Source organism: Cervus canadensis, chromosome X (assembly GCF_019320065.1).
Source record: "Cervus canadensis isolate Bull #8, Minnesota chromosome X, ASM1932006v1, whole genome shotgun sequence".
NCBI lineage: Eukaryota > Metazoa > Chordata > Mammalia > Artiodactyla > Cervidae > Cervus > Cervus canadensis.
Window position 1 is genome coordinate 40,014,000 of NC_057419.1, and position 71,863 is coordinate 40,085,862.

The following is a 71,863-nucleotide window of genomic DNA, read 5'->3' on the forward strand; positions in this document are numbered from 1 at the left end:
GTTGTTCCCTTGAAACCCCTGCCCCGCCCTCCCTGCCCCCCTTTCCAGGGCTGGTGACAAGTATGTGGGACTTAATTGGCTGGCATGAAAGGCAGCACTGACATTAATTGGCTACATTTGGCAGGCAGGCCCCCAGCCTCCCCCCTCCTCTCTCCAAACCCCTACCGCTTCCCAGGAACCTTATCAATCCCACCACAGGGACCAAGAGCTTCGAGGCCCCTGCCAATTAGGCACTTTTTGCTCCTTTTCTTCCCCTGATGGGGTTTCGTTAGAATTTATGACACTCTATAGGGCTGGGGGTGAGGGGGGTGGAAAGCAGGAGATGGGAAGGCTGGGGGAGGCCCATTCCTATGGAGAACAGGCTGGGGGAGGGGAGAGGAGGCGTGCGGTTGTGAAAAGGACACTTGGGATAAGGCCCTGAAGTTGGAGGGGAGGGGGTTTGTGATACAGGATGGAGGGCCTGGAGGAAGGGGGAGGAGGGCTTTGGCCAGGCCAAGAAGACTGATTTAAAAGGCACTGTGTGCACACTTGGAGGAAGGTTTGAGAAAGTTTGAGGCAATCAGGTAACATGGCTATAGACAGAGCCAAAGGACCCAAGAACTGGCTTTTCTTCCCAGCAATCCCTTGCACCCTTAGGTTAGTCACTGGCCATTTCTGGGGCATGAAGGGATGGGGCAAGATCTATGGTTCCCATCTCAAGCCAGTGTCCATGAAGAGAAGAGCTGGAGAGGTATCTGAAAGTCCAGCACTCTACTTCAGGAAGCCTGTCCCTGGTCTGGGCTGTTGTGCCAATAGCAGCTCAGTTGTATGATAAAACTAGAAAGACAAATAAATTGTTACTCCCCCAATTCTGTGTGTTTTGGAGAATGAATCTTTCAAAGCCAGAAGAAGCTGGTGAAAAAGATTCCCAGTGTTGCTAATGGGGGACCCACTGGCCTGGAATTTATGGCACAGGTAGGGGAAGAAGGACCAGGGGGCCACTTCTGATCATTCTCTGAAACCACCCTTGCAGCCAACTTTGGTGCCCTGAGAGGGGGCAATGGGAACCGTTCAGCTGATTCAGAGTTCCCAAGTGCATCTGAATACAGATGTGCTCTTTTGAAAAAGGAAAGCCTTGGGCATTTCAGATCTATACCAGCAGTTTGGTGTTCACTAGTGGGTCAGACACTATTCTTATAGGCCTGTGGCAGTCTGGAGCGGGAACACCAAACTTCAACCAACATTGCTGCTCTGTTTTAACAGCTTTCAACTAGGAAAAGGGACAAAAATAAGATCTGTGTCCCCAAGGTTTTCAGGTCCTTCAGGATTAATTTGGGGTTTTGTCTGATGGTCTCACTAGCCCACACGTGACTTGGCAGGACTGGGCAGTGGGAGGTGGCCCCAAGAAGTCTTGGTGGGCTCCTTTCAGATGCATCTTGTACACAACTCACCTCTCACATCTGCCCCTTCATTTACTTGAACAGATGTTTCCCATTGCCCAAACTCATCTCTGTTTCTACTGAGATGGTGCTGTTACTATGATAAGGATTACTATTAGATAATTATAATAGCCATGATTCTTGACAGCACACTAGGTCCTAGGTATTATTCTAAGCATCTCATTTATATTAACTCATTTAATTCTCATAACAGCCCTATAAGATGAAAAGTGTTATTATTCACATTCTACAGATTAAGAAGCCAAGGTCGAGAATAGAAATGTCATTCATCTTGGGTCATACAGCTAAGTTGAACTTGGGCTTCGTGTGCAGGTCAGTGTGACTTGGAATCCTTGGTCTCTTTGTCATTGGGAGGGCTGGGGATACTTCTTATAGTGCAGGGGAACAAGGACTTCTGGTGTGGGTGGGTGCTGATTGGAGTGTCCATGGGGAACCCATGCCCTTCCTTTGTTCCTTGATTCAGTGACATCAATGCCTCTCCAGGCCTTGGATCCTCTTTATTCTGGCGTAATATCTGGTATCCCATCTACAAATCCTGAGTCCCCTTTGATGGTGACATGTATTCCACCTAAGAAAGTTGAATCTCCTCTGCAGATCCTGGGGCAAAGAGAGGGACATCCAGCAGAACACACACTTGGCCACAACCTTAGGCCCCAAAGCTCAGGGATAGAGACGTCAGTGACCACCAGGGTTAACACCTTTAAAGGCTTTAAGCTCTGAACAGATTGCACACCCCCTGACCCCCACTGGCCATATATAATTAAAATTAAAACAATACTAACCCATAAAGTACGTGTAAAGAAATCCAACAAGTTTTGATTTTTCCCAAGATACTACTTTGATGCTTGAAAAAATATATAACATTCTTTCAATTTTTTTTTGTTGCTTTCTGTTTTGTGTGCGCACATGGATGTGCACAGGCTGCCCGCCATTCCCAGTATCCCATTGCCCTCAGTGTTGTCCCCACTTGCCACTGAAGCACTCCATTGTCACCTCCTCTCTGATACTGACTTTTAGCTGTGAGCCCCGCACTGCCTTCCCCGATTCTGTTTGCCTCTGCTAACCTTCCAGCATCTTGGTTGGGAAGGACTGTTGATGAATAAAGGGTCAAGCACTCCTCTGAGCCTTGTTTCCCAAAGTGTGGTCAGTGAAGCAGCAGCAGCAGCATTTGGTAGCTTCTTAGAAATACAGAATCCCAGGCTCTACCCCAGACCCACTCAATCAGAATTTATGGCTGCACAACTTGCACTGGTATTCTGTCTGCACGTCACAGTTGCTGTTCTAAGGCTGCTGCTGCTAAGTCGCTTCAGTCGTGTCCGACTCTGTGTGACCCCATAGACGGCAGCCCACCAGGCTCCTACATCCATGGGATTCTCCAGGCAAGAACACTGGAGTGGGTTGCCATTTCCTTCTCCAATGCATGAAAGTGAAAAGTGAAAGTGAAGTCGCTCAGTCGTGTCCGACCCTTAGTGACCCCATGGACTGCAGCCCACCAGGCTCCTCCGTCCATAGGATTTTCCAGGCAAGAGTACTGGAGTGGGGTGCCATTGCCTTCTCCGTGTTCTAAGGCAGTGATGCTCAAAGTATGCTTCCTGGTCCAGCAGCATCAGCAGCCCCAGAACTTATTAGGAATCTAAATTCTTAGGCCCTACCCTAGTTCAACTAGATAAAAATTCTATGGGTAGGGTCAGCAATATTGTTTTCATAAGCCCTCCAGGTGGTTCTGATAGTTTCTAGAGTTTGAGAAGCACTGTTGCTCTAAGATACATGAAGCAGGAAGCTCTTGCAGAAAAGTCTCAGGCCCTTCGATTTCCTCAACCCCACGAAGATAAGCAGCAGGCAGGCTGCAGCATTCAAATGGGATACTGCACTGTACTGATGATTATTTACACATCTGGGGTAGACTGGGAAATGGTGCTATCAGTATTTGGGAGATTTCAAGAGGCTGTCGTCTATTGAACACCCACTAAAGGCTGGGGATGGCCAGACACAACCATAGGCATCTTCATCTAATTTCAGTCTGTCCTGTTAAGAATTAGTCCACCACCTCCTTTAAAGATGAGGAATCTGTGGCTCAGAGAGATCAAGTGAGAAATGGAGGGTTTGCCCTCAGACCTGTCAGACTTCAAGTCCAGTGCCTTTTCCATAGAACCTCTGCTGCCTAGACTCCAGTGTTTCAGAAACATTAAGAGTGTTTACTCTATGCCAGTTGTAGTTATAACTGCTTTACCAATATTAAGTCATTTAACCCCACAGCACCCCACTGCACAGATGAGGAAAAGAGAGGTTAACTTCCTTGTCCAAGTTTTCACAGCTAGGAAGTGGTAGAGCAAGAATTCCTATCTGAGCAGAGGGTGCCAAAGGCCATGCCTAAAAGCCAGAGTTCATTTGCTGTCCTTTTACAAGCCAAGTACAGGTCAGGCAATGGGAACAAAAGAGGGAGTTTGTTGGCCTTGACAGGTTTATTGAGGTGGTTTATGTTTGGTTTCCCCAATTTCCAGCTCAGCTGTTTCACTTACATTCCCTTCATCCCTGGCAGGGTCAACCTGGGGCTGAAGGCCCCTCTTAGCTCAGTCCAGGGCTCTCCCACTACATTCTCTAACCCCCTGAGGGTCCCTTGTAGGTATCACCCTCAGCTCATACTGGTCCACTGAGCTTCCTGCCTAGCATACAGCTGGCCAGCCCAAGGCCCCCAGCTAGCCAGAAAAGCAGGAAATAAGAATCATATAGGTTCTGATGTCCTTAAGGAAGAGGGTTAGATGGCAGCCAGATGGATGCTTTCTCCCAATCTTCCCATGTTTCAGTTCAGTTCAGTTCAGTTGCTCAGTTGTGTCCGACTCTTTGCGATCCCATGGATTGCAGCATGGCAGGCCTCCCTGTCCATCATCAACTCCCAGAGTTTACTCAAACTCTTGTCCATAGCATTGGTGATGCCATCCAACCATCTCATCCTCTGTTCCCTTCTCCTCTTGCCTTCAATCTTTCCCAGCATCAGGGTCTTTTCAAATGAATTAGCTCTTTGCATCAGGTGGCCAAAGTATTGGAATTTCAGCTTCAGCATCAGTCCTTCCAAAGAATATTCAGGACTGATTTCCTTTAGGATGGACTGGTTGGATCTCCTTGCAGTCCAAGGGACTCTCAAGAGTCTTCTCCACACCACAGTTCAAAAGCATCAGTTCTTTGGTGCTCAGCTTTCTTAATGGTCCAACTCTCAAATCCATACATGACTACTGGAAAAACCATAGCTTTGACTAGATGGACCTTTGTTAGCAAAGTGATGTCTCTGCTTTTTAATATGCTGTCTAGGTTGGTCATAACTTTTCTTCCAAGGAGCAAGAGTCTTTTAACTTCATGGCTGCAGTGACAATCTGCAGTGATTTTGGAGACCCCAAAAACAGTCTGTCACTGTTTCCCCATCTATTTGCCATGAAGTGATGTAACTGGATGCCATGATCTTAGTTTCTTGAATGTTGAGTTTTTTTATTTTTTAGTTCTACCAGTTTATTGCTACCACCCCATCTCCCTCCACCCTCATGCACGTGTGCTCAGTCATGTAACCCCATGGACTGCAGCCCGCCAGGCTTCTCTGTCCACGGACTTTTCCAGGCAAGAATACTGGAGTGGGTTGCCATTTCCTTCTACATGAATGTTGAGTTTTAAGCCAACTTTTTCACTCTTCTCTTTCACTTTCATCAAGAGGCTCTTTAGTTCTTCTTCACTTTCTGCCATAAGGGTGGTGCCATCTGCATATCTGAGGTTATTGATATTTCTCCCGGCAATCTTGATTCTAGCTTGTGCTTCATCCAGCCCAACATTTCTCATCATGTCCTGGTTTCCCACCCCTTTCTTCACTGGACTTCTACATGCCCAGAAGCAGCAGGTTCCCAGTCTGGTACAGGTCCTTAACTGCCTGCTTCCTGTACTGACAAGTGGGAAGGTGGGCTGCTGGACAGCCAGACAAGCTAATGGGTCTACTGGCCTTCATCAGAGTGCCTGGGGCTATGGCCCTCCTCCCAGTAGTAATGAGATGCTTCCAACTGACATCTCCACAGTGACTAAAGGTTTATGAAAACTTCTCAGAGTATTTTCAGTTAATCGTCATAACCACCTTGTGAGAAAAGCATTCTTACCCTGATTTTCCAGGTGAAGAAACCATTGAGGTGCAGAGAGCAAAGCAACAGAATAGAACTTACACAGGCCTGCTTACACTGTCCTGGGCCAATATGGTGCTCTCTCCACACTTCTGGAAATCCGAGCTCAATTCTGTTCAGGTGGTATTAGGGCCAACTTCTTGAGAAATGAAGCGGAGTACCTGGTCCAGCTGAGAAACCACCAAGAGGCTTGCCATACTTTGTGGTGATTAGTCTCAGGGACCCAGGCAGCCCTATTCTGTTGCTTCTTGCTTGTGGTTCTCCTGGGAGGAGTGGAGGATGGACTAGCTGCTGTGGTCATGCTGCCGGAGGTGTCTCATCTCCCTGGAGGCCCCCTTCCCTGACCCCGAGTCCTGTCACCTGTGACAACTATTCAATCAAGGACAGAGGGTTCTCAGTTGCCACCTAGTCTCTCGTCCTTCTCACTAGGTCTGATCTTTCCCCATCAACACTTTGAGTGCTCTCCATGGAAACCTACTCTATTGGCCACAAAACCACCCACCTCCATCTTCTCTCCAAAAACATCTCCCCTTTACCCTCACATCAGAAATGAAACTTGTGTCTGCCTTTAGCAACTCTCTCTAGTGGGTGATCTGCTTTTACCTTTTCCCAGCTTGGCTTCTAGAGGCAGTAGGGAGACTGCTGTAGTAGTCCATGTTTACAATCGCTGTTTATGGCCCAGGGCACTCATGCCTACTTCCAATGCCCCATCTTCCACAGAGAGCCACGTTATTGACCAGAAACTCTTCTCCCCTGTCTCAGTTCCACTGCCCACCAGAAAATATTGGCTGGCCTTCAGTTAACACAGCACCAGGCCCCTGGCCTTTCTCTCCATCTTGGCTCCTGCTGCCTTCCCCACTGGCTTTAGCATCCTCATAGATGTTCCTCAGCCCAACTGCCAGCCACCCTACAGTCCCCATAACCTCATCTACATATCCTCTCCAAAGAAGCTTCCCACTGGCTTGGCTACATCCTGAGCCTTGTCCTTACTTGGGAAGACTTCAGCTCCAAGATTTTCAGTCCTTGGCTCCTCTACCTCCATTCTTCAGATGATCAGCACCTTTATTCCTCCTAAACCTGGTCTTGGTTCCAGGGCTTGGCACTGGTCTGTTAAGTAACCGATTTTTGGATCAAGGGGAAAAAATGAGTTGATCCCCTCAATTCTGAGCATTTCAGTCCCTTGCTGCCATTCTCTACTTTGTTCTCCCAGCTCTCAGTCATTTTCAGGCCTCTTTCACTTCCCTGCATCGTCTGCTCTAGATCCCGATGCCAGCCATGACCTTCATGGTTTGAAGCCATTCAAGCTTTGCACACTTTCTAGTATGCACAAAGCGAGTACGCTTTGCACACTTTCTGCTGGTGCTGCTGCTGTCCCCAGCCCTGACTGGTTAGCTCCGAGCACTTATAAGTTTGCCAGCCTCAATGGGAGGTCCTTGCTGACACTGATGTTCCACAATCCTTTAACTCATCCCATGGGGACTGCGGTTCTCATTTTTTACTTTGCTTACATTACAGCATTATGGCTACACCCCTCCTAATAGTTGGCTTTCAGTTTTGCTAAGACAAAGGCTGTCCATCTCAGAAATTTTCTGTATGTCCTTCCTCCAAGTTTCTTTCTCTCTCTCTCCCCTCCTCCCTTCCTCCCTTACTTTATTCCTCCTTTTTCCTTTTGTCTCCTAGGGAGACATGTCTATCTTCTGCTCCATACTGAACCTCTAACTCCATCAATTATTTTCTTTTTCCTGTATCTCCATCTCTCCCCCTCATTTGAGTGCTATTTCCTCCTCAGCCTACAAGGATTTTTAGCTCTCCCTCATCCTTCAAAGAAACCCTCCCTTGACCCTGCCTCCCTCTTAAGCTATCATCTTCTCTCTTGCCTTCCCTTCTCAGCCAAACTTCTTGGGAGCACTGTCTCCCCTCACTATCTCTGCATCCTAACTTCCCACGCTTTCCTTCATCTACTGCATTATGGTCCTCTCCCTCTTGCCTGAAATTGCTCTTTAAAGATCACCAATAGCTTCCTTGTCAGCAAATTGAGTGGCCTTTTCTAATCCTCACATCTGACCCTGCCACACATTCCTTCCTGCTTGTCATTGTCTCTTCCTTTGGCTTGGAGACACCAAATGGCTCCAGATCTCTTGCATCTTGTGACTCCTTTACTTTCTACTCTTGCCACACATGGGTCAGTTTTGCTCTAGCTTTTGTCTTTGTCTTCTTCTGTCTCTACACTCTCTCCAGAGCAATCATGTCCATTCTCTTGCTTTCAGTTATTCTGATCACACCCCATTATTTTTCTCTAGTCCTGATCATTCATTCAGTTCCAGACTGAATTCAAGTCCCAAGGTGCCCACTGGGCATGTTCATTTGAATGTCAGGCAGCGACCTCAAACTCAATGCCTCAAGTTGAAGGTACCACCTTTTCCTTCAAACTGGTCCCTTTCCTTATTGTCCAGTTTCATAAATGGCACAATCATCCAGTTAGTTAATAAAGCCCCCAACCTGAGAGTCATCATTGCCTCCTTCCTTCCTCTCACCACCCACATCCAATCCATCACCAAGTCTTATCATGTCTACTTCATCAATATCTCTCCAGCTTGTTCCCTTCTCTCCAGGCCTATTTTCTATTTTCCTTCATTCCTCCCTTCATTCAGCAGTCATTGAATTCTCTGTGAAGTCACTGTGTCAGATTCTGGGGAAATCATGTTGAACAAGACTGTTGAGGTGTCTGCCCTCATGACATAGTCATTCTACTGAGGGAAACAGACAGTGAAAAGACAAATGAACAAACACATAAGGAGTTTCAAAGGCAGCAAATACACGGCTGTGGTAGAGAACAACAGGGGGATCTATTTTAGGTGTTTAGAGAAAGCCTTTTTAAGGAGGTGCTATTTAAGCTAAGACCTGAAGGCTGTCAAAGAGCCAGCAATGCAAAGAGCCACAGAGTCAACTTTCCAGGCAAAGGGACCAACAACTGGCTCTTTCAAGGCCAGAAAGAGCTCAGCATGTTACAGAGTAGAAAAGATGCCACTGTGGCTGAAGTGAAGAGCAGGAGGGGGAGGCAGGGACCGCACCTTGAGGGGCACTGTAAAACAGAGAAAGACGCTTGCATTTGATTCCATGTAAAATCCAAAACCACCACAAGGTTGTAAGTAAGCGAGAGGTGTCATCTCATAACACATTTTGAAGAACTATGACTCAGCCATTGTGAGAAGATGGCAATTCACTACAGAATTCTTGCCTGGGAAATCCCACAGACAGAGAAGCCTGGGGCTGCAAAGAGTTGGACACGACTGAGTTTACTAACAGCCATTGTAAGGAGCCTAGACTGCCGCAGGCTAGGAGAGGTAGTGGGAGAGTGGAGAGGAGACCTGTGCAGCTGTCCATAAGAGAGAAATGGTGATGGTGGGGGCAGGTGGAGACAGGAAGTTGGATACTTGAGGTATACTTGAGGCAGAACAGAATCTGTCAATAGATTGAATGTGGGGAATGAGGAGAAGAAAAGAATCAAGTAGGACTCCTGGGGTTTGGGACTGAGCAACTAGTAAATGGTGCTAAGATGAGAAGACTAGAGGAGAAACAGGTTTCCAGCTGAATTCATATTTTTTTCCCTTTGGACATGTTTAATTTGGTTTTTTTCTTTAAGCATTAAGTGAAGATATAAAGTAGGTCATTGGTTAAATGAGGCTGGAGATCAGGGAGGTTTGGGATGGACATGAACATTTGGGAGTGACAGACATATATGTAGCATTGAAGCCATGGGAATGGATGTGCTCACCTCAGGAGGGAGTGCGGAGAGGAGAGGAGAGTTTGGATAGAGAAGGAGTGAATGGAGGGGCCAGTGAGGTAGGAAAAAAAAACAGGACAGTGTGTTGTCCCTTGAGAGATGAGACATCTTACAGAAGGAAAAAGTCAATCAGCACTGGGGGTGTCTGCTGAGAGGTCAGGTCAGATGGAGCCTTGTTGAAGCCAGCCCATGTGGAGCATCTGCTGTGTACGAAGCACTGGGCACAGGGGTTTAACAGGGGTACATATATACAATGCAATATTACTCAGCCATAAATTGAAAAAATAATGGCATCGCATCAACCCTGTGAGGTAAGTGCTATGGTTATCACCTCCACTTCAAAGATTAAGAAATTTAATGCCAGAGAAGTTAAGTATTTTTCTCAAGGTCATACAGTTGGGTAGTGGTAGATCCAGGGCTCAAATGCAGGCATGCTGACTCTAGAAGCCCTGTCTTAATGACCACGCTGAACTGCTTGTCATAATATCAGCTTCCAGAAGCATCTGCTGGATTTGGCAATCTGGCAGTTGTTGGTGATCTTGACAAGAGAGACTTTAGTGAAGGGGTAGAAGCCAGAATGCAGTGACTGACGGATGAATGGACCCTAAGGAAGCAGAGATGGAGTGTAGATGGCTCTTTTGAGAAATTCTCCTATGAAGGAAAGCATAGATGTGGGTCCATAACTGAAGGGAAATATGGATCAAAGGGAAGTCTAGTCTAAAAAAAATTGCCTTTTACCCTTCCCTCTCCTTTTGTCGTCTTTCTTCCCTAGCCACCTCCCCTGCCCCATTTTTGTTGAGAAGGAATTTATGAAAAGTATGTCTTTGTTAAAGGGAATGAGACAGAGAGTAGAAGGAGCTACCCTCCAAAACCTTGGGAAGGTGAGAAGGGTGGGCTCTAGAGTACAGTTTGAAGGGTTGTTCTGAGATAGGAGGAAGGCCTTGTCTTTCTTTTTTTTTAAAAAAAATTATTTTAATTGAAGGATAATTGCTTTAGAATATTGCTTTGGTTTCTGCCATACATCAACATGAGTTACCCATAGGTATACCTATGTCCCCTCCTTCTTGAACTTCCCTCCCACCTCCCATGGTTTCCCACCCCTCTAGGTTATTACAGAGCCTTGGCTTGAGTTCTCTGAGTCATATAGCAAATTTCCATTGGCTGTCTATTTTACATATGGTAGTGTATATGCTTCCATGCTACTGATTACTCTACCTGGCAAGGATCTCATTCAAAATTGATGGAAAAATCAAAAGCTTTACAGACAAACAAAACTTAGGAGAATTTAGCACCATCAAGCCAGATTGTCTCCCACTTTGATGAGGAAAGAAGGAGCAGTTGGGCTACAGAGTTTGTGAGGAGAAAAGGAAGTTCCTGTCTGATGGTGCTCATTTTCTCAGTGCATAATGAGGTGAGGTTATCAGCAGTGAGGGTTGGGGGCTTGGGAAGAAACAGCAGGACTGATTCATATCCCCATCAATTGTCCCCTGAGCTAGACCAGTAGTCCCCTCCCTGCTTCTACCTTTAAATTTACTGATGCCTCCAATCTCCACAGAGAAGTTAAGTTACTCTCCTGAAAGATTAGAAAGGTTAACCCCTGCTCCAAAACCTTCAACATCTTTACCTGTGTCCTCCTCTGCCTGTAATGCTTTCTCCATGGCCCACCACTATATATTGAAGCCTTCTCTGGAACTCTCCAGGTGGATACAACCTCCCTATCCAGATGGAACTGATCACTTCTCATCCTCTGTGATCAACAGATCTACAAACCTGGCTCTGAGCCCTCTGAGAGCAGGTACTCTGCTATATTCACCTCCGTGCTCCTTCCATGTCAACACAGTGCCTTGTTCATAGTAGATGCTCTACTGTATGTTTATAAACGTACATTGACCTGAGAACACGCATGAGAGTTGACAGACCAGGCTTCTGGTCTTTTTCCCTTCCTGTGCCTTGGTTTCCATCTTTGTAGCATGAGTGGATGGGACCTGATGGTTTCTAATGCCTCAGTCCTGATACTTTATGCCTCCACTACTGGTGAAATTGCCTGACCCTTCTGGGACACTATTGACATTGCCAATCTATAACCTAAGTTTACAAGCCTCTGGATGAAGAGGAATGACTCTTCAACCTACGTGTCAGCCTCTTCCTGAATCAGCCCTTCTGGCTAATAATAATAATATCCAGCATTGTTTGAGCATTTCCTGTGTTCCATGCTAAGATATTTGTGGGTTTTTTTCTTGTGTAATCCTCACAACAATCATAAAAGTCACATATTACAGATGAGGAAACTGAGATTTGATGAGGTTGGGTAATCTGCCACACAGGAAAGCAGCAGGGTTGGGATTCTGACTCAGGCTCTCTACTTTCTTAGCCCTTGTCCTTAACCACTCTGCTGGGTGCTTGCCTCTAACAGTGGTCTCCACTATGACTGCACATTAGATTCATTTGACAGGTTTTAAACTTATTGATGGCTGGATCATACCCCCAGAGATTCTGACTCAGTTGGTCTGGGGTACAGTCTGGTCCTTGGGGATTTTTTGAAGCTCCCTAGGTGATTCCATTGTGCAGCCAGGATTGAGACCACTGACCTAGAAACCCAGCCCTCAGGTCTGAAACTAATCTTGACCTGGGCCACCTCAGCCCCAACAGGTTTTTGGGAAAAGAGTGGGGAATGGAGGTTGAGATAGAGTCAAGACCCAGGGCCAGGAATGGAGGAGGAGTGGTGTGATGGGAACGGATCTGGAATTTCTCTTATAATAGCTGGGGCTCAGCAGGCACTATAGAGAGAATCTTGGGTCAAACTTGTGTCCAGTGTGACTTCCTTGCCCACCCCCCACAGGCATACATGGGTCCTAACCATAAAACTTGCTGTCCAAGGGGAGTGCGTATCTTCCTCCCAAGGTTGATCCTCTTAAATCCCCCTCTCCACCCAAAGCCTTGGATGCTGCTTCCTATGTGCTCAGACCCTGTCTAGAACTCTTGTCAGTGCAGAGTATCTAAAATCCTATGACTCTGTTGGCAACAGATAGTCACCCATCCCCTGGCCTCTTGTCACTGGACCTGCTTCTATACTGAGTCTGGCGAAGTTAAGGGTTTACACCCCATTGGACCAAGCTTCCTGCTTGGGAACCAAGTTCCTGGCCTCATGTTCCCCAGGGACTGGTCTCTTTCCTCCCCACCAGTCCTGATGGCCAAGGTCACAGCAAGCCTTATACACAAGCCCACCCAAGTTATGACATGACAGGGTCAGGCGACTTCTTTCCGGAAGACTGGAGTGCTCTTTTGAAAGCAGTGCCAGGCCAGGGCAGTCTTCTGCCGCTAGAAATTGGTCTCTGCATGCATGCATGCCAGGGTGGGGTGCCCTTCAGGTGGAGAGGGACTGGTCAGGGGAGGAAGGCTGGGAAACGCTGGGTGGGCCAGGTGGGTGTGGAGGAATTCTCTGTCCAGCTGCACATCTTTATTCATAATGCTTGATTGTTCCTGGCTAGGGAGCTGATCATGCTGTGTTGGGGTGGGGGGAGCCCCGGGCAGGCGGGCAGGCGGTGGGCTCACTCGGCTCCCTTCTTCTGTAACTGCAGTGGGAGTGGGGGTGGCCATGAGCCCAGGGTTCTCAGGCTGCTCACAGCTGGTCCCGATTTGTGGACAATGGGAACTCAGCTCACAGTGCATATCCCATCCGAGCCCCCAGCTCAGTCTGGGACTGCTGGAAGGCTTGCACAGGAATGTGGGGCGGAAAGGCTCAGAGAGCATGCTGCAGAAGAGGCTTCGAGAAAAAACCCTTCCAGAGAGGGGAGGGGAGCAGTGAGGGGGAGGGCGGTGGGAATGGGCTATGCCAGCTGACTTCTGCCCACTGACCTTGCTGAGCCAGGCAGGGCCTCAGCAGTGATCTCCACTTCTGCAGCCTTGGAGCTTGTGCTACCTCCCCACTGGGGGAGGTGTGCCAGCTAACACCCTTACAGGATCAGGGACTCAGCCAAGGGCACACAGAGTCCGCAGCACATCCGGGACTGGCAGCCAGGAGATCAGACCCCAGGCCAAGCCATTCCTGCTCCTAGAGCTGGCTACTCCTGGTGCTGAAGCTCCAGTCCCTGACTCAGTGCCCAGGCAGCCTGAGCCTCTGTGGACCTGGCTCCCATGGGCCTGCCAGAGAGTGAAGGGAGGAGCCTGGGGGTGACGTGGGGCCCTGTGGTCCCAGCCCAGCTTCCCTAGGGTGGCGACTCCGTCCATCCCCTCTGCCCTGCCAGGCCCGGGAGCATTTGGGCTGTTCTGAGGGGATCTAGATCTGGGCTGAGCCAGATGGGGTGGGGGAGATGTGGGGAAATGGGGACGGGAGGAGTAATAATAATAGCCCAGCATGTTCTCGTCACAGCAGAAAAAAATTGCAACTGTGGTGATGGATGTTAACTAAATTTATTATGGTAGTCATTTTTCAATATACATGTCTATAAATAAATCATTATGTTGTACATCTAAAACTAATACAAGGTTATACATCAATTATATCTCAATTTTAAAAATAGTCCAATATATTAAGCATCTAGCATGTGCCAGGCACAGTTTTTAAGTGTTTTGTATATATGATCTCGAGTCATCATCACAGGCACATACGAGGCAGCTGTGGTCATTAACTCCATTTTAGAGATGAGAACAGTAATGTTCAGAAAGGAGAGATAACTTTCTCAAGGTCTTATGACTAGTGATTTACAGGGCAGAGATCTGAATCCAGGACCATCTGACTCCCAGATGAAGGTTCTTACCATTTAGCTGTTCTTATGAATGCTTTGGGCTATAAGAGCTTTTGAAATGGCATCTAATTCATGTCCTTGAACTGGAGGAGGAGTCTCAATGCCTGCCCCAAAGGCACAGATTGAAGTTAACTATTTTTAACTTTTTATTCTACAGTGGAGTTGCTCAGTCTTGTCTGACTCTTTGCGATCCCATGGACTGTAGCCTACCAGGATCCTCCATCCTTGGAATTTTCCAGGCAAGAGTACTGGAGTGGGTTGCCATTTCCTGCTCCAGGGGATCTTCCCGACCCAGGGATCGAACTCAGGTCTCCCGCATTGCTGGCAGACGCTTTACTGTCTGAGCTACCAGGGAAGCCCATTCTATTGTGGAGTATAGTTAATTAACATTGTTGTGTTAGTTTCAAGTGTGCAGCAGAGTGATTCAGTTATATATATACTTGTATCTATTATTTTTCAAATTCTTTTCCCATTTAGGTTTTATAGAATATTGAGCAGAGCTCCCTGTGCTCTACAGTAGGTCCTTGTTGGTTAACCATTTTAAATAGAACAGTGTGTACATGTCGATCCCAAACTCCCAATCTATGCCTCCAATATGTTGGCCACCTGATGCGAAGAACTGACTCATTGGAAAAGACCCTGATTCTGGAAAATATTGAAGGCAGGAGAAGGGGACAACAAAGGATGAGATGGTTGGATGGCATCACTGACTCAATGGACATGAGTCTGAGCAAGCTCCAGGAGTTGGTGATGGACAGGAAAGACTGGCGTGCTACCGTCCATGGGGTCGCAAAGAGTCAGACACGACTAAGCAATTGAACTGAACTGAACGATGCCTCCCCCACCAATTCTGTCCCTCCTCCCCATTCACTCCCTAGGTCTGTAAGTCTGTTTCTGTTTTGTAAATAAATTCATTTCTATCATTTCTTTCATATTCCACATATAAGATATAGTCAGACAGAGAAAGAGAAATATCATATGAAGTTAAATCTTTAAAAGCCCTGTGGGGAGCTGGCAAATGCCCTGTGAAGTACCCTCCTGCCTGGAGATGGCAGCCCCTGCTCCAGAGAGAGCAGGAGAACGCAGGTCACTTGTCTTGCAGATGAAGAGGCTGAGGTCAGCCCTCGAGGAGGAGAAATGGGGTAGACATTCCAAACATCTCCCCAAGGCTAAGCTGGAGTGTTGTGAAAGGCGAGCTTGGCACCAAGCTGGGCTCCTGCTTTGGGAGAGGTAAGTTACTAAGAGACCAAGAATTCTGAGAGAGAGAGCAAACTAGAGTTAGTTCATTAGGAATATTTGGGACCTTTGTAAAGACACAGGGGCCTCCCTGCCCCGGGCAGCTTTGTCTGTTGCCTAAGCAATCGTCCATTAAGGCGGCCTGGGCTGGTGACGGGGCACAGGGCAGCAGGCCCCCAGCCCCTGTGCAGTGCTCTGGGAACAGCTCAGCTGGGTCTAAGTCTGGGAGGGCACTGGCCAGAGGCAGATGCAGGCAGTGAAGGAGCCCTTCTGTGCCCAGGTTCTGCACAGAGTGCTCCAGATTCATCCTACCAACCTTGCAAAGTGGATTCGCTTCATGTGGCTCATGTGGACCCTGAGGTCTTAAGAGGGGATTAGCCCGGGGCCACAGAGCTCCTGAATTGCCGAGCCAGGACTGGAAGCTGGGCTGTGCTTGGTCCTTGGGCCAGCAGCTCTGGGTACTGGAAGGGAGGCCTGGGTTTCTGTGCCTACCTCTGACCGGGCCGGGCTGGGCCAGGGCAGGGCTGAGCTCGAGGAAGAGGGCTGCAGGCTGCCAGGAGGGAGAGCTGTGTGTGTTTGTGTGTCTCTTTGTGGGCGTGTATGTGCCTGTGCGTTTCTGTGTGTGTGTCTCTCCCGGCGGCTGTTCTGCTTCCTCAGCAGCCTTTCCCTCCCCCCTCCACTTCGTTTCTCTTTCTTCTTCTCCTTATTCCTCATTGTCGTCTTCTTTTTTTTAATGAGACTTAATTAGCGTCGAGTTCCTCCTCCAGCTCCCTCTCCGCCCCCTCCCCGCCCTTACCCTCCCCTCCCTCTTCTCCCTTCTTCCCGAGGTACAGGCCAAACGATCTGACAAATGCACTTGAGAACAAAGCACCAGGCTAATTCGAGGCCTGCTCAGGAAGCAGGAGCTGAGCTGAGATAATGGGTCTGAAATAGCCCAGCATGATTATGCTTCCTCAGCCTGTGGCCAGGCGGGTGCAGGCTCGGGCGGGCAGGCGGGTGGCGGGTGGACGGGTGGGCGCCGATCGCCACTTGCCTGAGTTCCCGCCCGTGGGACCCTCCAGGCCCAGTTATGATCTCTTTCTTTAAAGCCTTCCTGATGCCCCCAGGGGTTGGGGGTGAGGACCATCTTTCTGCAGCAAAGTCAGTTCTCTACTGGCCTTCCCAGGAGCCTCTATCCCTCCTGGGGATCTTCAGACCCCAGCAGGGACAATCGCGGATCAGCAGTGGGGCAGACACTGGACCACAGTCACCTGACAGGTTGATGACAAAGGTGCATCAAGGATCCAAGAGGCCAGGCCCCCTGGCCTCAATTTGCCTAGCTTGGTGGTACTGTCCCCATCCCAACTTGGCAAGACGGGAGTGTGAGGGGTTCATTATAGAGCAGGGCTTGAGCCCCCAGTCAGAGCCTTCTAGGAACTCGAGTACTGGGAAATATGGAGCCCTCTGAGAATGTCCAGAGAAGGGGTAGCTGGGTATGTTCTGACATCCCAAGCAAGACAAGACATTGGCATGGTGCCCACCAGAGGGGTGGGTCAGATGTCACTTGCATATTCTCTGCCTTGGCTTCCTGAAGCTTGTCCAGAACTCGAGGTTAGACTGAGGGAGGAACAGTCAGGAGGATGGGACAATGATGAGCGGAATCACCCTCCACAGCCCCTACCCCATCCCATCCCCCTAACCCTGCTGCATGCTTTCATTCTGATCCAGACATGGCCTGGAGGCCTGAAATGAGAACAGTCATGGATCTTTACTCCCTAGCCCAGTTGAGTTCACTGCCCTTCCCAGACCCAGCGACCAGTGACCTGTGTGTGGACATGTATTCATTTTGCTTCATTCATCCTCCCGATATGCATTTCTTAAGCTCCTCCCAGCACCAGGCTCAGTGCCAGGCCCTGGGGACTCAAAGGCAAATTGGACAGAGGCCCTACTCTCAGGGGCCTTTAGTCTGGTGGGGGTGACAGACAAAAAACTGAGAGAATACAGTACAATGAGATCCGTGTGGTGACAGTTGGAGTCCAAGAAGCTGTGAGAGCTGAGAGGATCTCAGGGCAGGGGCTCAGGGAAGGCTTCACAGAGGAGGTAACATTTGAACTAGGCTTGAAAGATGAATAGGGCTCTGCCAGGGTAAAGATGGAGGGGGCTAGAGATTTGCTCCTTTCAAGGCGCAGGGGAACTGGAATGTGAAAGTGCTAAACCAATGTGTTTTAATATCTTAATGCTTGTTTACAACCTCGGGATCCTGGGGCTGGAAGGAGGCAGATGAACAGGAACAGTTGAGCTGAGCAAATGGGCCCCACACTCGCATGCAGACCTGCTGGGCCACTGCCCCTGCCCTGAGAGTGATCTGACCTGACACAGGGCTTCAGGTTCACTCTCTCTTCAGACCAGCAGAACTGACCTTTCCATTCCTCCATCAATCCTTAGCCCTAACCACAATGCTGGAATCCAGACCTCAGCCCTTGACTCCTGTTCTCCAAACAGAACTCTAGGCCTTAGCCTTTTGGTTTACATTGTACACTTTATTTCTGACCCTGTTTTGCCAACCTGCCCTCAGTCCTGCATCCCCTCTCTAACCACCAGAATCCCAGAGATGCCCTTGCCATCCGCACAATTGCTTTAGATGTAGCTGGCTGTGGAGTAAGCAGATCACCTTCTTTTGGTGCTTTTCTACCTCTTGAAATGCTGTAGAACTTAATGCAACCTTCCTGGCTTTTCCTGAAGCAAGATCTCTGAAAGAGCCCAGTCCAGTCTTTCTGAGCATGCATTAGAATTCTCGGGCTGGTTGCACCGGTTGCAAACTGCACGAGGGTATCTGGCTGAGAGTGTAAGTGAGGGCTGAATTCCAGCCTGCCTTCTCTTTACCAATCATATGCACATGGGTGCAGGCTGCACCCCTTTTCTAATTAGCACAGAGGTGCTGAATGCCATAAGGGGTCCCTCCTCTCCTCCCTCTGCCTCCACCATGACCCATCCTCATCTTTGCATTGGAGAAAGGAGATGGGAGATGGTGAACTCTGCAAGGCCCTTTCAGCTGAGAAACCTAGGTTTGTGAACTGCAACAAATATCTGGCGAGCAGGGCCAGCTCCGGGACAGAGGCTGTTCCGGGCTGTGCAAAGGGACTGTGAGTGAGGATTAGAGAGAGGAAATGAAAATTGGGGATGGCCCTCAGGGGAATTGACTGCAGATGATGTCAGAGAGGAGGCTGCCTCCTGGAGAGCAAGGGACCCGAATGCAAGATGGGGGTGGGGGCGGGGAGGTGTGGGAAGGAGGGGGCTATCTCCAGTGTCCCCAGCAGTTAGGCAGGCAGCTACCTTCAAGGCCCAGGCCCCAGTCGGCCCACCTGGCTTCCTGACCCCTAGCCGCCTCCTGGCGCTTCTGGCACCTTGGGAGCTGAGGGGGCGCATTCCTGTGGAGGCCTCCAAGGACCCTGGGTGGAGGGCAGGGAAGAGGGAATCATGAGGACAGGGTCTTACCTCCTGGAAGCATATTTCCTAGCTGGCGAAAGGACTCACTCTTCCAAACATGGATATATTCTCTCAGCCATGTTACAAGATGTGTGTGTATGCTGTGTGTGCTTTGTCACTCAGGTGTGTCCGATGCTTCGTGACCCCATGGACTGTAGCCCGCCAGGCTCCTCTGTCCATGGGTATTCTCCAGCCAAGAATACTGGAGTGGGTTGTCATTTCCTTCTCCAGGGAATCTTTCCGACCCAGGAGTAGAACCAGGGTCTCCTGCATTGCAGACAGATTCTTTACCAGCTGAGCTACCAGGGAAGCCCATATTACAAGATAGGTATTATTATTCCTATTTTTTTCTCCATTTCACTCCCCTGTCAGCCATGGACATGAGCTGAGGGCCAAGTGTCACCCGTTAATGATTTCCGAAGCTGAAAACATTCTGTTTTGGAAGGATTAACTCCATTCTGCAGATGAGGAAAACTGAGGTCACACACAGCTATTAAATGGGAGAGTTGTCAATGACGGCCTTGGAGCAGAGCAGGGAGGGAGGAATGTTTTGAAAGAAAGAAAGCAAGAATGCGTATGTGTGTGCCTGTGTGTGTGTGTGTGTGTGTGTGTGTGTGTGTGTGTGTGTGTGTGTGTGTATGTTGGGCAAGGGGCCAGGATGCCTCACAGAGCACCCACGCCATCTGGTCAGAGAAAGAGAGCTGGGAGGGCCCAGCTGGAAGTGGCTTTGTAATGGGTGGAGAGGGGACTGGGTAGTAGGGGGTCTGGTAGTGTGGCTAGAAGGTTGTGCCATGGAGAAGGGCAGGCTCCATTTATAGGTATTTTCCTCTGAGTTTGAGAAGAGCTTTTTCTTCTTTTTCGAAGGCTGAGCTTTCTCTCCAAGGCTCCGATACTGCCTGCCCCTCTCTGGGAGCTCCTCCTCCTCCCAGGTCCCCAGCTGGTGCCCCCAATATTGCTCCCTAATTCCAGCAGGGCAGGCAGCGTGCCCGCATGCCCAATTGATTCTTCCAGCACACGCAGGTAATTCATCTCAGCCTCCTTTCCAGGCCCCTGCCCCCAGATGTGCAGTCTTCCCAGCATCCAGAGGCCAGCTCACCCCACCCATATCACCGGCCAGCTGCAGCCCCTCATTTCCCGGAGAAGAGAGAACTAATAAAGGACAGTCTCTGAGCTGCAGCACCCCCCCTCCAATTCTTTCTTGCCACAACCACCCCATAAAACTGAGGGGAGAGATATAAAGAGAGCAAGTGTGAGTGAAGATAGAGTTTCCATCTGAGGAAGGGAGTGGGGATGTGTGTCTAGGGCTGGGACAAGAGTGGGGCCTGACAAAAATGGAAGCCCCTGTTCACAGCCACTTTGGTCCCCATGCCAGCTCCAAAGGAAAGAAGGGTGATATGGGTCAGAAATAGAGGGTGATAAATATGCCAAAGATGGTGAGTTCAGTGTGGGCACCCAGGATGGGGAGTCCTGAGGGCACTCTTACTCCCTTCCCTTTCCTTTCCTGGGTCCCTTCCAGAACCCAGAAGGAGAGTCAGGAGCTCTGGTCTCCAAGCCTAGCTCCACACCAACCCAGAATGACCTTGGTCTGCTCTTGTACTCTTCTCTGCAGGCCTCAGTCTCTCCAGCTGTGGAATGGGCTCTGCCAGCCAGACATGTTTCAAGTCTATGAGTTAGGACAGGGTGTGCTGTTGGTTGTGCTCTGTGGGAACATGAAGGAAGCCCCTTGTTCCTCACCTTTCGGGCCTGGCCTAGCCCTCAGGAGAAGGTGGGGTCTTCCAGGGGTCTGAGCCAGGTGCTCTGGTCAGTCTGAACTCTGCAGAAGGAATGCTCTGTCTCATTCTGTTCAGGAGAAAGAGGTGGGAAAATCCTTTAGGCTATGAAACCCTCCCTCTCCCCACTCGTGGGGTATAATACTCATCTGTTTATTTACTCAATATTCATTTATTCACTCAGTAATTACTCAACAATTTATTGAGTGCTACATGCCAGCCACTGTTGCAGGCACTGATGAATAAATGTGAAAACCCCTGCCCTCATGGAACTGACATTATAGTGAAGGGAGAGAAAGACAGTAAGCTGATATAAACCATAAATCAGAGTTTGAGGATGGGGGCCAGAAGCAAGGCCAAGGGTCTCTGGGCCAGAACCTCTCCTCCCTGGCATTGCTTTCATACAGGAGCCCTGTGCCCTTCTCTCACAGCAGCTCCTCTGCCAGCTCTAGGCCAGGTTGGGTTGGGTTCAGGATTTCAGGCTAGAGTGCAAGGACCAGTTCTTCGGATCTGAATTCTGGACCGGGAATCCCTTCCTGCCCTGCTTACTGGGCCCTGCCTGCTTGAGATGGACTGAGATTTGCTGCGTGAATGCAGCCTGAGCTGGTGCTGCTGTAGCCCCATCCATGGCCCACACCGACCTTCCCAGTGGTAGGGGCTGATAGACAGAGCCCTGGAATGGGGGTTGTAGGATAGGCCCTAACCCTTTCTCTGCCATCTACTCCTCAGCCAACAATGGGCATAAGGTTAATTACCACTTGCCTTGCTTATTAGGAAGGTGGCACATGAGAGAATACTTTAGAAACAGTCGAGTTCTTGCCAGAGATTAGTTTATTTGTGTCTGCCTTTGCATGACTCTGGGTTCTTGTTCAAAAGTGGGGCTTCAGTGTTTATTGACAGAGCCTTTGCATTAAGAGAGCACCTGCTCACTCATTTGCCCAGCACACCCATGGTTCCAGGAACGGTGTTGGGAAGGGACATCCATAGCCATTGATCTTTGCTTGGCAGCTCTTACTCTTGCTCTAGATCTGTCATGGGCTGTATGTCCTGGGCCAAGTCCTTTGACTTCTTGGAAACCAAGGGGTCTTGTCTGTGAAGCTGACAAAAGAATCTCTTGCTCTGCCCTGCCAGAGGTTTCCAGTGATGATCAAGTCAGAGGCTATCTGAGCACTTAGCCAGTTGTAAAGTGGGGAGTAGATGGCACCAACTCCCAGGCCCCCAGGGCCAACGGGGTGCTGGGCTCCTTTCTTCCTCTCACCTGTCCCTGGGGTCTATCTGGGGTGGTTGTTCCTAGGACTTGATTCAGAAAAGGGCTAGCACGGAGGGAAGAGGTTCCTTTGGTTAGGCCTACTGCCACCAGTCCACACCCCGCTCAGCTCGGCCTCAGCCCAGGTGGGAGTCTGGGGCTCTGAAATCATCATCCGCACCTGTTCTATGTACCCTTGCTCACTCTGGGGAGGGGCCGAGGTGATGGTCATCCTCAGCACTCACTGAGAAATGGAAAGAGAGAAACGCAGAAAGGGTGCACAACCCAGAGATCCTGATGCAGAGAGAGAGGAACTCCTAGCAGCTGACAGAGGAAAGTGGGAGACAGGGAAACAGTGTAAGGGCTACGGGCAGGCAGAGGGTACCAAGGCAGAGGAACTGAAATCAGGAGATACTGGTTGCATGTGTGAGAGACAGACAGAAACAGGGAGATTGAGCAACAGATGAGGGTGAGAGCAAGATTTTGGAGAGAGACAGACTGAGACAGAGAGAGATGGAGGGAGCCTGTGAGAGGTTGGTAAGTTAGAGAGAGGGCAACTGTGAGTGCTGCCGTAAACCAGAAAATGAAAGTCGCTCAGTCATGTCTGACTCTTTGCAACCCCATGGACTGTAGTCCATGGAATTCTCCAGGTCAAAATACTGGAGTGGGCAGCCTTTCCCTTCTCCAGGGGATCTTCCCAACCCAGGAAATGAACCCAGGTCTTCCGCACTGTAGGCGGATTCGTTACCAGCTGAGCCAAGGAGAGCAAATCAGTTTTCCTTCTGCTGCCTCCCCACCAAGGTGTGGGCTGCCAGGCTGGGGGAGCAGGCCTGTGCTGGGCAGGGCTGAGCCCCTTGACATAGGGGAGATGAGTAAGGTGGGCTCACAACCTCAGAGCCTCTGACTTCCTCAGCCAGGAGAAGCCCCTGGGACTTGTCCCACCTCCCTGCTGCTTCAGAGGGTGGCTCAGAGTATGGTAGAAGAGGGGCCTATGACCTGGACTTTCAGATGTTCAAGCTGGATTTAGAAAAGGTAGAGGAACCAGAGATAACTCTGTTGGATCATTGAAAAAGCCAGAGAGTTCCAGAAAAGCATCTACTTCTGTTTTATTGACTACGCCAAAGCCTTTGACTGTGTGGATCACAACAAACTGGAGAATTCTTAAACAGATGGAAATACCAGACCACCTTACCTGCCTCTTGAGAAATCTGTATGCAGGTCAAGAAGCAACAGTTAGAACTGGACATTGAACAACAGACTGGTTCCAAATTAGGAAAGGAGTACGTCAAGGCTGTATATTGTCACCCTGCTTATTTAACTTATAGGCAGAGTATATCTTGCGAAATGCCAGGTTGGATGAAGCACAAGCTGAAATCAAGATTGCCGGGAGAAATATCAATAACCTCAGATATGCAGATGACACCACCCTTATATCAGAATACAAAGAAGAACTAAAGCACCTCTTGATGAAAGTGAAAGAGGAGAGTGAAAAAGTTAGCTTAAAACTCAACATTCAGAAAACTAAGTTCATGGCATCCAGTCCCATCACTTCATGGCAAATAGTTGGGGAAACAATGGAAACAAAGACAGACTTTATTTTCTTGGGCTCCAAAATCACTGCAGTTGGTGACTGCAGCCATGAAATTAAAAGACCCTTGCTCCTTGGAAGAAAAGCTATGATCAACCTAGACAGCATATCAAAAAACAGAGACATTACTTTGCCAACAAAGGTCCATTTAGTCAAAGCTATGGTTTTTCCAGTAGTCATGTATGGATGTGAGAGTTGGACCATTAAGAAAGCTGAGCACTGAAGAATTGATGCTTTTGAACTGTGGTATTGGAGAAGACTCTTATCAGTCCTGAATATTCATTGGAAGGACTGACGCTGAAGCTAAAACTCCAATATTTTGGCCACCTAATGTGAAGAACTGACTCATTGGAAAAGACCCTGATGCTGGGAAAGATTGAAAGCAGGAGGAGAAGGGGACGACAGAGGATGAGATGGTTTGTTGTCATCACTTACTTTATGGACCTGAGTTTGAGCAAGCTCTGGGAGTTGGTGATGAACAGGGAAGTCTGACCTTAGTCCATGGGGTCACAAAGAGTTGACTGAGCGACTGAACTGAACTGAACTGAACCTGGGCTAAGGAAAGGGCCCTGACTTGGGAGCTCTGGATTCTGGGTCCAGTTCTGCCATTACTTGGCTTTGAACCTGGGTTTGGGCCTTTTCCTTTTTGGGGCCTCAATAGGTCGTTCTGTAAAATGGGTATGCTTGGGGAGGGTTAGGGCCAGGGAGTTGAACTAAACAGTCTCTTCCTGTTGCAATGTTCTAGAATCTGTCTAAACGAAAGGCAGGAGAAAATGAAATCCTACAAAGTCCATGAATGCACAGGCAGAGAATTCCAAGTCTACATATGGATATATATAATTATATATATATATGTATATACATATATAATTTTTTTTTCTGTAGAGAAGGCTAAGAAGTTAGATTCTTAGTTTCTGAGGGGAAGAAAAACTGGTGTCTGAGAGAGGGAGATGGAAAGCTTGGTCCTGAGCAGAGAGGGTCTCTAGCAGGCGGAGGAGAGCTGAGTTTGCCTGCAGGTGGGGGGACCACCAGGATCACCACAGAGCCCTGCCAGACTGCCTACAGGCATTTGGAGGGTTGCTGGGTAGGGGTTGGGTACCCCAATGGCTGTGCCTTCCCTAGACAGCCTGGGGTCCTGGCTGCCATAGGGCTTAGTCTTGCCCCCTGCTTGAGCAACTGAACATTCCATCAAAAAGTCAAGGAATGAGGTGGGGGCGGGATTGGTTCCCAAGAATGGATCAGCTTGGGGAAGGCTAACAGAGCCCTGTCATCCTGCCATGCTGCTGGGGAAGGGTTACCCACAGAGATGACACAGCCACCACCCCAAGCACCAGAGACCTGGAGTGTAGCAACAAAGATGACAGAGCATCTGGCTGGCAGGTTTCGGCAGAAGCAAGGGTCACCCCATGTAGGTCCTCTCCAATATGCTCTGTGCTTCTCTTCCCCAACTGATCTTGCAGACCTGCTCTCTGCTCCCACTCCCACTTCCAGGGAGTGCAGGTCTTGTTCTCAGTGGGGCTGTTGTGGCCTGGTGGGCAGCAGGAGGGTTTTGCCCAGCCCCTCCCCAGCTCCATGGCAAGGGGGTCAGACCTGCTCACAGCACTCTCATTTTCAAAGTTAATAAACTGAGACCACAAAGAGGTCACAGCCACATCCTCCCCTTTCTCTTAATTTGGCAGGAGAAAGCAGTTCTGATTGAGACTGTGGTCCACTTGCTTGCACCCTGGTGACTTTGTCCGGGGGTTAGAATGCCAGTTTCTCGACCTTTGTTTTTGATCTCACTCGAGGGATCAAAAGAAAAGATAAGTGGGCTCTATGGCAAAGACAAGGAAATGTGAGATCGCAACACTCATCCCAGAGGGGAGGCAGTTGAGACTCAGAGAGCCTGGGTGCTTGTCCACAGTCCCCCAGCTGGTAGAGGCATGGCCACGACCCTCTGTGTCAGGCACCAAAGCATCTGTTGATTTTCTTGGTTGGCTTGTTTTTGTCTTTCTCGTTTTGAGGAAGGACAGGAGGATGATAAAAGTCATATGTATACACAATCGAAAATTTGACAACCACAGAGAGTATTACCAAGAAAACATCACCTAGAATTCCACTAACCAGGGAGAAATACTGTTAATTTGGGGTTATCTTTCTTTCTAGTTGTTTTCTTTCCCTCTGCACATGCACACAGTCCCTGTTTTTACCCACGAGATCATACTGGCATTCTGGTTTTTTTTTAAATTGTGGTAAAAAAAAAAAAAAACCCATAACATGAGATGTACCCTCTTAACAAACTTCTAGGCATACAGTATTGTTAACATAGGCATTATGCCATACAGCAGATTTGGAAAAAATTTTCCATCTTGCATAACTGAAACTTTATACCCATTGAACTGCATCATTATTTCCCCATCACCCCAGTGCCTGGAAATCACCATTCTACTTTTTGTTTCTAAGAGTCTGACTACTTTAGAGATCTCATACAGTTGGAATAATGTAGTATTTGTCTTTCTGTGTCTGACTTATTTTGCTTAGCATAATGTCCTCCAGGTTCATCCATGTTGCTGCAAATGGCAGGATTTTCTTCTCTCTTAAGGCAGAATAATATTCCCTTAGGTGCATATACCAAATTTTCTTTACCCATTTATCTGTTGATGCATACTTGTTTCCATGTCTTGACTATTGTGAATAATGCTGCCATGAACATGGGGGTGCAAATATTTCTTTAAGATCCTGATTTCAATTAGTTTGGCTAAATACCTAGAAGTGGAATTACTGGATCATATGTTAGTCTTGTTTTTAACTTTTTTAGGAAATTCCATACTGCTTTCTAAAGTATCTCATGAACAGCATACAAGGGTTCCAATTTCTCCACATCCTCACTGACAGTTATTATTTTCTGTCTCTATTGTTATAAAGGCCATTCTCACAGGTCTGAGGTGATATCTCATTGTGGTTTTGATTTGCATTTCCTTGATGATGAATAATGTTGAGCACTTTTCATATACCTATTGGCCATTTGGATGTCTTCTTTTGGACATTCTGTTTTGTACCCCAAGTCTCCCATATATCATTAAACTGTAAGCATTTCTGTGTCATTAAATAGTTTTTGCACTGCTCTTTGCTTTACCCTGAAGGCAGGGATCTGAACTTGGAGAGTTTTGAGGTTCTGTCAGGCTTCTGTTGGTACTTGGTACCTCAGCAGGTCTATGGCCTGGCAGGGGTAGAGGTGGGAATAAGTCCAGGAGGGGCACTGGAACAATAATAGCTAAGAGCATAAAGTAGGCAGCAGACAGCCCTAGGCTCAAAGTCAGATTCTGCCATTTTCAGGCAGCCTGGCTTTGGATTGGTCAGTTTCTCTCTGAGCCCCGGCTTCCCCATCCAGAAAATGAGGATAATAGTAGAATCTATTTGATTACCCTTTTGTGTGGCCCCACAGAGCATGTTGGGATTCAATGCACATGCCAGGATGTAAGCCACAGGAAGTCCCCAGGAACATCAGCTATTATTTCAGGAATGTCAGGAGGCCGGAGAAAGTCCCTTTCTCTGTCTCTGGTTTTAGCTTCTTCTTCTGTCCTATGGGGGACTGTACAAGATATTCCCTTTTAGCTCTGACTGTCTTGAGGTTTCTATGAATAAAGGTGGAATGAAGGTGGATACTAGCTGTGGAGGAGCTGGGAACTCTTCCTCTGACCTCCTTGTCTTTGTGGTCCTCATCCCTTTCCTCCAGCAGACTCTTCACCCTGGGGCTGAGGTCCAGACAGGCTCTGATGAGGCCCTGGCTTGGTGGGACCTCTGGCCAGAGTGCTTCCTGATAGCTCAGTTGGTAAAGAATCTACCTGCAATTGAGGAGATCCCGGTTTGATTCCTGGGTTGGGAAGATCTGCTGGAGAAGGGATAGGCTACCCACTCCAGTATTCTTGGGCTTCCCTGGTGGTTCAGCTGGTAAAGAATGCACCCGAAATGCGGGAGACTTGGGTTTGTTCCCTGGGTTGGAAAGATCCCTTGGAGAAGGGAGTAGCTACCCACTCCAGTATTCTGGCCTGGAGAATTCCATAGACTATATAGTCCATGGGGTCACAAAGAGTCAGACATGACTGAGCGACTTTCACTGGCCAGAGTAGGGCTAGGCTGGGCTGGACTGCCACAGAGAGCCCTCTGTGGGCCTGGATTACATCAGCAACACCCTGGAGAATGTGAGCTTTTGATTTTGGCACCTGTTGGGAGAGTCACATGGAGAGAGTCTGGCCCGCCTGGCATCAGACAGAACCAGGTTCACCTTCTGGCTCAGAATTAGCTACTCAGTTTAGTTTTATAGAGACAGAGCCAGCATCTAATATGGGGTTCCTGCCAGTCCTAGAGACTGGCTCTCTTCTTGCCTGCAGGAGGAACTCAATCATGGGAGGGCCCTCAGAAAATATTGAATCTAATTCTTCCCATTGGACAGATGGAGACACTGAGGCCAGGAGGGGAGAAAAGATTAGTTCATGCTGCCCATCTCTTCCATGTTGGGTGGAATGGAAAGATCAACTATTTCTATTCTAGCTTTTCTGGAGATTATGGGTAGGTAGAATCAGAGACTGCATGGGATAGAGCTTAGATAAGGCATCCCCAGTAGCTCAGTTGGTAAAGAATTCACCTGCAATGCAGGAGACCCAGGTTTGATACCTGGGTGGGGAAGATCCCCTGGAGAAGGAAATGGTAACCCACTCCAGTATTCTTGCCTGGAGAATCCCATGGACAGAGGAGCCTGGCAGGCTACAGTCCATGGGGTCACAAAGAGTCAGACACGACTGAGCGACTAAGCATAGCATAGCACAGGACCTTGCCAGGAAGTTCACCTACTTGGTTTGGTGGTTTAGATCTGCCCCCATTGGTGTCCCTCCCTGGACACATACTGTCATTCAGTTAAATTCCTTTGGCCTGCTATCTGCCAAAATATGAACTCTCTGGGGATCCCAGGATATTGTCTCTGTAGCATCTCTGCTTGTCCCCTGCATATGTCATATCAGGGGCACAGCTTTGTGTTGGCTGCCTGAATCTGTGTGAATCAAGTGGTACCAGACAGGGATGGACAGACAGAGCAAGCAGGCAGAGACACAGCCCAGAGCCCACAGCTGTGGCTATCTGTGACCTGACATGACAGGACTTCTATCCCAGTGGTGGCGACCTGAGGCCTTTTCTAGGCTGCCTCAAGTACCCAGGAGTTGCCCAGAGGGCTGTGCCCATAGTCCCTAGGCCACAGGATTCACTAGAAGGGGAGAGGTTGGTCCATATAGCCCTCAACTCTGGTGCCTGAAGCTGCTTCTGAAGTCCAGACAGGTGGCAGTGGGCACTGCTGACATTAAAAGCCAAAGCTGGGGGTGGGGTGACAGGCCTGGTCAGGAAGCTTTTCGTTTCTCTCCCAACTTCATTCAGCTTCCATTTTTGATAATTCCTTCTTGGAGGCCAAGAATGGCTGACCCCTGGTCTGGATGATATTAGAGGAGAAGCAGGAGATAAAGTTCATGAATTGAGCACCAATTATGTGCCAGGCATTAGGGTAGGAGCTACTCTTTCATGGCTTTATTTATTCCTCAAACCACTGCATGAGGCAGACATGAAGGTCTCCAGTTCACAGCTGGATTAACCAAAGCCCAGAGAAGCAGAGCTGGGATGGAGCCTAGTTAGGTTGGATTTACCCCATAGCCAGTGCTCTATCCATTGCCCCTATCCATGAGCCTGTCAGAGAGACTAAGGAAGCTGCTGGCCGTTGAGGGTGGTGCAGGGAAAAGAGAAGGTCAAGGTTGGGAGCCCTCATAGGGGCCCATGGGGCACTGGCTGCCTTTGATCTCTTCTCTCTTTCTGAGTTTTTCAACCTGGCAAGCAGCATGGGGGACAGGGGCTGGGAGGGGCTGAAAGGGGTTGGGGGATAGGAGAAACAGGGCTGGAGGCTGCAAAGAGCTCCCCACAGCCCCAGAAACTCCCTGCTTGGCCCCCTGCCAGTGAGGCGGCTCCAGAGAGACCTTCTGGGAATAGACAGAAATTCATTAGCGGATGTGCAAGTCCCAAACCGATTAGCGATTTATACTCTGGCCTCAAACGGCAGGTGGCTTACGTTTATTATCTGATTTAGCCCAAAGGCCACCCAGTCCCACCCCTCCCTCTTTCTTTCCCTTCTCCCTGCCATACTCAGGAATGGATCCTTAGCCTGATTTGTCCTAGGCCCTTCCTTTAGTCCCTGTAGCCTAGGCCAGTTGCCAGAAGGAAATGTGCTAGGGATGGGAGTGGTGGGGAATGACAGGGGGCAGGGTGCCAAAATGACCTCCTGAATAGCAGGAGGCTTTCTAATTTGAGCTTTGTCCATTCAAGAACCAAACAGGGCTTCATTTCCATTTGGAGGCAGGGCAAGAAGAAAGTAGGATACTGAAGCAGCAAGGATGGAGGATAGATATCAAGGGGAACTTCTAGAGTACTCGAGTTTTGATTCCTTGGCTGTGATAAATGTACATCTTGAGAAGGGATAGGCTACCCACTCTAGTATTCTTGGGCTTCCCTGGTAGCTCAGCTGGTAAAGAATCCACCTGCAATGAGGGAGACCTGGGTTCAATCCCTGGGTTGGGAAGATCTCCTCGAGAAGGGAAAGGCTACCCACTTCAGTAATCTGGCCTGGAGAATTCCATGGACTATATCGTCCATGGGGTCACAAAGAGTCAGACACAACTGAGCGACTTCCACTTTCTACACTTTCTTTCTTTCGGGCTGTGGAAGAGGGGTTGGGATGGAAATGACACGTACAGCCTGGGCCTATAGCCAATGGGAACTTCCCCACAGAAGATGCCACTTAAAAGTGTTATTAAACCCTCTGGACTTTTAAAGTAGAGAACAAGGTAACTATGAACACCCTTTAAAGAGCTATTGAGAGTTCCCAAGGGAGCTCTGTGTCTTTCTCACTCCGCTCTGCCTTGGATGGAGACTTGTGGTTCCCTCATCCCCCACTTCCACCACTCCTAACCCCCCTCCCCCAATCGTGTTGATGGTCATGGCTGTCATTCCCTTCTCTCTCCCCCAGCCTAGCCCCCTTTTGGGCCCTGAGCCAAGGGGCCATCATTGATTTCTGGGCTTCTCTAGTGAAGACAGACAACTGGGTCTGGGTCTGTCTGCCTCAGCTGAGTTCTTGGATGGCTTATGGTAGAAAGAGTTTGTGGTGGCCTTGAGCTTTCACCTCTAATCAGCAGCCTCAGAACTGGACTGGGAACATTATTAGGTGCCATTGCTCCAGAGTAGTGATAGGAAGTGAGGTTAATTGATTCCCTTGCCCCAATCTGGGGAGCTCCTCTCCCTCCTGCCACCCATAAACACTGAACTCTAGGCTGAGTGGAAAAATTACTCAGCCAGCCTTTGCCCAGCTCTGAATGTTACTTCCCCATCCCCCATTGCACTTCCTGTTCAGGGCAGGAGACTCCAGAGTCCACCTGGATTGCTGCTTCTACGGGTTTCCACCTTCAGGAAGTTCTTCCTGGTGTCTGACCTTAAGCCTCCTGCTGTAACCAACTCATTTATTTTTTCTGGTTCTGTGCAAAGAATCATGAGGTGAATCTTTCTTATTTAGGATCACACCATGAGTGGAGCTTAGAAGACTGGGAAGCATTGACTGGACCAGAAAGCCTAAAGGGGCTCAGAGTCTGCTGAAGTGGGAGCTGAGGTGGCTGGCCCCTCTAGTCTGGCCACTCTTGAAGTTCCTACCCTAGTCCTGTGAAAAGTGGCATCATGGGAAAGTGCTCAGTGCAGCTTCTTCTTAGCCCTGTGACCTTTGGAGTCAGTCCTAGAGCCCTGGTCATTTCCCTCCTGGTGCAGTCTTGTCTGGCTTCCTTGGTGGCTCAGCTGGTAAAGGATCTGCCTGCAATGCAGGAGATCCGGGTTCTGTCACTAGGTCAGGAAAATCCCCTGGAGAAGGGAATGGCTACCCACTCCAGTATTCTTGCCTGGAGAATTCCATGGGCAGTCTGGCAGGCTACAGTCCTTGGGGCCTCAAAGAGTTGGACACGACTGAGTGACTAACACATACACACTTAGGGTCTTGTCACTCATGATCTCTCCCAGTACCATTAGTCCTGCCTGTTAGTCAATTATTCAGCCAAGGTTTGTGTGCCCACCCCAGAGTGAAGCAATGCTGACAGTGAGGGTGGCACTGACAGGAATGTGACCCAAGTGGCCAGGCCCTACCCTTCAGGAGGCTCCCAGCCTAGCAGCTCTTTCCAGCTTTCCCTCCTTCTAGATAAACAACCTGGGCTGGGGGTGTTTCCAGCCCAGCTGAATTGAGTAATTAAAATCTCTCCTCTTTCCCTGACAGATGACCTCCAAGGTCCGTTCCAAGCCTATGATTCTATGATTCCAGCTGGGGGTATCCAATTAACCCTAGTCATGCTTGGCTGGGCTTCATGGGCTGTGGAGTGGGAAGGGGTGGGGATGCACACGGGAGATGCCAGGATGCTCCGCCCCCTTCCACCCCTCCCCGCTCCCCACCTCCATCTTCCCCAATCTGGTGCCAGGGTGGTGCTCACCTAGCCTGGGCCCTGTGGTTAGAATGGCAGGGGAAGGACAGACCTGTCTCTGGGGAGTTGCCTCTCTTCAGCCTGGTCCTGAAGGCTTTGCATAGTACCTGCCTGCTCTTTGGTTCAGGCACAGGCAGGATGTGTTCTCAGAGGAAGGCCTTGAAGGACTTGGCTGAGTTAGGGAGAGGTGGGAGCTTTAGAAGCAAATCATTGGCCAGTAAACAGATCATCCAGAAGCCTAACTTCTTGGGTCATATCTCCCCCCACCCTTCCAACAAGTGCCAGGGTAAGGCAGCCTCCTCCTGGTGTCTGGCTATTCTCCAAGGACATGAGATTTGGGTGAGGTTTGGACTTTGCTCAGGATGGTGGTGGAGCCACAGATGTGGCAATTGTCAGAGCTGGTGTGGGCCTACGAGACTGCCATAAACAGGTACCTTATGGGCCACTTAAGACCCTCAGAGTGTTTTCTTTGGCTCACAAAGTACCTACATTGAGAAGAAATTAGCTGCCATCATTGAAAATTCAGGAGATTTTTACATAAAAATCCAGATTTATAACTTCTAAAAAATCTGAAAATCTAGTAACACTGGGCCCACACTCTCAAAAGACCACAGCTGGAGCTGAGTGGCAGTTGCCCTCTTAGCCAGGGCATATACTCTGCTTTTCCATGGTTCTCACCTGCCCGAGTTGGCCCTTCATGGGAGCAAGTGGAGAAACTGAGATCCATGGAGAAAGGAGGGCTCTTTCCCACAGTCACCCAGCCAGAGTGGGGGACCGAGCCAAGATTAGAACCCAAGACTCCTGCCTGCTGGCCAGTGTGGCCCTTTGCCCTTCCCTCTTCCCCCAGGGCTCTGCAGAGGCTACATGGCTTCTCTGCCATTGCAATCCCCTCCATTCCTGAGGCCTGGTAACCTCAGCGGCTGAGCTTTGTCTGGTCGCTTTCCTGCACAGCTTCTACTGCTGCCCGGGCCCCAGCCCCAGCCCAGGCCCCCTTAGGGTGAGAGCAGAGACACTGCAGGGACTCCACAGCCTGGCCCCATCTCCCGCAGCTCCGAACAAGAATCTCATTAAGTGCAGGGGGCGGCCGCCGCCAGGCCTGGGGCGCCCTGACCACAGAGCTGGCTTCCTTCTGCAAACAGCCCCACTTGGGGCTGGGCTGGCCATGTGTCTGTGCACGGAAGAGGCACTGTGGCCGCCCCCATCCAGCCCAGCCCACCGCCTCCCATGCTGCCTTTTGCTTCCCTCCCTGTCCAGCCCTCTGACCACCCCAGCCCTGTATCTGTCTCCCCACTACTCCTCCTGCTTCCATCCCCTTTATTTCCCTCTCCCTTCTGCTTTTTCTTTTTGCTCTTTGCCTGGCTCCATTGTCTGTTGCTGTCTTGGTTTTGTCATCATATCTCTCTCTAGCATGACCCCTGTTCTTCCTTGCAGTCTGGTTTCCCATCACATTCCGAGTCCTGCTTGTTTCTCCATCTTGCTGCATCAACATCTTGCTGCCCCAGAGGGGCACCCTCTTAGCTTCTGTCTCTCACCCTCCATCTCTGAGCTTCATTCTCTGTCTCTTTCTCAGCTTCTCCCTCCCTCAGGCCCTCTGGCCTCCTCTGAGTCTGTGTTTCTGAGGCTGCCACAAGACGCTTCTGGGTAGGTTTGCTGTACTGGATAAACATGGCCTCAGCAGCAGGACGTGAGGAATTCTGCTGACGGCAGTTTCCTCGGGTGCTGAGGAGGGGCAGTGTGAGCTGGCGGCCAGGGGCCCCAAGGAGATGGCAGGGTCCTTCTGTGCTCATGCCCCTGACTTTCAAGCCTATCAGCTAGAGCACAGTGTCTCCCTAGCTGGAAAAAATGGAACAGGCCACAGGGACTATTCACCTGGCTTTGCCCACTCACTAACAACTCCCCCCACCACCACACACACACACACACACACACACACACACACACACACACACACACACACACTATGCACACACTTCCCTGCAGTATCTACGGCCTAGAGCCAACTAAGTGGAATTCAGTTCTGTTTCTCCTGGCCTGGCCTGCCTAGGCCTCAAGGGCGGGGGCTTTGGGGAGAAGAACAATCCCAGAGGCCTTGGAAACAAAGCAGTAGATGCAAGAACCCATCCATTAGAGATCAGTGCAGCCATGCCTCTGCTTTCAGACAACACCCTACCCATTGCAATTGCTCTATATTTAAAATCCCTGCTCTCAGAGGAAAAGTTTATAGACCTTCCTGTCTCACCTCCTCTGAGGCCTTATCCCACTGTCAAAGGTTCCTAAGTCAAACTGAAATCCTTCATACTGAGACTCAGACAGAGTGTGGGTGTCCTGGGATGTGTATGGTGTATGGTGCAAGTGTGTGGTAGTGTGGGTGGGGCTGGGAGCCTAGACAAAGTGGAAAAGAGATCATTTATTTGAGGGTGTGTGGCAGGGGGATGAGATGGGATGTAGAGGGCTTGAAGAAGAAGCTGGTATAATAGTCCAGAGCAGAGACAATGGGGTCTGGTGGCAGAGGGGCTGAAGAGAAGAAGGCTTGATAGCATGGGGGAGGCTATGGACACAACTGCTGAGGAAGGGGACTCAGAAGGTGCTGTATGACATGCGTCTGGGAGGCTTCCTGAGAAAGCATGGGAGCAAATTTAAGAGAAGAGACTTTTAGACTAAAGAACATCAAGTTATGTGGAGAAGTGAGAGGTAGGTGTTGGGGACCTGGTTTCAGGAACAAAGATTCATCTGACACCTATTCTGAGGGTAATGAATGCATCTTAATTTGCTCAGGACTGTGGAGATTTTAGCACAGAAAGTTCTACATCCTGAGAAACCCCTCAGTCCCAGGTAAACCAGCTGGTCGCCCTCCCTACCCACCCCACCTACCAGGCAGTGCACACAGGATGGCTCCTGTCAACCTCACAACAACCCTGGGCAGGGGATAGAGTATATTAGTTCCATTTTCTAGAGGAGAAAATAGAAGCTAAGAAAATTTAAGTAATTCGTTTTAAAGTCACAAAAGTGGCAGGTTTGAAGCCCAGGTCTGTAGTTTTACTGCACTGAGTCATTTTATCCTAGAGTCAGAGACTTTCAGGGACAAACTAAGCAACCCTCCCCCCTACCTCCTCCCCTACACACATTCCAACCTCACAGAGTTTCAAAGTCCTGATGTGAGGCAGAGTCATTTGGACCTACTGTCTGAGTCCCACTGGGCAGGGGTTGCAAGCGGGGGTGGGTTAGGGGAAGGGGGCGGGGGTTGTCCTGCTCAGGCAGTCCGAGTCCTACCAGGGCTTCCCTCTGGATCGCCACCTGTTGATTTTTTGGCTTCTCCCCCAGCTGGGGGCAGGACCAGCTGCTAGAGGGTGGGGGTGGGCTGCGGAAGCTGGGGGAAGTGCTGAGGGAGGGTGTCTCCAGGGCCTTGCTGGGTTCCTGGGCTCCAGGTGGTAGGTCTGGGGAGGGCTGGCCCAACATCTGAGAGCAGGCTGGGGGCTGGGCCCCAGGAGTCCTGCACTGCTGGTCAGCACCTCCGGTGTGCCGGGGTGTGAGGAAGCGGCCACAGAGCAAACAAACAGAGCCTGTGAGGACAGGAAGCAATTACAGACCACCCAGCCTAGGCTGTCGAAGCACTCAGAGTGGAGGGAGGGCAGGCTGAGGCGGGGATAGGCCACCAGCTAGGTGTGGCCTGGGACAAGGTCGGAAAAATGAGATGGGGAGGTCCTAAGCTGGTGGGATTCTGGGGAGGCCATAGCAGGTGTTACCCTGCCTTTTGGGGGGCATCTCTTCCACTCAGAAATAACTCCAGAGAAGGGGCAACACTGGTGGGCATGGGGTGTTGGCTTCTGGTCAGGGGGCCTTGGTATGCAACACTCATGTGGTTAGTTTGAGGTTCTGCTCACTGAGCCTCGGTTTTCCCATCTGTATAATGGAGTAGGTAGAATAATTGATTTTCAACAGTTCCTCCAGGTTTGGTAGTCCATTATGCCATAAAATGGCTGAGAGTTAAGGATTTCTTAGCTGAGAGTTAAGGGTTTATCATTTACCACATGTAGGCAGACACTGGGGCTACATGATGAAATTTATGAAGAAAGAAATTTAGAAGCTGAAGACCTGGGTTCTGTCCTTGAGGAATAATATTATCTTAAAAAACAATATGTATTGAATGTTTACATGGACTGGGAGGTGTGTCAAAATGATCTCAAGTTCTTCACAAATCCTGTGAAGTAGGTACTGTTATTATTCCCATTTCATAGATGAGGAGACTGAGACCAAGGAAAGTTACACGACTTGCTTAAGACTGTGTATCTAGGAAGGGAAGACCCAGACTTTTACCTAGATCAGTCTTACTCCAAAGCCAGTGCTCTGAACCTTGATTCTAAATTGCTTCTTCTGTAGTTGATAAACCAAGAATTGCCCACATTCTGTATGATGTGCTTTTCTGTTCATTAGCTTATTTCAGCTTCACAGTAGTCACGTGGGCCTGGTGATATTATCCCCACTTTATAGCTAAGGGGATTGAGGCTCAGAGATGTGAAGGCCTGGCTACCCATCTTCTGATGCCTGATGTGCACCAGGGTGCAGCCAAACCACTTTTGCCTCTACCACCGCCCTGGCTCCAAAATAAACCCAGCAATTCTCCTGCAGCAACTGGGATATGTCCCATCTTGTCACCCCCATGGAGCTGGTAGATGGACAGGCAGCATTGGGCCCTTTGCTCTGGCCTGGGTATCTATACTCTCCCCTTTTCTCCCCTCCCCAGTGATTTCTTGAGTACCTGTGATGCTCGAAGTGTTATACTGGGGGGTTCTGAGCATTCCCTTCACCTCACAGCTACCCCATGAAGTAATTTGAACCCTCATTTTGCAGATGAGAAAACTGAGGCTTAGGAGGTACCAGGGAGTCCCTGGGCGTTCCAGCTGCCTTCTCTCCTTCCCCAGGCTGGGTTCAGGGACCACAGGAACCTTGGGAGCCTGTGCTTGCAGTTTTGTTGCCCTCCATGAACTGCCTAGCCAAGGCCAGATCTTCCTCTCAGCTCCTGAAAATGAGGCCATGTTTAGCCTCTCTTACAGAACCCTCCTTCCCTCTGTCCAACTCCAGCTGCATTTTCTGACTTACATGGAGCCGTGGCTGAGGCCCTTTGGGACCTGAGCCACAAGTGCTTCTGGGGCCTCAGCTCATAGGTACTGTTCGGAGCTTTGTTAACTGTATTACCTCATTTACTCTTCCCTCCATTCCCACGAATTAGATACTGTCATTATCAAGCAACATTCCCATTTTCCAGATAAGGAAACTGAGGTACAGGGAGGTGAATGGATTGCCCAAGGCCATCAGCTGATAAGTGGCAGAGCCAGGATTCATACCCAAGCCAGCTGGTGTCAAGCCAACCTGTGAAGGTCCTTAAGTGCCACCCTTGAGCATGGCCTTGATCCTGAGGCAGAAGACAGTAACTGAGGGGCTTAGCCTAGGAGGGACATAATCTTCTTTGCCTAAGAGAACAATCTGTCTGATTTCTCCAAAGAAGACATACAGATGGCTAACAAACATATGAAAAAATGCTCAACATCACTCATTATCAGAGAAATGCAAATCAAAACCACAATGAGGTACCGTCTCACACCAGTCAGAATGGCTGCTATCAAAAAGTCTACAAACAATAAATGCTGGAGAGGGTGTGGAGAAAAAGGAATATTCTTACACTGTTGGTAGGAATGCAAACTAGTATGGCCACTATTGAGAACAGTGTGGAGATTCCTTAAAAAGCTGGAAATAGAACTGCCATATGACCCAGCAATCCCACTCCTGGGTATACACATCAAGGAAACCAGAATTGAAAGAGACACGAGCACCCCAATGTTCATCCCAGCACTGTTTATAATAGCCAGGACATGGAAGCAACCTAGATGTCCACTGGCAGACGAATGGATAAGAAAGCTGTGGTACATATACACAGTGGAATATTATTCAGCTATTAAAAAGAATGCATTTGAATCAGTTCTAATGAGGTGGATGAAACTGGAGCCTATTATACAGAGTGAAGTAAGTCAGAAAGAAGAACACCAGTATAGTATATTAACGCATATATATGGAATTTAGAAAGATGGTAACGATGACCCTATATATGAGACAGCAAGAGAGACACTGATGTAAAGAACAGACTTTTGGACTCTGTGAAAGAAGAAGAGGGTGGAATGATTTGAGAGAATGGCATTGAAACATGTATGCTATCAAATGTGAAAATAGATCACCAGTCCAGGTTTGACGTGTGAGACAGGGTGCTCAGGGATGGTGCACTGGGATGAACCTGAGGGATAGGATGGGGAGGGAGGTGGGAGGGAGGTTCAGGATGGGGAACACATGTACACCTACGGCTGATTCATGAGAATGTATGGCAAAAATCACCACAGTATTGTAAAATAATTAGCCTCCAATTAAAATTTTTCAAAAAAAGAGGACAATCTGTCAGGCAGCAGTGAGGAGGATACTTGGCGGGGCAGAAGCAAGACAGGGACACGAGTGAGAAGGCTGGGGAAGCTTGAATCCCAGGGAGGGATGGTGGGAGACTGACTTAGAGCAGTGACAGTGGCTGTGGATGGAAAGGGGCAGAGATGGGGGATGCCCCAAAGGACATGAAGACAGAGTCACTGCTCTGCTCCTTCTCCTTCTGCCAGCCTGTGTGTCCTGATGTGGAATAGCATCTGCCCTCTGAAGGGGGCACCCATTTCTAAATTGTCTACCCAGAGGAGCAACTTTTTCAAATTGGCTCCAAGTGCCACATGGGCTACCTAGGTACCTTGATTAGATGGCTGTGTGAGGGAAAGACCTCCAGGAGGCTTCTGAGGAGGATCCTGCCATCACCATTCCCTGTTATGCCCTGGAGTTCCCTTCAAGGTGGGGCATATTGTGACAACAGGGGGAAATGCAATGTGTGTGTGTGTGTATGTGTGTGTGTGTGAAGTCTACAGACAGATGGCAAACTGTCAACTGTGGTTGTGCTGGGGCGAGATAGGGGATGAGGAGAAATTAATTATTTGCCGTATACACTTAGGCATGGTGTGTATGAACATGTTTTGTTGAAAAAATAATAGGAGTATTTTTTAAAGGAAGAAAACCTTAATGCCCAGGGTTAATGTATCAATGAGATAACAGACAACACTTTTCAAATTGAGAGGTTAGGATAACTGATTAGTGATATTTCCATCCCTCCTTCCTGTGAAAGAGGAAAAGGTGAAACATCTTAGGGCTGACCATTCTCAGGCACAGAGCCCTGGTTGGGCCAAACCCTGGGGAAAAGTGGTCAAACTCAGCTTCCCTAGGCTCCTCAATGGTTGTTCTTATCCCATCAACCCCCTGGGGCCAGGCAGAGGTTGCACAAAAGGGAGCTTTAGTTGTAGGCCTTTGCTGGGGACCTGAGAATCATTGACAAATTGAATGGGATAATAAGTTAATTAAAGCTGTCCCATATGGGAGGCATCCCAGGGCAGAGGAAAGTGGTTTGGCCAGGGGGTCCCACAGGTCACCTGGACTCCTAACTCACAGACTCCTGGAGGAAACCTGGGCAAGTCCCTCCCCCTCTCTGAGCCTCAGTTTCCCCATTTATACAATAAGGAGACTGGCACACCTGGTCTCTTAAGACGATGCCAATTCTAACGTTCCAGGAGTCTCTAATTAAAACTGTCCCCTGTGTATTAATCTTCTTGTCAAGTTTTAATTAATGGCTGATGGAGCCAGAGCAGGCATCAGCTGCCACCCCCTGCTGGAAGGCAGGGGACACCCATAGGATGCTTGACCTGATAATCACTGCTAAGTGGCCTCTATCCCCATCTCTTCACCCCAGGCCTCCTCTCATAGCTCAATGCTTTTTCCACTACACCACACCACCTAGGGTTTGAGGGCTAGGGTATGTATGTGTATTTGATAGTAGTAAAGGGTATAGCCTCATCTTGGCTCTGCTACTAACTAGCTCTGTGATCTTGGTTTGTAACTTAACCACTGTGTTCTTGTTTCCCCTTCCATTAAATGGGGATAGCATTTGGCTGCAAGTAACATAAAAAAACACTCATAACAGCTTACGCAATAAGCACATTTATTATTCCACAGGGGAAGTCGTAAAAATGAGTGCTTTAATTGTTGGTTTATTCAGAATCAACAACTCCAGTTCTTCCTATCTTTCTGTTCCACCATTCTCTCAGCCCTTGGCTTTTGTCCTTAGGTCTGCCCCCTCAAGATCATAAGGTGGTTGTGGCAGTTCTGAGTATCACACTCTCAGTTCAGTTCAGTCGCTCAATCCTGTCCAACTCTGCGACCCCATGGACTGCAGCATGCCAGGCCTCCCTGTCCATCACCAACTCACGGAGTATACTCAAACTCATGTCCATTGAGTCGGTGATGCCATCCAACCATTGCATCCTCTGTCGTCCCCTTCTCCTCCAGCTTTCAATCTTCCCCAGCATCAGGGTCTTTTCCAATGAGTCAGTTCTTCTCATCAGGTGGCCAAAGTATTGGAGTTTCAGCTTCAGCATCAGTCCTTCTAATGAATATTCAGGACTGATTTCCTTTAGGATGGACTGGTTGGATCTCCTTGTAGTCCAAGGGACTCTCAAGAGTCTTTTCCAACACCACAGCTCAAAAGCCTCAATTCTATGGTGCTCAGCTTTCTTAATGGTCCAACTCTCAAATCCATACATGACTACTGGAAAAACCACAGCTTTGACTAGGCGGAATTTTGTTGGCAAAATAATGTCTCTGCTTTTTAATATGCTGTCTAGGTTGGTCATGACTTTTCTTCCAAGGTGCAAGAATCTTTTAATTTCATGGCTGCAGTCACCATCTGCAGTGATTTTGGAGCCCCCAAAAAGAAACTGTCTCACTGTTTCCACTGTTTCCCCATCTATTTGCCATGAAGTGATGGGACCAGATGCCATGATTTTAGTTTTCTGAATGTTGAGCTTTAAGCCAACTTTCTCACTCTCTTTCACTTTCATCAAGAGGCTCTTTAGTTCTTATTCACTTTCTGCTGTAAGGTTGGTGTCATCTACATATCTGAGGTTATTGATATTTCTCCCAGCAATCTTGATTTCAGCTTGTGCTTCATCCAGCCCAGCGTTTCTCATATGTACACTGCATGTAAGTTAAATAAGCAGGGTGGCAATATACAGCCTTGATATAATCCTTTCCCTATTTGGAACCAGTCTGTTGTTCCATGTCCAGTTCTAACTGTTGCTTCTTGACCTGCATACAGATTTCTCAAGAGGCAGGTCAGGTGGTCTGGTATTCCCATCACTTTCAGAACTTTCCACAGTTTACTGTGATCCACACAGTCAAAGGCTTTGGCATAGTCAATAAAGCAGAAATAGATGCTTTTCTGGAACTCTCTTGCTTTTTCGATGATCCACCAAATGTTGGCAATTTGATCTCTGGTTCCTCTGCCTTTTCAAAAACCAGCTTGAACATCTAGAAGTTCACGGTTTGCGTATTGCTGAAGCCTGGCTTGGAGAATTTTAAGCATTACTTTACTAGCATGTGAGATGAGTGCAACTGTGTGGTAGTTCAGCATTCTTTGGCATTGCCTTTCTTTGAGATTGGAATGAAAACTGACCTTTTCTAGTCCTGTGGCCACTGCTGAGTTTTCCAAATTTGCTGGCATATTGAGTGCAGCACTTTCACAGCATCATCTTTTAGGATTTGAAATAGCTCAACTGGAATTCCATCACCTCCACTAGCTTTGTTCATGGTGATACTGCCTATGGCCCACTTGACTTCAAATTCCAGGATGTCTGGCTCTAGGTGAGTGATCATACCATCGTGATTATCTGGGTGGTGAAGATCTTTTTTGTACAGTTCTTCTGTGTATTCTTGCCACCTCTTCTTAATATCTTCTGCTTCTGTTAGGTCCATACCATTTCTGTCCTTTATCGAATCCATCTTTGCATGAAATATTCCCTTGGTATCTCTAATTTTCTTGAAGAGATCTCTAGTCTTTCCCATTCTGTTGTTTTCCTCTATTTCTTTGCATTGATCATTGAGGAAGGCTTTCTTATCTCTCCTTGCTATTCTTTGGAACTCTGCATTCAAATGGGTATATCTTTCCTTTTCTCCTTTGCTTTTGGCTTCTCTTCTTTTCACAGCTATTTGTAAGGCCTCCTCAGACAACCATTTTGCCTTTTTGCATTTCTTTTCCATGGGGATGGTCTTGCTCCCTGTCATTTCTCACTTCCACTGTATAGTCATAAGAGATTTGATTTAGGTCATACCTGAATGGTCTAGTGATTTTCCTTACTTTCTTCAATTTAAGTCTGAATTTGGCAATAAGGAGTTCATGATCTGAGCCACAGTCAGCTCCCGGTCTTGTTTTTCCTGACCGTATAGAGCTTCTCCATCTTCGGCTGCAAATAATATAATCAATCTGATTTTGGTGTTGACCATCTGGTGATGTCCATGTGTAGAGTCTTCTTGTGTGTTGTTGGAAAAGGGTGTTTGCTATGACCAGTGTGTTCTCTTGGCAAAACTCTGTTAGTCTTTGCCCTGCTTCCTTTTGTACTCCAAGGCCAAATTTGCCTGTTACTCCAGGTATTTCTTGACTCCCTACTTTTGCATTCCAGTCCCCATAATGAAAAAGACATATTTTTGGGGTGTTAGTTCTAGAAGGCCTTGTAGGTCTTCATAGAACCATTCAGCTTCAGCTTCTTCAGCATTACTTGTCGGGGCATAGACTTGGATTATCGTGATATTGAATGGTTTGCCTTGGAAACAAGCAGAGATCATTCCGTCATTTTTGAGATTGCATCCAAGTACTGCATTTCGGACTCTTGTTGACTGTGATGGCGACTCCATTTCTTCTAAGGGATTCTCGCCCATGGTAGTAGATATAATGGTCATCTGAGTTAAATTCACTCATTCCAGTCCATTTTAGTTCGCTGATTCCTAAAATGTGGATGTTCAGTCTTGCCATCTCCTGTTTGACCACTTCCAATTTACCTTGATTCATGGACCTTGAACATTCCAGGTTCCTGTGCAATATTGCTCTTTGCAGCATCGGACTTTACTTCCATCACCTGTCACATCCACAACGGGGTGTTGTTTTTGCTTTGGCTCCATCTCTATTCTTTCTGGAGTTATTTCTCCACTGATCTCCAGTAGCATATTGGGCAAGTACCGACCTGGGGAGTTTGTCTTTCAGTGTCCTATCTTTTTGACTTTTCATACTATTCATAGGGTTCTCAAGGCAAGAATACTGAAGTGGTTTGCCATTCCCTTCTCCAGTGGACCATGTTTTGTCAGAACTCTCCACCATGACCCGTCCATCTTGGGTGGCCCTACATGGCATGGCTCATAGTTTCACTGAGTTAGACAATGATCGGATTGTCCATGTGATCAGATCACACTCTGATTGAACAAAATCCAAAGACTGAAAGAGGTAACATCCTTCCCTTAAGTCCTTTTTGGCAGTTTTCTGTCTATGCCTCCCACTGCCCATAATTGTGCCATGTACCCAAGTGGAACCCAACCACAAGATAAAGATTGGAATTACCATGACTGGCTTAGAGGAGCATTCTCAACTTTGGCTATACATGAGAGTTTCCTGGGGTGCTTTTAAAAATTACCAGTGCCCAGACTGCCCTCCTGGATCAATTTAATCTCTGAAGGTGGGGCCTGATTACTAGTATTTTTTAAAAGTTCTCCAAGCAAGTCAAAAAGGCTTAGACTAACCAAGATTCAATCCCTTTAGCCCAGCTTCCCATGCACTGGTTCTGATAAAAAAGAGGAAATGGTGGCAAATGGCTGTCAGCTACCCAATATCCACACATACCCTTTATCTCATGTTAGCACCAGGAGTGAGGTTCAAACCCATGCAAACATGTGTCCTCCTGAGATTTCAGCCATGCCCTTAGAATGTAAGGCTCCAGGAAAATAAAGTTTCCTGGGCATACTAATGGTTATGGAATCAGAATCATTTAGAATAGAACCCAAGAATACATGCATGCACATGTGCACACACACACACAAAAACATATATTTGCTAATTCCTCGGGTGATTCTTAGCCTCTTATCTACAGGGTGGTGTTTTGGAATGACTGCTCCACACGTCTCCCTCATGGGCCTGAAATGGTGCTCTGAAGTCCACCATTAGGGTCACTTCTCTAAGTCATCATCCCTAGCATCTCCTCCCCCACAATTAACACGTGTCACATTATTGGTTGTTCAGGATAGGTAGCTGGAAAGTCACTGAGAGTCTCTTGGCTTTGGTTTCCTTTCTCTTCGGGTAATCATGCTCACTTCACCTATAATTGCAAAGGATTCAGGAGACCATAGAAAGTGGTTTGTCAACCTAAACAAGCTACAGGATGGTGTGAAAATATCTGTGGAGTGGGAGACAGGCAGTCAGCATTCCATCCTGTCATTGAGTCACCTTGGCCGAGCCCTTTCTACTCTCTAATCACCAAACCTCTGTTTTTTAATTATTGAAATGTGAAGGATTGTGTGCATGGATAGATTTTTGGGGTGGTGGAGGCAGTGCTCTTGATGACAAGAAGAAGAACCTCTTCCACAGAAATAATTTCCCGGTTTAGCAAGTTGCCCTGCTGTGTCCTGATGGGTAGGACAGAAATACCCCTGTGTTTGGCAGGATGGAGACAAAGGGAAAGGGCTGAATTGTAGGGTTCTGTTATGGGGTTGCACAGAGTCGGACATGACTGAAGTGACTTAGCAGCAGCAGCAGCAGATCAGAGAAGAAATGCCGGGAGGTTATACAGGGTGAGGTCTAGGAAAGCCTGAATTGAATGAGGAAGGTTTCCCATATCTTTGAAATTTCTACTGTGGTCTATGGGGTCCTTAGCTTTGCCCACTGGACTTCCCAAAGCCCCTGCTCCAGAAGACACTGCCTCAGTCAGCAACATCTGGGCTCAATGAGGGGTTAGTAAGGTCTGTGGGTCCCAACCTGGCCCCCAGGCTCCAGTCCCCCTCTAGGCTCTGGATCTCCTGCTTCCTCATTTCCCTTTGCTCTACATCTGGCTCCAAGTCAAATGTGGATTTTCTTTCAATCAGTCAGCCTGAGAGTGTCCATCTGTGGAGCTGGAGCCAGAGGCAGTCCAACAAGGAGCTCATCCATCAGCTGAGCCCAAGATGAAGCTGGGAATGAAGAGCATGGGGTCTCAGGACACCCAGGATGTGGGCCAGAGAGGGGAGCTTCTGGATCCTCCAAGGAAGTTTCTGAGTAGTGGGGGGATCCAAGATGGGGAGTAAGGAATCCTGGATCTAGTCCTCTGAGTACCACTAACTCTTTGTGTGACCTTGAGCATAACCCTGCCTCTCCCTGAGCCTCAGTCTACTCATCTGTAGCATAAAGGGGTTGGATAGAATCCCAGAGATATGGGCTCTTGACATTGGAAGTACCCTTAGTGGCCACCTAGTCTGAACCCCCACCCAGGGCTTTTGAATCCCCTCTACAGCATTCTGCACAGTGATCACCTAAACTCTACTTGCATACACCCAGTGACGGGAAGCTCACTTCCTGCCTTATCTCAACATGGTCGTCTGTTAGACGTTTCACCTGAAATTGGTCTCCCTGTGGCTTCCTAGTGGATCCTAGCTTTGTCTCCTGGAGCCACACATCTTGTCTCCCCTGTGACAGCCCCTCAGAGGTCTGAATTCAGAATTCAAGTTCCCCTGAGTCTAGCCAAATAGCCCCTTCAGGTCTGATTGTTCTCACAGAGCCTGGTCTATGACTGGACACAGACCCCTTGGAGGGTCTTGGCAAGGCTGCAAAAGGCCAGAAAATCACCCTGCTCCTTCCACATGCAATTGTTCTTGCAGCTGAACCTAAGCTCCCCTCAGATTTATCACTTAGAGAGTCCCACTATGTGAGCTCTGTGAGGGTGGGGGCCTTCCTGGTTCCTTTCTGTTACCCCAGGGCCCAGCCCAGGGCCTTGCCCAGAGTTAGCATCACAACTTGTGTGTTGAAGTCGCTGAGAGCTAGGGCATGTGGGGATGTGTGTATGTACACATGGGCCTGCAGCCCAAATTGGAAGAGTGGGCTGGGCCATGGAAGGGTCCAGATTATTCATATACATTCAGGCAGCCTCCGCCCTGCATGGGCTACAGTGCTCCGCAGCGAGAGCCCAGTGTGTGGTCTTGGCATGATGGTGTTCATCAGTGTGCAAGCCCCAGGGAAGCTGGTATTTGTATCTACAGCCTCCCAGGGTTCCTGGGAGTCCTGCATGTCTCTCACAGCTCTGCATACAACCCCCCAATGTTGTATATGTCTGTGTGTGGCTTCTGGAGGTATCCCCTAGTGCCTAATAGAAACAGGAGGAGGCGACTATATCCCATCCATTGGCAGGGGTGACATGGGGATCTGTCTGAGGCAGTAAGAAATGACTGGCCCATCAGTTGGCATGGGCATTCCTCGCTGGCTGAGGGGGAGGAGGACAACGGCTGAGCTCTGTCACTTGACAGGGGTATTCCCAGCTGTCTGCATGAGGAGGGGGAGGCAGCTGCCCTGGCAGGTGGCTGGGGTATCCTGGCCATGCCCGCTTTGACATGGCCCTTCTTTCTGTGTCCTCTTGCCACTCAGCTGTCATCAACCCCAACACCACAAAGGAAGGTGACTGTGCCAGAGCTCAAGGTCATGGGAAGGACACTTCAGTTATTCTACCATCTTTTATCTGGGTCCCAGTGAAGTAGGCAGTCACTGACTTCAGGGCAGGCTAGAGGCAGTACATGCCAAGGAAGGACAGGTCAGATGAAGGGAAGAAGGGGGAAGACCATGAGGGGAACCTATGTGCCATCTTGAGCAAAGGGAGCCAGCAGAGGCTACTCCAGACACACAGCCACAGATGAGGTCTTCCTTGAGCCAATTCATGCAGTTGCTGGAGTGGCAAAGGCAGCCGTGAGTTTGGGAGTCAGACAGACTGGGTTTCAGTCCTGGTCTAACTGCTTCCTGGTGGCCTGGCCATTTTCTCAGCTGTGAAAAAACCCACAGTGGGGACCCAGGCAATGGAAGTCTCCTCTGTCTGTCTTCTCTCTCTGAGGCTATCCAAGTGAGGCAGAAGGTGGCTGGCACAGGTGGGAATAGAAACTGCCTTGGGGAGCCTCCATCAGGCTTGTCCTGAGCCCAGTCTAGAGTCTCTTTTCTCCTGGCTACTTCCTGTAGGCTGGGAAACCTAGTTGTCATCGAAGATAGGAAGGGGCAGAAGGGGAAGGGCCAGGGTCCCCGTGAGTAACTCTCTGTCCAGTTCTGGCTACTACCTGAGGGTTCTTGGCATTCCCCATCTATGGGATCTTTCTAGAACCCTAGCCAGAAGTTGAAGACACACCAACTCCATAACCTAAAAGGCTCATTTTCCATCCTCTCCCCAGAGGGAAGGGCAGGTGTTAGTGCAGATGAGAAAACTAGGGTTCTATTTAGTGACTTGTCCAAGATCACAGAAGCTGTGGGCTTGACACAGGCTTCAGCTTCACAAGACGGTGGTACTCAATATCCCTTCCATCTGCTTTATCATCATCCTACCTCCTCCCACCCTCCCCCACCCCAGCATCCTGGACCTCTGCTAGGACAGACCAGCTGCTCAGGATTTCCATAGCACTCTCACTCTCTGGGTTTTTTCCCCATCCAGATCCTTTGGTCTGGAATGTCTAGCCAACCCTGTCTAGCCCCACTCCTCCCACTTGCATCCCTTTTCACCTCCTGGGCCTGTGAAAAACTTTCTTATTCTGCAAAGTTGTGATGCCTCTTCTGGTCTCCGATAGCTGAAGGGCTTCCTGTGCCCCCAGAGGGCTTTGCCACACTGCACACTTGTCTTGTGTCTTTAGATGCTGTGCCCATGGAACAAGAGAGATCTTGGAGATGGGTGAGGGGAACTCTTTCTGTGCTCTGCGAAGCAGCCTGGGAGAACCAGAGAGAGGAGGGTGTTCCAATTCTCGTCAACTTTTCTCAACCGTTCGGCCACTGTTTCATAATCTCTTTCCCGTTGGAGGCCCTGGGGCTTTTAGACCCTGTTTGACTCTCCCCTCTCTTTTCTACCTTTCTCACCTTTTGTGTGTGTTAGTTGCTCACTCGTGTCTGACTCTTTGCGACCCCATAGACTATAGCCCACTAGATTCCTCTGTCCATGGAATTCTCCAGGCAAGAATACTGAAGTGGGTAACCTTTCCCTTCTCCAGGGGATCTTCCTGACCCAGGGATCAAACCCAGGTCTCCTGCATTACAGGCAGATTCTTTCCCATCTGAGCCATGGGGGAACTCATCTATGATAAGGTCTTAAACACAAGATTTCTAATTGCCTACAGGTCATCTCCACCAGGATGTCTCCTATCTACCTACCTCAAATTCAACATGTCCCAACAAAACCAGGCAGCTGCCATCCTTTTGAGCCTGCACTTCTTCTTGTGTCCCTTCTCTCAATGAATGTCATCACTACATCCCCACCAGAATCCTGGAGGCATCCTCTGCACCTTTCTCTCCTGAACCCTATTACAACCAATCAACCACCAAGTCCTGCCCACCCTACTTTCAACACAGGCTGAATTCACCTACTTCAGTCCAACTCCATGTTTTCCACCTTGGTCTAGGCCTCACCATCTGTTGCTGTGGTTGCCTCCTCCCCTCTTCCTGCTTCCACTCTGCCCCCTACCTCCAGCCTGTTTACTCACAAAGTAGTCAGAAGGAATGTTACCAAAGACAAATCAGATCATGGCACTGCCATGCTCAGAAATCCCAGTGGTCAACAATAAAATTCAAGAGCCTATAGGATCTCACCTTTTCCCCTGCCATATTGAATGTGCCAGGCCATCTTCTGCTCCTGAGCCTTGCCCAGGATCAAACACTTTTCCATTTACCCTTCATTTGGCTAACACTTCCTCAGCATCTGGATCTCAAGCCTCTGGGTCTCATCACTCTATATGTGTCCTTTAAGATGCAACTCAGGTGCCACCTCTTCCTGGGAGTCCTCTTGGATTTCTGTCTACCCCACCCCAGTCTGGATCAGGTGCCCCTTCTGTGGCCTCTGATCCCCCTCTGCCACTCTCCTCCACCACCCTGCAGATCTCTGTATCTTATCATTCATCTTGGATTGTATACACTTGGATATGTGTTTGTTTCTCCCACTAGAACAGGGATTGGTAAACGACAATCCACAGGCCAAATCTGGCCTACTGCCTGGTTTTGTAAATAAAGTTTTATTGGAGCACAGCCATACCTATTCCCTTACGTAGTGTCTAAGACTGCTTTCACATCATAGCAGCAGAATTGAGTAGTGTGACAGGCTGCAAAGCCCACAAACAAATACTATGTGAGCCCTGCTCTACACCATGAGCCCCACAAGGGCAAGGACAGTGTCTGTTTGGTTCATTGCTGGACCCTCAACACTCAGCACAGTGACCAGTGGTTGGTAAGTGGTTGAGAAATATTTGTCAAATTGCATTCAAAGAATATACAGTCACAGGCTAAGTCTGAGACCTCTCTAGGGTTCCTGGATCCCCAAGTAAGCTGTGACCTTTGATTTCCAGTTCTGTGTCCCCAAAGGACAAGAATGAGGTCAGACTCCCAGGAGACAGAGTGTCTGTGTCACCACTGACCACCCGAGGAGCTCAGGAGAGGATGGCAAGACCTGAGGCTGCTCTGAAGGGGGTTCCACCCCTGTGGACGATGTGGACTTGCACCTCAAGGCTGTTCCTGACACCAAAGCAGTGGTTCTCAATCAAGGACTATTTTGTCCCCCAGGGGATAATTTTCAATGCCTTGAGGACATTCTTGCTTGTCACCTATGAGGGACTGAGGAAGGGGGTAACCACTAGTGGCACCTAGTGAATAGAGGCCAGGAATGCTGCTAAGGATCCACAAATGCACAGGACAGCCCCACGCAACAACGAAGATCTGGCCAAAAATGTCAGTAGTGTGAAGGTTGAGAAATTTTACTCTGAAGTAAGGGTTCTTGGTCCTGCATGCACCTTAGAAACAACCAAGACTTGGGCTCCAGCCTAGATCAATGAAAATAGAACTTCTGGGTTAGGGCCCAGGCATTGGCATTTTTATAATCTTCCCCAGGTGATTCTAATGTGAAGCCAGCCTTGAGGACCTTCTGACTAGAGCCACTTCCTGGGGAAAGCGTCCAAGGATGGAGATGCACTAAGCCCCCAAATTATCCTGGATAGTCTTCACCTCAAACATTTGGCCCCATAGCCAGGCCCTGGCCTGGTCACTTTGGCAAAGCTGGCTGCTACACTCATGAAGTATTATGGAGCACTAAGGGGACAGCAAAGCCCCTCTTCTTCCCCTTCCATCCCCTGCCCATCTCTGAAGGGGGAGGGGTACTGGTGAAGGAGAGGGGAGGGGCTGGGGAGCACAGCTGGGATTCCAATCACCTCCGACCACAGAAATCCATATCAAGCCATCTTTCCCCCTTCCCCCCTTCCAAGCTTGATTCTAGAGAGAAGCGCCCCCTTCCTGAAAGCAACCCAGAGGCCCCAAGCTGATGTGGAGAGAGGGGCTCAGCAGTTGTGGATGCTGGGGAGGAGGGGCGGGAGTCCACAGCTTCATGAGCTGGCCCTAGTTTGGGGAATGTGTGTGAAGCTCTCTGCACGTTTTGAATCTGAGCAGCTCCTGGGCCTGAGCAGGCTCCCTGTCTAGTGAAAGGAAGGCGCTGGGTGGGTGAGGAAAGATGGGTTTCTCTGCCATGGGACAAACTTAACCTGTCCCTCTAAAATGACAACTCTACTGAGCAGACTCAGTCTGGCTCCCCTACTCCCTCCCCAAGATAGAGCCGAGTATCCATACCAGACTGTGGGCCTTCTTCTTCAGGGAGAGTCCCCATCCACCTCCACTGCTTTCCTGGGCCACAGAAGCCCCAATCCCAGCCTAGGCAGTGCCAGCCAACACTGCTTAGCATGGAGTGTTGGGAGGAAGGGAGGCTGGAGAGAGTGGGCTTCCATGGGACTCCCTGACCAGGAAGACTTCTTCAGAGGCTGCAGAGATTCAAGATGGAGGAGGCCACAGTTCAACCTGGGTTTCACAGTAAGCCTGCAAGGAAGTAAGTTAGGCCAGACCTGGACCAGATCAGGGCCAATTCCTGAGGCCTAAACTGGGAAGCCAATTCCAGAGGGTCAGAGCAGAGGTACCAACAGAGTGAAGCTGAGAGGCAGATTTGTGCTGCACAGAGTTAATGCTGGAAAGAGCTCTCTGAAATTGACAGATGAGGCTCCCGAGAGCACCAGAGCATGATGCTGACTGCCTTGCTTGGGTGAGGGCAAAGGAAGTGGGTGGGAAATGGCAGGCAGGTGACATTGGAGTCAGACCCTGAAGCACAAGGGAGAAGTTGCCAAAGACAGGGATGAGTAATCAAGTGGGAGGACAAATGGGGGCAAATGCCCAGAGGTTAGCTGTTTCTGGGATTGGCACGTTGGGCCTTGTGGATAGAACACATGGTGTGAACAGGCCAAGGGTGACAGAGCCAGGGCAGGGGATGGGCGTGTTGGAGTTGGAAGGTCTGTATGTTCACCCAGATGAGAAACCTGTCTTTATCTTGAAATTCATCGGGAGTTATGGATGTACTTGAAGCAGGGTAAGTGATGTGATCAAATTTGACAGATATAACATTTTTCCCCTCATGGTTGGAGGCTGGATTGGGGCATGAGAGGGTCTAAGACCTGAACACAAGGGACCAGCTGGAGGCCAGTGCCATGGTCTGAGTGTAGGCCCACGAAGTTGACAGAAAGCATCAGAAGTGGCAGAGAGACATTGTGGAGCTACACTACTTGAAAGTCAGGATGAGGAAGACTAGACTATCTTTTGGAAACTCCCCTCAGAGTTCTACTCACTTGCCTGAAACATTCTAACAGCTCCTGATGGCTCTTAAAATCTAAACTCCTTCCAGTGGCCTATGAGGTCCAGGTGCCCTGATGCCTAGCCATTTCTCCAACTTCATTCTCCTCCCAGGCACACTATATGCAGCTTCTCTCATTCCCCAGCTAGTAGCTCCACGCTCTGCCTTACTCTTGCCCTTGCCACATGCTCCTCTCCACCTGGAACACCCCAGCGTGCCCTCACTTCCCGCCTCCCCCTAGCCCAACAACGCCGTGCACTGGGCTCCAGCCTCCTCACTGTTTGGGCCTCAGCTTTCTGGGAGGTCCTCCATGATCTCCACCCCTCTTACAGACTCCCTCAACCCCTCAGACTGCTCACATCTCAGCTCTTAGTAACCTGGAGAGGGATTTTTCTGTCGGATGTGGGAAGGCCGGGAACACAATCACTTGTTCAACACTGTCTCTCAGCTCTGTGCCCAGCGCTGGCATGTGGTCAACGAACATGGGAGGGAGGAAGGAGAGAGGCATGTGGAGAATGATGCACGGCTGATAGGTGCTGACATTATTCCTGGAGACCAAGGATGGATTTTATTTTGGGGGCTGGGGATAGATGAGTTTAGATTAGACCCAGTTGAGCTGGAGTTATGGGAGGTCACTCCAGAGGCCATATTGAGTCAGCTGTCAAGTCTGTGGGCTTGGAGCTCAAGGAACAGTTTGGACTGGCCCAGTCTCCTGTGAGCTGAGAGCTGAAGCTGTGGGAATGAATTTGAAACTTGATGTTTCTGATTCCTAAGTAAACAGCCAGCCAAGAACCAGTATATTTTGAAACACTGGTAGCCAAGGAGGAGATTGGAAGAGGTGAAGGGAGGTGGTGGGAGGTGGCGCCCTCCCCTGGTGGGGTTGAGGGGATCCCTCCTCTGGAAGTGCCCCTGCTGTTCCACAGTTCCTCCAGGAGAGAGGCTGGAGGGCCTGGCGTGGGAAGGAGGGCTGGACAGAATAAAGGTCCCCCTGGCCAACCTGTGCCCCACTCCTGACAGGTGCCCTGAGTTCTCCTTGGGTCCTTTCCCTGGTTAGAGCCTGTGGATCTCAGTTTGCTGTGGGTCCCCCATGTTCATTTACTCACCAACACCCCTTCTCCACCGCCTACCCGCTGTCCTCTGTAACTAAATGCTCTTGCTCCTTCCTTAACTGGGCCTGGGAACCTTGCCAAACATTGTGCTTCCTGGCCTGAGGATGACTCAGGCTTCCCTCCCCAGCACCACCCCCAGCCCCTGAGCGATACCATAGGCCAAGCAGGGAGAAGAGCTGAGGGGACAGGCTGACTCAAGGAGCTGGATAGGCAGGCCCAGGCTCCTGTTCCTAGTGTCAGCCAAGTAGCATCCACCAGGGGCTGAGGGTACTGCAGACAAGGTGTCAAGGCTAGGAAGCAACAGGAGGCCTGGCAGGCTGGCATCAGCAGTCAGACATGATAGTACCCTAGGAACCAGCCTGTCAATAAGTACCTCTTCTGTTGCAAGCTCAAACCCTGTTTGCAGGAGGCCAGACCTTCTCACTTATAGCCTGAGAGTTTTCCACTGAAAGTGAAGGGGCCACTCAAGGGTTCTAGGGACCACAGACCTGACCTAAATTCCTGATGCCACCTCTTCTAGTGCTGGATAAGCAAGTCACTTTGCCTGAATGAGCCTCAGTTTGCTCATCTATACAATGGGGAGAAGAATACCCTCTTCCCAGGGCTGTTAGGAGGATTAAATGGAGGAACAAGTGGAAAACACTCTGTAAACAGTCAAGGGCTGTAACAGGAAGGGTGTTATATTTATCTAGAGGGTTAGGATGGAGAAGAAAAAACAGGTGGCTCTCTGCTTTTCTGTCATCTGGGGGCACATTCCCCAGTTCTTTCCACTTGATACTATGGGATTCCTTGAGGCCTCGGTCCATGGAAGGTCAGGGCTCAGAACGGTGGTTGCATACTTTGCTGGAGGATCGGCAAGTGACTTGACTTTTCTGTGCTTTGGTGAGCTGTGTTCAGAGGGGCAGAGAAAGGGAGAATTTCTCTTCTCACTCCTCTTCCAAACTCTCTCTCTCCCTGTGGCTGGTGTGATCAAAAGAGAGGTTCACACAGAGGTGAGGCCCAAAGGCCCAGTGTTCTTTCCCAGATGTGCTGGGTGCGGGAAGCAGTGGGGAGGCAGGGGGAGGGGAGGACTGGTGGAGGACAGAAGAAATGTGGACATGTGGAAGGCAGGGCCAGGGCTGGCCTGTGTATGTGATCAAAGGCAAAGGGTGGGGTGGGGCAGGGGTGGGGGGTGAGTTCCTTGCATTGCTGAGGGTTTAGTGCTTTCTCTTGGTTGCTTGGATGCCTTGGTATTCCCCTCCTCCCCAGTGTTGACCACAGGCCTGTGCCTGTAGCCCCCACTCAGGCCTAGTGTGAGTGAAGGGCAGCCTGCTTACCTGGCCACTAGCAAGCAGGTTGGCGGATCACTTGCCTGGCCAGCTGTCAGAACCCTACCTAGCTGACTGCCGCCTTTCCTAACTGTTGTGTGTGTACGCATGGGCCACGAGCTTCCTGGACTCTCTGTTGGAGGACTGCCCTGCCAGCAAGTTGCCCTCAGCAAGACTATGTGAGGCATCCCGCCGTCCCACTGCCCGGCGCTTACCAGCCGCCAGTGTGTGTGAGAAACGGCCTGTGCTGTGGGTGGGTCTGAGTCTCTTAGCCTCTTGGCTCAGGGCAGCAACCCCTGAGTGGTGGTGTGGGTGGATGCAAGCTCGTGTTCTAGGCTAGAGGAGGTAGAGTTCAGCTCTGCAGCCCCTGCAGCCTCCTCCAAGGGCAGGAAGATAATAGTAGAAATAGTGGCTTTGTTCTGGAGGACAGGAGGGAAGATGCAGGCTCTCTGGAGCCCACTCCAGTACCCCCGGGACACTGACTGCTGACTCAGTCAGGAAGTGCGCCTTCTAAACAATGCCTAGGCCAGCCTGTCACGAGCCCTACTTCCCATCCTTGGTGGGAGTCTTAGGGGAGACGCCTCTGAACCATTGTTCTCAGGGACAGCTCACCAGGGTCAGGTCCAGGCCAGGATGGTGTCTTGAGCCCCCACATCCTGGGATGAGGCACATGATGTCTCCTCAAGCCTTTGTTCTTGGCTGGGCAGGCAGCCACTCAGGATGCCATGGTTTGCTGGGATGAGGGCTTAGGGTAGAGAGTGCTCCTTTTTCTTTTCCTCGGGAAGAGTTTATGGGGGTACACTGAGGAAGGGAGCAGACACTTGATCATAGTGGAGTTGGAATCATACCACAAAATGGGAGAAAGCCCAACGTGTATGTAATTGCCCTTTAGAGTTTCGGCTCTGTGTGGGTAGGGACTTTGCTTTATTTGGGGCTGAATCCTCAGAACCTAGAACAATGCCTGGCACATAGCAAGCATTCAAGAAATATCTATGACTGTATGAACCTCTCTGCTTTCCCATCTGGTGCTCCACCCACATGACTAAAGTCTGCCAAGTTGCAGAGTACTCTGGACTCACAGACAAACCTGGGTTCCAGTTTGATCTACCTCACTTTCCAGCCAGATGACCTCAAGACTCAGTTTCCTTACCTGTAAAGTGGAGATAGTTATTCTTACCTCTGAGTTGCTAGGAAGATTTTTTTGAGATAACTTTTGGAGCTTTCCTGGCCCATAGTATGTGTTCCTTAAAGGTGAATCCTAGCCCCTTTCTTCTCTCTGAGTCTTCTCTTGTCCGGGCTAAACAACCAACAGCCTCAGGCATTCCTTATTATCTCATTTTGAGCCCCACAACAGGCTCTGTCATGTGTGATGCTGTCTATATCCCCATCTTACAGATATGGAAACTGAGGCTCAATTAGAGATATTCTGGTTACATAGTAAGTGCTAGAGGTAGGCTTTGAATGCCATTCTATCTGGCTCTTGGCCTTTTTCTCTAATGCAACATTTGACTCTTAGCATTCACAATAGCATATGCCTGACATTCTTAGCTGTGTAACCTCAGGCCCCTCACTACATTTCCATAAGCCTCGGTTTCTTCAGCTGTCCAATGGGAATACTTATCCTGACTGCCGGGGCCTTGATGACAATCCAGGGCTGTTGGCCATGTCAACCATTCTTCGCCTGCCCCCTGCTTCTCTCCCAATGATTGACAGACACTGAGACTCTGACCGCCATCCTCCCCAGGCATTTCTGGCAAGGGTGGCTGGGACTCCAGCCCTTTTGCTCTTTTTCCAGGAAACATATCTGAATGCAAGTGAGTGCGAAGGACATTATTAAAGGGATAACACTGGGTCAACTCTAGTTTATTAAAACAGCCGTAAATCATTTTTTAAGACTATTATTAGCAACAAATGACTTTCGCCACATTGTGCAACTGATTGTGACACACCAGTGGGTCATGGTCATAGGGCCTCAGGGAGAGTGGCTGGTGTTTCTGATAGGCTTTTTGTGAGCGCATATATGGAACTGCATATGGCAATGTAAGTAATGATTAGTGTTGTTATAATAATTACCATTGTTCCTATCCTGGGAGACCATGTGGTACAAAGATTAAGACCATGAGTTCAGGAGCCAAACTGATCGAGATCAAACACAGGCTCTGCCATTTTCTAGCTGTATGACATTGAGCAATTTGCTCAAATTCTCTGTGCCGCAATTTTCCCATCTAACAAATGGGAATAATAAGAGGAGCATCTGCTTCCCAAGATTGTTTGAGGATCAAATGAGATCATGTAAATAAAGTGGTTAATACAGTGTTTAGTTCAAGGGTCAGCAAGCTACAACCTACAGGTCACATATGGCTCTCTGCTTGTTTTTATAAATAAAGTTTTATTGGAACCCAGCCAGGTTAATTTGTTGCCCATCATCTCTGGCTGCTTTTGTGCTACAAAAACAAAGTTGAGTAGTTGCAACAGAGGCTGTATTCCCTTGTTCAGTTGCTCAGTCATATCCGACTCTTTGCAACTCCATGGACTGCAGCATGCCAGGCTTCCCTGCCCTTCACCTTCTCCCAGAGCTTGCTCAAACTCATGTCCATTGAGTCGGTGATGCCATTCAACCATCTTAACCTCTGTTGTCCCCTTCTGCTCCTGTCTTCAATCTTTCCCAACTTCTGTGTCTTTTCTAATGAGTTGGCTCTTCTCATCAGGTGGCCAAAGTACTGGAGCTTCAGCTTCAGCATCAGTCCTTCCAATGAATACTCAGGGTTGATTTCCTCTAGGATTTACTGGGTTGATCTCCTTGCAGTCCAAGAAACTCTCAAGTCTTCTCCAACAGCACAGTTCAAAAGCATCAATTCTTCGGTGCTCAGCTTTCTTTATAGTCCAACTCTCACATTCATTCATGACTACTGGAAAAACCATAGCCTTGACTAGACGGACGTTTGTTGGCAAAGTAATGTCTCTGCGTTTTAATATGCTGTCTAAGTTTGTCAAAGCTTTTCTTCCAAGGAGCAAGCGTCTTTTAATTTCATGGCTGTAGTCGCTATCTGCAGTGATTTTGGAGCCCAAGAAAATAAAGTCTGTCACTGTTTCCATTGTTTCCCCATTTATTTGCCGTGAAGTGATGGGACCAGATGCCTTGATCTTAATTTTTTGAATGTTGAATTTTAAGCCAGCTTTTCCACTGTTCTCTTTCACCTTCATCAAAAGGCACTTTAGTTCCTCTTCACTTTCTTCCATAAAAGTGGTGTCATCTGCATATCTGAGGTTATTGATATTTCTCCCGGCAATCTTGATTCCAGTTTGTGCTTTGTCCAGCCTGGCATTTCACATGATGTACTCTGCATAGAAGTTAAATAAGCAGGATGACAATATACAGCCTTGTCGTACTCCTTTCCCAATTTGGAACCAGTCCGTTGTTCCTCATCCGGTTTTAACTGTTGCTTCCTGACCTGCATACAGGTTTCTCAGGAAGCAGGCAAGGTGGTCTGGTATTCCCATCTCTTCCCTGGTCTCTTTCAGAAAATATCTGCCAACCTCTATGCTAGTTCACGGAGGAATTGCTCACTAAATGTGGGCTGTTATCATTTCATTGTATTTAATTCTTTTGAAAGCCCATTCATTGTAAAAAAAAAAAAAAAAGAAGAAGCAGGGGTACAAGTGTAGAGAGGGAGTCTAAGGCAAGGATGGTACAGGATTGAGTGTGGAATCCAAACCCACTGACTTCCTGTCCAGGGAATTTCTAGTACATGACATTAACCTGAGATCCCCCATGCTTGGAGTCCTTGGGCTCAATGTTCTTCCTTCAGGACATGGAAGGAACTGGCTTAGTTCCCAGGCCAAGTGATGCCAGTTACAAAGCCCAGGGGTATTGCTCTCTTCCTGTGTCAGAGGCTCTGCCAGGTCAGCAGGCACAGAGCAGCTTCTTTGCCTCCTTCAAGTCCATCAGGATCCTTCTGTGGCTTGCTATACTTGGGTCCATTGCCCTGGTAGGCCAGGCTGGGCTTGGCAGCCTTTCTGGGTGATTAATGTTTCTGTCCCACTCTCAGAACTCTTATCTGCTTGCTGGCCTTGCCCTTGCTCTCGTAATGGGCTAGTTTAGGCCATTTACATTTCCTTTGGTCTGCTTTCCTGTCCAACAGCAACTATGACATAATTATGTTGCTCCCCCTTATCCTTAATCCTCTCAAGCTGCCTTGTTATCTTTAATTTCCTGTCCACTTCCCTTACTGGGGAGCTAAGTAGAGCAAACTCAGGTCCAAAGTGGTGGGATAGCATGAGAAAGCTGATAGATGTTCACCCAGGGTCCCTGGAGCCCAGAGAGGCAGCTTGGGCTCCAGAGCCTGTGAAGGCCGGCAGGACACAGTGCTTCCCAGTTTGGACCGCCTTTGTTAACAAGCATAAATCATTGGTGGGACAGGGATGGAAGACCTCTGAGGTCCTTTCCTCCTAGCTTGCATGGTCTAGGGGTCTTGAGATTTCATTTTGATAGTTTGAGTAGTCTTTAGCCTCTCCACCTCCCTTTGGTACATATATTACACACTATTCCTGTCTCCTCTGTCTGTCTTGGGTCTCAGGGCTCCAGGAGTAGCAGACCCAGTACTAATTCTAGATAAAGTGAGCTTGAGTATGTGTATATGTGAGTGTGTATGTACATACACTGTATATGCAGACTCATGCACGATCCTGGGACCAAGGACTCCCTTTGACATGGGGTCTGGCATATAGTAAGCACTCAAGACTGCTCCTTTTCTTCCTCTCTTGGGTGACTACAGTGCTTGACACTGCGCAGAGCTAGTTGGGTGGGTGCACAGTAGATAGTCAATCAGTGTTTATCACATGAGTAGATTGAATAGGCGTGTTCTTCCTGGGGGTGGGTTCTGTGTATATGTGGTAGTTTATGAAATGTGCGCACTTTGAGTGTGGTGTGGTATGCTCTGTGACCATGTGTAGTATATGTATTTGGCATGTGAGCAAGAGTTTATAGTGTGCTGGTGTGTATGACTACAGAGGAGCGGGTGCAGGCAGAGTGCAGTAATTTGGAGTTCAAGGCACAAAGTCTGAAGTTAGATTCACCTGCATTGGAATCCCAGCTCTGTATTTTTACATGTGGTGTATGGGTCCCTGAATTTTATAAGTCCCAGTTTCCTCATCTGTAGAAAGAGGGGATACAAATACCAAACTCACAGGGACATAGAGAACAGGAAATGTGCTAATGTAGGCGAAAGTCCTAGCATATGACCTGGCCCATGGTGAGTGTACAAGAGATGATGATTGCTGCTGCTGATAATTGGTATGTGGAGAGCTTGGCTGTCGGGGGCATCTATGGCATGCAGGGAGTGTGAGCACGTGCATGTACATGCCTGTATGGGGCCAAGTGAGTGAAGCAGGACCTGATGGGAGAGGCTGGAGGTATTGGGCAGACTCAGGGGATGCCCCCCTCACCCCAGAGGGAAGCAGGAGCAAAGACCACATGCACAGAGAGAAACCTGGACTTGTGTGAACGGAGCTGATGGCTTAAGAAGCCTCTTCCCCTCTCAGCAGCAGGATTCATGGCATGAGAGTGGGAATGGACAGTTTAGCTAGAGATTCAGAAACCAGTCCTCAATGGGGCTATTTATTGGCTTAAGAAATAGTCTCTTCCAGGATGCTATCTGGTTCTCACCCAGTGCATTTCAAAGCCCTGTTTGCCCAAGAGAGGGGAGGAGAGAGCTGGAAAGTTAGAGAAGAGACAGCAGGGAGCCAGGGAGCAGATGGGCAGCAGGCTGGAGGGTAGACTGGGAATGGTGGAAGGTGTGCAGGCAGTGTTGGGAAAAGGGGCTGAGAGAGGAGGGGGTCTTAGAAGGAGGGAGAGAACAGGAGCCTCTAGAAGGGAGAGGAGAGAAGAAGAAAGCAGTGGCACTGGGAAAGCCACCTCCTCCCTCTTTTTGGGTCTCATGGAATCTCCTTTAGGCTGGGTATTGCAGCCTCTCTGACTCAGAGAGGCTGGTCCTAGGGCCATTCGATTATCCAGTAACTGCGTTTGCTGTTGAGAACATGAAAGGTGACCCAAACTCCAGAGTGATCCAGGGACACCTGGATATGTGGAAGAAGTGTTCCTCAGCCAAGGACTGAGTCTAAGAGCCAACCACTCTATGCCTCCTTAACACCCCTTCATGGCATTTTCAGTCTACCCCTGTGCCCTGTACTTTGGCTTCTGTCTTTCAGGGTACCATCTCTCCTGGTCTGGCCTGGTCACTCTTGAGGCTCAGCTGGGACTGATTTGCCTTGTACTCTGGGAATTGGTGTCTGGCTGCCCTTACCATCTGCTACTATAGGTCTGAAGTCTTGTCCTGTTTCCCTGCACTCTCCAGGATAGACCCGTATCCCTGAATAGGGACACATCCCTGGCCACAGTTAAGATGGACATCTGAGGATTTCAAAATTCCCACACTTTTGTCTCTGTCCTTATCCTCTTTACTTTCAACCTGAGTATCTACCAATTGTCTATGGGTCTTTGAATGCATGAACCAAAATATATTTCATTAATGATAAAAATGGTGGTGGTGGTGGTGATCATAATATTACTGCCAATGAATATAGAGCATGTCAATGGTGGTGTTAATAGCATTGATGGTGATGGTGGGGATGAAGGTAAAGATGAGGAGGACAATAGAGGTGGTAATGATAGAAGTGATGATGGTAATGGCACATGTGGTAATGGCAATGGTGTTAACTTGGTCATGGTGATAAAGGCAGTGATAATGATGAAGGTGGTAATGTCTGTGTTACAGATAGACATGGTGACAAGGAAGAGGAATGAGGGTGATGATGATGGTTGAAGTGGTAATGTTACTGATGATGATGGAAGTGGAGATAATAATATGGAGGTAGTGATGGTGGTGGGGAAGGTGATGGTGATGGGATGGTGACTGATGGAAGAATTAGTGATGTTGAGACATATTGTGGAGGCTATGGTGATGAAGATGGTAATGGGGGTGATGGAGAGGATGGTGATGTTGATAGCTGTGATAGCAATAAATATGGCAGTGGAGGTGGAGATGGTGGTGGCAGTGGTGATGGTGATGAAGATTGTAGCAATTGACAATGATGATGGTGATGACAATTATGATAGCCAAGATTCTATAGGACTGCTCACAAGGTCTAATGTTTTCTATATTATTCTGGGCTTTTCTTTCAATACCTTCTATCTGGGTTTACTTTATTTTCCATCCTTTTCTATTTCTGGGGAATTTGAAAATTGGGCTAACCAATAAAGATACTGTGCAGCTGTTGGTTTCCAGAAGAGTAGCTGGGTCTTCTGGTCTTATTTGTTGTCAGGAGCGTTCAGGCAGTGACTTTCCCTATTTCCACTAAATTCAAAACAGCAAAGACTTGACATCATGGGCTAAAGTTAGGTATTATGAACAGCATCCTAACAGGGAGGAGTGCCATGCTGAAAAGTTACCCCAGGAAGCCTATGAAATATCCTAGCTTTAAAATGGCACAAAACAAGAGAGAGAGAGAGACCCACTGGTCTACATGAATCATGCCTAAAGGCAGGGAGATGGACACAATGATCTCTGTAGGCCAGAACTAACTGCAGGAGTCTGATTCTTTGCCTTGCTAGGTGGAAATGGAGGTGGATTTGCCTACTGCACCCTGGAGTTCCATCTCTGATACGAATGGTGAGGAGATGAGAAGAGGAGGTTTGGGGAAGGAAGAGGCAATGCAATCCGGTGGTTTAGAGAAATGTCGGCATTCTCGTCCAGATTCTTTGTGGTTCTGAGTGGGAGGTAACCCAGGATGTGGGCCTCTGTGGCACTGCCTCCAGCCTTGCATCTGCCAAAAGGCTGTCCTTCAGGACCGTGGTTCCCATCCCCCAGCCAGGCAGTGGTAAGAATGAGGGAGAGGAAGGAAAGAGGGAGGGACAATGTTCACAGTTCCCAGGAGGAATCTTCTTTCTCCCACAGACTCTTGCAGTTCTTACCTCCTCTGCAGTTTTCCTTTTCCCTCCCTCCTCTCAGTTCCCTGATTTCTTAAGGCAACTCACTGAAGCCCATCAGGGATAAGCTTTCCTGTAGCAGCTAGATGGGCACTGAAGCAATGATCAATGCCAAGGGAAGAGGGCACAGAATGTTGCCCAAATAGCATGGGCTTTAGAATCAGAACCAAGGCCAAGTCCTAACTTGATTACTTAATCATTGTGTGACTTTAGACCTCATGGTGCCACTCTCTGAGCTCTACTATAAAATGAAGACCAATCTCTCAGAGTTTTATAAGGATTAAATGAGATAATGTATATCAGGTACCTAATATTCTACTTGATACCTAGTAGATGTCCAAGAAACATCTGTTTTCTTTCCCTGTTCTCTCATCACTTTCGGAAGGAGAGAGAGTAGTCATGGCCTACTCCACTTCCAGGCTCCTTGGCCACGAACATTTCCCACCTGGTTCTGCCATCTGAACCTCCCCCTCACATTCGGCATGAGACTAGGAAAGTCTACAGAAGGTTAAAGGGGAAGACACCCCTTCCAGCCTGGGTGCCAAGTTTGGAGTCAGAGGACTTGCTAGTGGTACAACTTTGATCATTGCTTAACTTCTCTGGGCCTCAGTTTCCTCATCTGAAAATAAGGATAATAATTCCTGCTCTGCCGGCCTCACAGGGTTGTAATGAGACTCAAATGAGATCATGCTGTGGGAAATGCAAAGTGCTGGATACATGTAAGGGTTATAGCTTAGTCTGTGATGGGGAGAGGGGAGGATTAGTCACTAGAGACTGGATTAGTGCCCAACTCAGAGGGCTTTTTTCCCCTTGGGGATACCAAGGCCAAAGTACTCCGGGGTTCAGGGGTGGCTAATATAGAATTGGAATCTAGCCAGGAGGCCATCCATGTTCAACTTGGGTGGAGTGGCACAGGGGGAGTTCATTTATGTCCTCTACATATGTCACAGGTAAATATGTCAATTATGAGGTTTGAGTCAACTGCCTGGGGACTTCTTGAGCCAGATGACAATCCCAAAGAGCCAAAGGCCTCCCTTCATCTCATCCTCCCACCCTCCGATTTTACTGAGGTCAGAACTTGGCCAGTGTTTGAAATTAGCCAGTCCTTCCCCACCTGCCATGGGGAACCATGGGCCAGGTCTTCTGGGTGACCTGGAGTCAGAGTAGGGCTTCGGTTGAGCTGAGAGTTCTGATAGGGTACAGCTCTTTGTGGTACCCTCAGTCTACATGACCATGGGCCCAGTGTTGGTGGCCTGACAGCCCTCACCAGTGGTCTTCTTTCTCCCATGCCTACTTCCTCCTTCCTTCCCTGATCAACAGCCCACTCTTCTTTCTCTCCATTATGGCCAACTCCTTCACATCTTCAGCTCTCATCAGTGGGTCCTCTTCTTCCTGACCAATGTCTAATTCTCCACTCTCACTTTTGGGTAGCAAGGGTATCCATTCCTGCTGAATGCTCCAGGCTGATGACATAGCTTCCAACCTTACATTTCTCTACCCTTTGTTCCCTGTGTAGCAGGTTCCCAGCCTCTCACTACTCTGAAAGCCTCATTTCCAAGTGCCTATATTAGCCTCTGGCTCTGACTCCTCCTGCACCTTTTCTCAACTCCTGCCTCTAACTTCCCTGAGGGCAAGCCAGAGAGCCCACCTCCTCCCCATTCATCCTCATTTCTTTCTACCACAGCATCTCCTCTCACCTGCTGACTCTGCTTCTAGCTCAGGCCCCTGCTTCTGTGGATGCATTCTTGTGCTCCTCCCGCCACAAGCAACCTGACCTCAGGACGCCCCCTCACTCCAAGTCAGCTTGGGTCCTGCCTAGCCGCCACCCACAAAGCTCAGTCTGGTTGGCCCCTCCCTGTGGGCACCCCACAGCAGCTAGCTGCTGCCTGCAGTTCATTGGTGGGGACCACATGCCAGTCACCCCTGGAACCGGAGTTCAAACGTGGACCTCCTAGCCTGTGTTTGATCAGCTGAGGCCAAATCCACAGCCATCTAGGAAATGGCGCCCACCAGCTCAGCTCTATTCTGGAACCAGAGTCCTAAGGCAGGCCTGGCATGGCCCAGCAGCCAAGACATAGAGAGGGAGGGAGGGTGAAAGGAGGAAAGCTCTTTTTCTCTTTTCAGTGTATGTATGTGTGTGTTTTTATGTGTGTATGTGGTGAGTGGGGGTGGTGGTGATATATGTGTTGTGTCAGTGTCGTCGGAAACTGTTGGGGGCCACAAGGGTGTTTGTTGGTCTGTCACTGTGCTGTGCAAGCACCCAGCACTGACCCTATGTGTTGTGTGCCAAAGGTTGGAGGGCTGCCACGCTGTGGGTATGGTGTGTGTGTCAGGTGACGTTATGTCCCAAAATGCAGGCTGGGCCAGTGGTCTGGGGTCTGGGGGATGCTTTGATGGGTGCGTTGTCTCACTGAGATGGGCTTGCTGTGGGGGGTTACCCCACACTTGGCTGCTTGAGGACCTGGGTGTCATGGTGCTGATGTTTAGTGGGGATATGCTATGTGTTACTAGGTGTATGTGTCTGGTGGGAGTCTGTGACCCTTGTGGTGTGAGGTTCATGAACCTCATACCCAGCTCCCACTGCCTGTAGCTCAGACCTGGGAGTCTCCAATTTCAGATGAATTGGGGCCAAATTCTTGTATAAGTTGTCCCGCTTCCCACCCTACCCCCACTCTGTAGGTCAGGTCATCCTCCAGTTCTTGTGGTTTGATCCAAACCATCAACTGAAGTTCCCTGAATACTCGACTTCTGATGACCAGAGTGGGAGGAGTTAGAGGAGAAACTGTGGGCAGAGAAGGAGGGGGAGAGGGAGGAGGGGAGAAGCAGGAGGAAAAGAGAGAAAGAAGGGAAGAAGGAAGAGAAGGAAGAGGAGGAGGAATAAGAGCAGAGGAAGGGTAGGGCATAGAAAGCCAATCAGAGGGCTTGCCTTAGCCCTGTAACACTCTTTTAGGCCCTGGAGATGCAGTAAATCCAAGTGAGGTTGGCACTCAGAAGGCCAAGTTCATGGGGTGGTGGGAGAGTCAATCAGTTAGACTGGGTTTAATCTGGGGGAGCAGAAAAGATGTTCCAGAGGAAGAGATGTTTTGGGCTGATGTCTGAAGGTGTGATGTATGAAATCTGCTCTGGGTTTCTGATTCCGGCACTTGGGAACATTTCCACTTACTTTCTTGGTTACCCAGGCTCAGCTGAGGGTGTTATCTTTGGATGATTCCTCTTTCCCCACATCCAATCAAGTTGGCAGACATTTCAATGGCTCCTGTGTTTAACCGTTCACTTGACAAATAGTCATGGAGCCTGGACTCTGCTAAGCTTGGTGCCTGGCCCCAGGAAGCCAGCCATGAGAAAGCAGGAGGAATTTCTTGCCCACATGGTTCTCATCCTCTTGGTGCTGCCCTCCCTGCCACTGCTCTGCATCAGGCCTCTGGGCAGGACTCTGGTAACCTCTTCACTTCTCCCCCATCTCTAGGCTCACTCATCTGGCCCGTGTCCTCACTGCACTCAAGGGAACTTGAAAAAACTGTGTTAACTCAAGAAAATTCATTGTGGTCCTACTGCATGCAAGGTAGTTTTAGACACTTGGCGTATATCAGCAAAGAAAACCAAGTTCCCTCACAGAGCTAACAGTGGAGCAGGAGATGAATGATAAGCACTAATATAATAAGTAAATTATATGGCATGTTTGAAACTGGTACATATTTTGGAAAAATCAAAGTAGAAAAGAACTAAGGATTGGAGATACTAGAATGAGGGGCAAGATGCAAAATGACTTAAGATGTTCACAGTAGGTCTTATCAAGAGCAAAGACTTCAAGGCAATAGGAGAATTAGCCATCTAGCCATCTGAGCGAAGATCCTTCTGGATAGAGGGAACAGTCAGTGCAAAGGCTATGAGGTGGGAGTGTGCCTAGTATGGTTTGGGAACAGCCAGGAGACTAGTATGGCTGAAGTCCAGTGAATGAGGGGCTGGAGATACTGAGGGTCAGATTGCATGAGGTTTGGAGACCAACGTAGGGACAATAGCTTTTACTCTGAGCAAGACAGGAAGACTTGGGAGGATCTCAAGCTCCATTGTAAGGGGATCTCATGGGCTTCTTGGTGGGGGAGTGTGGAAGGTGCATGGGCATAGGCAGGAACCAGTCAGGAGGCTACCACAGTGATCCAGGCAAACTCAAATAGATCAAATGGCAGGGATGGGTTTTGTGTGCTCTAAAAGTCTGGGCAGATAGGCAGGGCCCATGGAGGTGTCATCATTTCTGGCAAGCAGAATGATGTCCATAGAATGGCCAGACAGGCAGGCAGACCTAAGCTGGCCACTGACCACGTGCAGGGTCACGGGAAGCCCTAAGATGTGCATAGAGCCCTTTCTGTTCAGGCCAAGCCTCTAAACCCACCCCAATCCCCAAATACAGCCAGTGGTGCTGGGCCAGGTGTAGGCTGAACATACACACTCATCCTAGAGCTTATGGAGCCCTTGCTAAGCCACTGTCTTACATATTTCTCCCGCACTGCTATGCAATATATGTTCACATCCCCATTTCACAACAGAAATAGTTGCGACTTGCATGGTGCTTACTATAACACAGGCACTTATTCTCAGAACTTTACATGCATCATTTGACCCTCACTATCATCCACTAGATATACTGTTATCATCTCCTTATATCGATACATGTAATGAAATTGAGGCACAGAGAGGTTAAATAACTTGCCCCAAATTACACAGTTGATAACAGACAGAGCTAGCATTTAAACTGAAGCATTCTGGCTCCAGAGTTTGTGCTCTTAACCCCTATGCTGGTAGGAAAACAAAACCCAGAGACGGGAGTGACTTCCTAAAGTTACACAGCAAGTTTGGTGAAGTTCATATTTGTGCCAACACATCTGATTCACAGCCCAGTGATTCCTCCGACATGTCACACATTTCCCCAGCTTTCCACCCTACCACTCCAAGCTCACTACAGGCTCTGAGGATCGACTATTGTCTTTAGACTTTATCTTCATTTAAAAAAAAAATGTTCTTTTGCTTCTTCCGCCCCCGCACTTGCATGTTTCCAAGCAGAAACTTGATGCTTTCACACAAGCCCATGCCCTGAATGGCAGAGGCCAGGACGGGAGGTTGAGCTGCCGACAAGTGGGTGGCATTTGCTGGAGGCATTTTTCCATTCAGTAAGTGTCTTCATCCCCCAAAGACTAAAGGAGAGATCTAAGTGAGGAGTGCCGTGGGCTGGACTGGAACAATCCCTCCCAAGCCTCCCCGAAAGGTACACACATGTTTGTGGTTGTTCATACATATGTGCGCCTGTGTTCTCACACATATGTCTGAATGAACAAGGTGTGGGGGGAGCAGTGTGTATAGGAGCTTCTGTATGTGTCTGGGCTTGTTTGTATTTATTGATGTCTGTGTGTAAAACTGCAGCAGGGGTGGGGGAGTGAGTACATGTGAGCTTGCGTGTGCCTGGTGCATGATGGGAGTGGGCTGGGTGTGTTCATGTGTCTATGTGTGGGGATGGGCATGTGAGGTTATGAAGTGTGAGCTAACCTCTGGGCCCTTCTGCTGATCTGGCTGATCTCAGCCTGCCCTGGCCATGTCGGGCACATCTGTCGGCCCAGTTCTGTAGCCCACATCAGAGATTGCCTGCCTCTCTGCTGCAGCTTCAGTCTCCTTTTCACTCCTGCCCAGCTCACAGCCTCTCCCTCAAGACCAATGTAAGAGAGGTAAGTACGCACTAACCCAGGACCCTGAGATTCAGCACGATGATATTCCTGGGGGCCTGGGATCAGGCAGAGGCTGCCTCTATCGGAACAGGAAGGGCTATTCATTTGGAAGCACTCTGACAACTCCACTTTCCCCATGGCACAGATGGGGACTGTGTCTGTCAAAATGTAGTCAGGAAAACAGAAACCATCCTAGGTCTTTCAACAGAGGAAGTTTCATCCAGGAGGTTAATCCAGGTAGCACAGACTCAGGAGTCAGACAGGCTGATTTTAGGTCTTGGCTCTGCTGTTTATTTGCAGTTTGACTTGAGTAAGTTACTTAACCTCTCTTGCTTGTGTCCTCATCTGCAAGCTAGGGATGAAAATAGTGCTATGTAGCTCACAGGCTCATGGGGAGGATAAATGAGCCAATGTATGTAAAAGTGTTCAGAGCAGTGCCTGGCACAGAGTGCTACATAAGTACAAGTTGTTGATGGCGGCTGAAGAGTTGAGATGGAATTTCTAGGTGTCTAGGATTTGCTCCACTTTAGGAGGGCACTTTCTTCTCTCTGGATCTCTGCCCGTCCCAGTATCTAGTCAGGAAATTCTTACACACTGCCAACATAATGGCAGAATCAGACAGTAGGCAGCACTTGGCCACTTAGCTCTGAGCTGGAGCCTCACACCCTCTTTTACCCACAGTGCTCTTCGTCAGCTTCCAGATGCGCACACACATCTGGATGCACATCAGAGGCTCAACCCATTCCAGGCATGGCCCCAACCCTGTAATCCCAACACCTTGGAACATCCTCACACACCTGCACAGCTCATGATTCACAAAGGACTCACCAGCCATTAGCTCATTTGGCAGGCATGACAATCCTGGGAGATGAAGATTTTTAACCTTCACCGCCCCCCCCGCCCCCCGCCCGACAGTTGAAAGCTGAGTCTGAGAGGTTGATCAACTTGCCCAGGGACACACAGCTAGTACATGTCAGAACCAGGGTATGAACTCACATCTGTCTGACTCCAGGCCCACATTCTTAGCCAGTCTAAGTCATAACCTCCGAGGGTCTGTAGACATGGTCTCCCCCACAGCAACCTAAACCCCTTGAGACTTCTGTGCTTATCAATCAGTGTCCAGCAGTACCTGGCAGAGAGTTTCGTGCCTGATGAGGTACATCCCACAGGGCAAACTCAGCCTAGAAATAGGTTTGGTTTAGCTTGTAGAATATTTCTAGAAAGTTTAAGATCAGTCATCAAGATTGCAAAATGGGATTATTTTGTGTAAAAATCCTACTTTCTTCTCCTCTCTAAAATTTTAGGAGCCCTGGGCTTGCATTCAAACATGGAAACAAGCGGGGAGCTGCTGCTCTAGGAGATGGGGCACGTGTCTTCCATTTTACCCCAAACCTGAGCACTCCCTACTGGAGCCCCAGCTGCCATTCCTCAACCTGCTGGTACCAGACTTCCTGTCACTTGGTCTGAATAGGCATCTGGGCCAGTGCCTCCTGGGGCAGAGTGTGAACCCAAGGGAAAGGCTGGGACCAAAGTGGCCGTCTACCCACATGACCTATCCAATATTAGCTACGTATTCATCTGCCCCCTGACCCGTTCACTCAGGCCTCTCTCTTTCAACCCCATCTAGCAGAGGACTTGAGACAGGGGCACAGACAGGTTTTTGCTCATAAATCAAGGGCTTTAGGATGGTAGCAGATAGGGACATTTCTTCTGGCCAGAGTGAAATCAGGGGAAGCTTTCAGGATGAAGTTGCATTTGAACCTGAAAGGATACACAGGCTTTTGGATGAATAGAGATGGTAGCAGAAGGGAGGGTAGAGTTAGCAGCAGGAGCAACAAGACAAGGAGGGAACAAAGTCTATGTTGTATGCTGATATGCTTGAATGGTTGAGTATGACTGGATCTTGGGGTGACAGAGGGGAGTAGGGGAAGAGGGAACAGGAACTAACATTTGCTGGCCCCTCATCTCTGGACATCCTAGTCCCAGCCTGGCACCCTGTGAGGGACATGCCTGCAGTAACCCATGTAGTTCTCACAGTGATCTTGTGAACCCGAGACTACAGAGGAAGTCATTATAAATGAGTGAATTGAGGTTCAGAGGTTGGGCCATTTGCCCCAAACCACACAACTAGTGGAAGAACTAGAAATTCTCCCAGGTCCGTATTGGGAGACAGCAACCTGGGGAGCCAGAGAAGGCTTTGAACAGGCAAGTGGCCTGGTCTGTCATGCCATCTGGTATACAAGCAGGTGGCCCAGAGGATACGGGTGGGGAATCCCAGTGTATCTTCTGCCTCCTCCCCCCACCTTCCACAGCTTGCACTCACCAAGCCCATTGATCCCACCTTCTAAATAGCTCTCCAACCCCACTGCCTTGCCTTTAAATCCAGGCCCCCATTCCTCTCATTTGGATCATGGCAGGAATCTTCCACTTAAGTCTCCCCACTCACATTCTTTCTCTCTTCTCATCCACTCTCTGGCCATAGCCAGAGTGAACTTCCAAAAGGTCAGAGCTGACTGTGTCACCCCCACCCCACACTTACAGCCACTCATTTGCTGGAAACTCTCCAAACAGCTCCCTGTTGTCTGAAGGGTCTGTTTTTTCATCAGCTTCTGCCTCTGTCTGGACTGTCCTTTCACTCCTCCATGCCTTTCAGTGCCAGCTGTACTCATTACATAACCTAGGACTCAGCTCAGGTGCTACTTTCTCCTGGAAGCTTGTCCTGAGTTCTCTCCTTCTTCCATAGCTGGGTTAGGCAGCCCTGCCCTGGATTCTCAGAGCTCCCTGGGCTCACCTCCATCACGGTCATTTCCTGTGCACCCTGCAATAACAGCCCCTTCTTTCATAGTCTCTTTCAAGACCAGGCTTCCTCCCTGGCAGAACTGAGGGGCCAGTAGGGTACAGTGGCTAAGAGCATGAACTCTGGACTCAGAATGCCTGACTTTGAACACTGGAACTGTCATGTAGTAGATGTGGGCACTTGACTAAGTCCCTTTGCCACTCTATGCCTGTTTCCTTCTGTAAAAACGCAGATTATAATACCTTCAATCTAGTTTTTATGAGGAAAAAAAGGGGAGAGTCCACATAAAGCACTTAGAACAGTGCCCAGCTTACAGTAAGTGCTCAATAAACGTGGCTATTAGTACTCATTTCTGTAGCCCCAGGGCTTGGCATGGAGTAGAAGTTTGGTGGCTTGATGGGGGGTCTGGAGTACCATGGGTCAGAGGAGACTGGTCTTCTTAGAGGGAGGTCTCACTGGAAGATGAGCTCCTTGCTAAGTGTCTGGAAAGGGGTTGCCCCCCCACCCAGGGAGCAACTTCAGAGCTAATGGCTGCTGCATGTGGCAGCTCCTATCTGCTCCGGTCTCCAGCCTCCCCCACCAATGTGGTTCTAATAGTCAGCTGACACCTCATTAGCCTAAGTCCAGGCCCAATTCTGCTGCTATGCAGTGAGTGAGCAAGCCACTGGGGTCCAGAGGCTCGTTAGGGCCAGGCCCTCACCAGGGCCAGAGGGCCCACAATTGCTCAGAGCCCAGTCAGTGTGTTTCCAATCAGCAATTAGTCTTTAATTAATGGGGCTTGCAAAATGATTGTTTTCCCATCTGAATGGCGGAGTGGGCAGGGAGCTGGCAGGAATGGCCATATGGGGAGTGTTAGGCTGGAGTTGCAAGAGGAGACATAAAGAAAGGAACCAAATAACCCAATTTGGGCCCAAATCATGGCCCTGGGCAAGTTGAATGGAACCCAGCCCAGTGGCAAATGAAAGCCAGGCCTGGGCTCCTTGTGGCACCTGCTCTTGCCCAGGCTCCAGCATCCCCAGTGGCTCTGGGGATGGCCAAGAGGATATTCTGTGGAGCCTCAGTTTCTCCAGATGCACCATGAGAGGTTTACTGGTGGTTCTCCAGGGGCCCTCATAGCTCTGGGGCACTGACAGAATTGCCCACGTCACACATCGCTTAGTGGGAAAGCTGGTTCTCCCTGCTTGACATCCCATCCAGGCCTCATCTCTAAAATG